Source organism: Vulpes vulpes, unplaced genomic scaffold (genome assembly GCF_048418805.1).
Source record: "Vulpes vulpes isolate BD-2025 unplaced genomic scaffold, VulVul3 Bu000000672, whole genome shotgun sequence".
NCBI classification, from domain to species: Eukaryota; Metazoa; Chordata; class Mammalia; order Carnivora; family Canidae; genus Vulpes; species Vulpes vulpes.
Window position 1 is genome coordinate 536 of NW_027325709.1, and position 72089 is coordinate 72624.

The following is a 72089-nucleotide window of genomic DNA, read 5'->3' on the forward strand; positions in this document are numbered from 1 at the left end:
AGAATCTCCTTGTAAAAAAGTCTCCAGGCCATATATACAGACAGAAGCTATAAAAGCAGGCTTGTCTCATTTCTCTGGCACCTTGCACTATACACCCTTCACACACAATCCCCCACCACTGCGTATGGGCTGCTGATGGGGTTGCTGGGAAATGTCTTCACATATTTCATCAGTGTTCAGACAGATGGTCTTAAACAGAAACTGTTTGTGTTGTTGTTTTCCTAATCAAACATTTGCTTCATAGAAATAAAATTAATATTCTTCCCACTTTCCTCTTAAAGCATGGTATCTCTTCAAATTCCTCAACCCAATAGCTTTTCTCCTTGCTACCGTTGTGCCTATCATATGTTTTATGCTATGCTTAGAAAATTCTTGAAATCAAGGTCCAGTTTCATTGTCTACAACTTTTAGTCTTTCAATTTTCAAAAATTACCAAGGCGAGATTCTGTTTGCAATTACTATTTTTAAATAGTGTAGTAAATCATATGTAAGATGTGCTTAAATATGTAAAACATTTCTTTAGAGTACTTACTTCCTTGAACTTAGTTCTTGAGCTGATCATTTCCAATAAATAAGCAAGTGCTTATTATTTTGTTGCCACCTTGCATCAGCTCAGACTCCTTCTTTCCTATTTCTGAAGTTCCTTTATAAATATTGCTACCATCATTTAGGGAGCACAAGTATCACCATTGTTTTTCTTTAGTGCCAACTTAAACTGCAACTTTTTTTTTCCTTTTACTCTCCATACTCTATCTCTGCACAACCTCAGATGTCTGTAGGAAGTGTCTTTGTTCTTGTCTGTTTTTCTCTTCTCTCACCATCCTATCTTTACAGACCTGTTATTTCCATTTGGATTACTGCTTCCATGTCCTCACCCTGACTTTCTCAGTCTATGTACTCCTTTAAAGATTTCTGCAGCTATTTTACTCTTTAAAGCTGTTGGCTTGATTCCTTCCCTGGGGAATTTTCTTTATATCATTTTTAAAAATATGAGCCACCACTTTGTGACAGCTGGAAAGGTGAACAGGAATTCTCTATTCTTGATTATTCCTCTTATATTTTTAAAAATTTCTTCTTCTCATAGGGACATTCTCAGCCTCCAAATACCTCTGCCAAATTTCTCAGCTGTTGAGAGATTAATTTCAGCTATTACCATAGCAGGATCAGAAAAACTAACATCTTTCACATTGCATTATAGAACCTCTATTTTCCCTTGTGTGTGTGTATGTATATGTATATGTATATATGTGTGTGTGTATATATATATATATATATATATATATATATATATATATATATTTAAAAAAATCTATCAGCTCCTATCATTTTTCCAGGGATCTTTTTGGTAATACAACTATAAATGTGTGTATGTAAGTTAGCATCATTTGATCTCATATTGAAGATTGGCTTACACTTTGATTTTATTGCCAAGTATCTTGGAGTCAGAAAAACCTCAAACACTAGCCCCAGAGGGAAGGGTGGAAGTAAGCTCTGGTGGCAGTTTAATGAATGTTTACCCTTTTGAATCAAAGAGTAGTAATCCTTCCCCCCATTGATATTATCACTTACTATAGATAAGCATTTCCATTCTGTGTCTCTAATTTTCCTGCCCTCAGTCTTACCCACTGATTTATAGAATACATTATTTGCTACAATTATCATCCCATACAATGTTGCTTCTGACCAAGGCATTCACTTTACAACAAAAGAGTAAAGCAAAGGACTCATACCCAAGGGAATCACTCACCTTGTTGGGTGCCTCATTACCCAGAAGCAGTTGGTCCAGTTATATAGTGGAATGGCTTATAGAAAATACCTGGTAGAATTGAAGAAATGTTCTAAATTTTTTTTTATTTATGACCACAAATGTTTTTTTCTGTCTTAGAAAACAGATTGGAAACTCAATGGTTGAAAGTGAGAATGACTCCTTTCATTATAATCCCTCAGAACACCCTCAAAAATGATTTTGTCTCCCCTCCCTATAATTTACTGCTTTGATGGTTTACAGGTGTTCGTTTCCAAAGGCGGAATTGTTTTACAAGGGCACAGTGATGGTTTCAATGAACTCGAAATTAAAAACAAAACAAAGAAAAAAAACCTTACTCTTACTGAGTTTCTAATGCAACCAAATTAATAGGTAAAGGCCAACTGTTTGTAGTTACAATCTTAATAGTAAGGTGCAATATAATTTCTGCTACACAGTAGAAGCAGAGAGGATTATGTTTGTCCAACTCATGGGTTCTCAAGGCCACAGCAATCAAATATCAAACATAGCATGATATTTAAGGAGTCAAAGTTTGAATCACCTTACTAAGCAGAGTATCACAAACTTTTGAGGCACTGACTGAGTATAAATGGAACATAGCGTGGAAAGTGAAAGAAACAAGTTTTAAATAGCAACTAAATACCAGTTGTTAAACAAAGACTAGACAAATAATCATATTGTCTTCATTGTTCTGTATCTTATCAGTTGCCTTTTTTAAAGCTTTTCTTTTCTCAGCACGCCATGACTACATTGGTCAGTAGAACTTGCGATTCTTGATCTCAGGATTGTGAGTTCAAGCTCCATACTGGGTATGGAGTATACAATAAATAAATAAACAAGTAAATAATATGAATTTAAAAAGTGAAGACTTTCTTTTTTTCTGCACAATTTTTATAAAGGGTTGAGGGAATGACTTATTAATCAGTCTTTACAGGTTATAGAAGGGGGTTTGTGATTACACTAGAAAAGAAATAAAGACTATCTAATGCTATATATAGTATAACATATGATGAGGATTTCAGGAAAAGAGCAAACACATTGTCACTTGCACATCATCTTTGTCAGTCACATGATCTTGTTGCCATTGTTTGGGAGATAAGCTTGAATAGAAGGCTGTGTACTGGCACTGAGGAAAAGGATTGTTGGTACTCAGAACCATTCTCACCACCTTCCGTGCTCTCTCCTATAGCTTAGAAGCATGTCTAGAACACAAATTTCCCAGGGTGCTTTGTGGCAGGGCTTTGGTTTAGATTATAATAATATGAGTGACTGTTAGATCTGGAAGGCAGAAGTGAAACAGTTCTATTCTTCCTTTTGCAGCAGAAAGCAAAAGCATGGATATGGTGAATGTGAGAATTTTTAGTGTCTGCTGGCCATTAAGAATCATTCTCTTCAGTGTTACAGCCTGCCCTGCAGCAACCAACAGCAGTGACTTCCCGTACCTTTTGAGCAGGGTTGGAAATAGGAACTTCATAATTCCCCCAAAGCTATCAACAAACCTGAGATCTATTGGTGGTATGCCCTGACCTTTTACTTCTCAGTCCTTTCAACAGATTTGTAAGCACTTAATTTGCTGTGCTAAACTCTAAATTGCTTGCAATATTTAAAGAGGTTTATGTTATCCTAATAGAACCATCAATGACAAAAGGTTATACATAAAGTGAATGAGGATTTATAAAGATTTATAAAATAATACTACATGGACTTCTATGCTCATTTAAATAACACTATGCATGTAACAAAATAATTTCTAGTAAATAAAGGGCTCTTAATATCAGTAATCAAATAATATCAATAAATAAAAGGCAAACATCTACAGAGAAATTAGACAAAAGTTGTTAAGAACCAGTACTTAAGAATGCGGTCATTGCTATCCCCTGCTAATTTCTTCTCTGAAAATCCAACTCAACAAAAATAGGCCAAAAAGCAAACCAAAAAAAAAAAAAAAAAAAAAAAAAACCTCACAGAAAGAAACAACAACAAAACCAACAAAGGGGAATAGATAAAGCATCCATATAATGTTACTTTAAGAAAAGGGGTAATAAAAAAAAAAAAAGAAAAGGGGTAATAGGAAAACTTCCCAACAGAGAAAAAACATGGAAGAAAACCGAGACATTAAAGCAGATAAAATTTGAATCCAACACTCCCAACATTAACACAAAAATATTAAATATGTAATCACAACTTTTACAAAAAAAAAAAAAAAACACTAAGCACACAGGAAAGAATGGCCAGTAAAGAGGAAGATAAATAGGAAGAAAAGAAACAGAACAGTAGGATACATAGAAAAGTGAAATGAGAAAAATTAACAAAAGGAAACTAAATTCAAATAAGTAGTGAACAAGTAGTAAAGAAAAGACAGGAACCAAATATATAACATGTGCAAAACTGAATATGTGAAGGAGAAAATGAAATAAACAAATGTTCCGTTGAGTTTATTAGGAAAGATCCATTTGGCTTCTTGGTGAAAAAGAGTATGTCACTTATAAAGGAAAGGAAACAAGACAGATAAATTGAAAATGAAGGTCCAGGTAATCACTTTGGCTGCAATATTCATTGATAGAAGATCAACACTTGCAAAGAGACTCAAGGAAAGAAAATATGATACAAGGATCTTATATCCAGCAAAGTCATCTTCCAAGTATAAAGTATATAGACAAAACAGTTTTTACCGTAAAATAGCAGGATACATTTTTCATACAAGCCTTTCTGGAAGAAAGGCTATAGTTAGGTAAGAAGTGAATGGAAAGATCCTGGCAAAAGACTATTAGGGAGAATTTATTTATTTACTTATTTTTAGAGATTTTATTTATTTATTTATTCATGAGAGACACAGAGAGAGAGACAGAGGGAGAAGCAGGCTCCGTGCAGGGAGCCTGATAAGGAACTGCAGGATAGTGCCCTGGGCGGAAGGCAGGCGCTAAACCGCTGAGTCACCCAGGGATCCTCCAGTGGAATGAATTTAATATATTCAACTAAAAATTGAAACCATAAAAACCAAGGCAGGAATAGGAATAATAGGATAGAATATAAATATTGGATATTCTGATAATATCAAATGAATAAAGGAAAACAAAATAATTTGGATATTAAAATAATTCTCCTTATTACCTTATGCACAATAGCTTGCAGCCAAAGGACATCTTTTAAAATGACAAATTCGGGCAGCCCCGATGGCACAGCGGTTTAGTGCAGCCTGCAGCTCGGAGTGTGATCCTGGAGACCTGGAATCGAGTCCCACGTCTGGCTCCCTGCGTGGAGCCTGCTTCTTCCTCTGCCTGTGTCTGTGCCTCTCTCTCTCTCTCTGTGTCCCTATGAATAAATAAATTTAAAAAATAAAATGATAAATTCAGGGACAAAAGCATAGATTTCATACAAAGATAAACACAAAAGGAAGATAATATTAAGTGACGGAGCAGAGGAAGGTATGAGGGAGGAAGAGAATGCAAGATTTTTTTCTCATAATGAATACAAAGGGGAGCCTAAATATTTTATTCAAAAGTCTCATTATAAAAATAATCACTTAAAAACTTACTAAATATTAGAGTAGTCATAATATATATGTATAATGTAGCTATATATGTAGATTATATATGTATAATATATCAGAAGATATATATTTATACTCAAACATAAGCACAAATATATACAAAATCTGATATAGCACATCACTTTAGAGTCACGGGAAAGAAGGAGGGAAAGGAGGAGGAGGAAAAAAGGGGGAAGAAGGAGGAAAGGGAGAGGAGAAAAATGGGGAAGAAGAGGAGAAAGAAAACAGATTAATTCCATAAATATTTTTTTTTTTATAATTGAGCTTTAATGAATAGTAGGAAACAATTCAGCATTGCTTCCACTCTCCAAGGGTAGGTTTTCTTTGTTATAAATATTGTTAAATGTTTCCCCAGGCAAGTGAAATATTTTAATGTAGAACTATAGACAAAATATAAATGAATATTGGAGGATATGTATCAATGATGAGTTTGAGAACTTGAAAATCTTTTACCTTAATATTGTCTCTCCGAATTAATTATTTAATGAATATTTTATTATTATCATAAAGAAAAAGAACTGTGTTGGAAAGGGACAGGGAAGGCAATTAGCTGTATGTGATTATTTAAAAAAGAGCAAGTGGTAGGAACATGTGAAGGTATCTTTTTATTTTGATTATTTTCACATATCTGGTTACAGAAACTATCATCTTTTCAGTGCTTCAAAATGCACTAGAATATTAGTTACTGTATACAGGCAGGATTATTTTTTTACTTGTTTGTCTTGTTTTTACAGTTTGCTGCCTTATTCCTAGCACCTAACACCATACCTGATCTGATATATGGTAGATGCTCATTGATAGTTGTTGAATGAGAGATCATTTTTGGAGAAGTGTTCTTGTATTAATTCTTGTTCGCAAAGCTAATGGAAAAGAAACTATCAGGTTAAAAACTGTTTGCTCCTAATAATTATTTTCATCAAATGAAAACACTTCCAGTCATGAGATCAACACAAGAAAGCATTTCATAGAATAAAACATGCAGCCATAAATATATGGAAAAGTTATAGTCATTGTTTATACACATACTAAAAAAATAACTCTATATTGAGTAGTATGTAACCTAAAATTAGAGAAAATAGCTGACATTTTGCTCAACGAATTATTACTTGCAATAGCCCCAATTGGGGAAACATCTATATTTTCTCATATTCTTAGGGCTTTTGACGTGTGTTGCTAAGTTGCCTATTCACCTATTGATATGTCTACAAGCACCTTACCACATATATTCCCGGAACAACTGTAAATTATTGTGCATTAAAAAATCATTTTCAGTTATGACAGCCTAGTGAACGATATCTGGTTATCAGTTGATCACAATTAACATTGGACTACATAAATGCAATTATTGATTACTTGTATTTCCTCCTTTGAAAGTTTCTAGGCATAACAGCTTTTTTCAGTTTCTCTATTACTATTTTTTCAAATGACCATTTTATCTCTTTTTTGTTTAAGGATATCAGATTTTTATTTCACTATTTTTTGGAAAATTATATTCTCTCACATTTTTTTTGCCTAAGTCTTTTGTTTTGAAATTTTATGATTTTTGACATGCAGAAATCTTATATTTATTTAAGCTAATCTTTATATATGGATATATATACACATATATATTCACACCCTTCAAAAATAATTTGTGCATATTATAATTCTTCAAAATATATCTTTGAGTAATATCTTATTTTAAAATATATTTTGAGACACATACATTATCTACATTTTGCAGTAGGAATTTAATCTCTCCAGCATCATTATTGAAACAAATTGATCCTCTACCTACAGGTGTCAACAGCTGAATATTTGCTTCACTTGCATTTCTTCTGAGGCCTTCTTTGGTGTTCCATTGATTCATTTTTTTGAGAATGTATAGTGCATTGCTCTTACTCATTTTTATTTTTCTGATGTTAGAGATAAAAATATTCAATTGTCATTTGTTAAATAAATCATTACATTCAATGGTTCAAAAATGTTTCAAACTAATTGAGAAGCTGTACATTTAGAATTGTTACTTCCACCCAATCCTCACTCATCTTGAGACCACTACATTACTATGTTTTTGTTATTATATTACTTTTTCTTCACACAAATAAAGCAAACAGGAATATGTACTTATATTTCTTCCTCTTACAAAAAGTTGACAATCCATAGAGAGTGTTCTTCAGGTAACGTAGCATTATAGCCTGCAATTTTTCTGTATCTGTGTGTTTAAACCGCAGTTTATTTAACTTGTTTTTATTTGTGGAAGCTTTAATAGTTTCTAGTCTTCTGCTGTTACAAATGATGTAACAGAGAAACACTTTACAAATGGACTTTATTATTGTGCAGATGTATCTTTACTATAAAACATGCAAGGTAGTACTCATATGTCAAAATTTTCATTACTTAGTCTAACGTATTCATGGTTTTACGTCAGAAAATTTGGAGAGCTGGTATTGGGAGGGCAAGTCTTCTTTATCCTGAGAAAATCTGGCCTTAGCTGCGGCTAAGTTAGAGGAAAATAAAGCATGGAGAATTTACTACAGTTCTGAACTGCCTCTGCTTACAAATGATACATGGCACCTCTTATTATAATCTGTTGGCTGGAATCAAGAACATGCCCACCAACCCAACACTAAAGAAGTAGGTTGAGAAACATTTCAAAGTACATGGAAAATGCAAAATTACTTTCTGTACAATGGTTAAACCAAATAGAACCAAATAGTCCTTTGCTTATTTCTTCCCACACATTCTGCCAAACAGAAGCAAATCTCTATCCAGTAATTGTACCCAATGAGAATCTCATGTATTTTTCAAACTACTAGCATAAAACAGGCACACTCAAGAGGTAACTGGAAAAAGTCTAATGAGAGAGAGTTACACAAGGTGGTATTTATACAGGAGTTGGGATGATTAAGGGAAATGTAAAGAACGGTGAAGCGCCTGCCCTGAACATGAAGCAGCAGCAAGCAATCAATGCGTCTTTTACCCCTTAGACGTGAAGGGATAAAGAAGGGAACGGCTATCAGAACGCTCTTAGAAGTACAGTTGTGTAATGCATGACCAGAAGCTGTGGACAGTAGTAGAGAAATACACATGTTTAAAAACAAAACAATACAAAAACACCACCACCAACAATAAAAAACACACAAACCCTCAAACGAGCAGAGAGAAACACAGAGAAATAAGAAACCTGATATGTATCTCTCTTTCATCTTCCTCTAGCGTCCGATGTGTGCATTCCATGGGCTGATCACAACTAGCAGCAGAGGCAAGACAACCAGATTGATGAAGTCCATGGAGGTCAGCCTCTGCGACACAGCAGGATTGGGATGGGGGGAAGGTAAGTCTGGGATGAGCAAATAGGGAATATCCAGTTCATCACAAACCCTCAGGTAATGTCACATAGTTTCTTCATATGTTCAAATGTGGTTCCTTTGAGTCCGGAGCTCAATGGTCTAAAATGACAGGGCATCAGCTTTCATCTCTCCATAAATTCATGCAGAAAATGCATGGTAGATCAAAGGCAGGATTACTACATTCACTAACAGGCAAATATATCAAGCACTTGTCCACAGAAATTTTGGAATTCCTGCTGGGAAGACAGAGTGAAGCTGTTCTATCCTGGGGAGTTCTCCTTTGTCTCTAGCAAGAGTGCGAGGAGATACATAAAACAAGCAAATGTGATAATGTAGATTCTCTGTGTAATATAAGTGCCTGACATGAAGCTTTTTGTTGTTGATGGTGGTGTTGTATGAGCGGTTGACATTAGGTTTTTTTTATGGCCAGGAAATTTTTATTAAAAGACAGTCATCTTGAATAAATATATTATTAGTTCTGTGACCCAACTACTAGCAAAACAACCAGGCATGGAATTAGGCCACCCCCGCCATGAAGTTTCCTTTCGCAAAAAAGCCTTAGTTAACTGAGATACTTGACAGCTTGAGGGACCCTGCTTTTACATCCCCAACCCTAATTCCTGCTCTTATGCTTTAAATTAGCTGGTGAAAAGTGAACGCATGAAACTCTATAAACACTCCACACTTGAACCCTAATAAAGGCAGAACCCCAAGTTCAGGGTTGTCTGTCTCTCTGTCCGTCCCTTTCTCTCTCCATCTTCTATGTCTCTCACCCCCTTCTCTCTACCTTGCCTTTACTCTGTGCCTTTGGCATGCCATATTCCCTCCAGGACGTGTGAGTTATAAATCTTGTTCTTCGAAGTTCCTTGATGATTTCTTGCCGAAATGTGTCCTATAACCAAAATAAAAATCATATGAGCCAGTGCAGCCACAGTATTAGCAATCTTGAAGATTCACTACAAATCCAGAATAGGCAAAGGTATAGAAACATAAAATAAATGACTGATTGCTTATGGCTTGGAAGGTAGCTGGGATCATAAGGTGGTGAAAGCTAAAGGGTACTGGATTTTTTTTTAAGGTTTTACTATTTTAGAGTAGCTTAGGTTGCCAACAAGACTGAGAGGGAGGGAGAGATCCCATCTCTCCCCCTATATCCCACACACATTATCCCATTATCAACAATCAGCCTACTTTTTTTTTTTCTACCAAAACGGTAAGCTACTTTGACACATCATAATCACCTAAAGTCTATAGTTCACCTTAGGGTTCACTCTTGGTGTTATTCATCCTATGGGTTTGAATGAATATATAATGACATACATACATCATTATTATATCATACAGAGTATTTTCGCTGTTCTAAAAATCCTCTGTGCTCTACCTATTCATTTTTCCAACCACCCCGACCCCAGCTGACTACAGATACTTTTATTGTCTCCAGAGTTTTATCTTTTCCAGAATGTCACATATTTGGAATCATGTAGCCTTCTCTATTTGTTTCTATTTCTTACTAAAATGTTAATATATATGCTAATATACTAGTACTGAAAGTTCTTCATTGTCTTTTTGTGGCTTGATAGCTCATTTATTTTTAGTGCTAGATAAATATTTATTCATTCATTCATTCATCCATTCACTCATTCACTCTTCTACTCAAGGCCATGTTGGTTTTTTCCAACTTTTGGCAAATTAAACTGAAGCTGCTATAAACATACATGTGCCAGTTTTTGTGTGGGCACGATTTTCTATTTATTTGAGTAAATACCAAGGAGAATGTGGCTAGATTATATATTAAGAGTATGTTTAGTTTTGCGAGAAACTTTGAAATTGTCTTCCAAGTGCCTGTTCCACTTTTGATCCTCACCAATAGTGTGTGAAATTTCCTCTTGCTTCCTATCCTTACTAGGACCTGGTGTTGTCAGTGTTCTGGATTTTGGCCATTCTAGTAAGTGTGTGCAGGTATCTCCCTGTTATTTTCATTTTCACTTACCTGATAACATATATTGTGAAGCATTTTTTAATACGTGTATCTGCCATTTGTGTATTATCTTTGGTAAAGTATCAGTTAAGGTCTTTGGCTTATTTTTATTTATTATTATCATTATTTTTAAAGATTTATTTATTTTTATTTTACATAAAGAGAATGTGCAAGCAGGGGGAGGGACAAAGAAAGAGGGAGAGTGAGAATCCTTAAGCAGATTCCCCACTGTGCATGGAGCCAAATGGGAGGCTTGATTCCAGGACCCCAGATTATGACCCACGCCAAAATCAAGAGTCAGATGCTTAACCAACTGAGTCACCCAAGTGCCCCTAACCTATCTTTGGCTTATTTTAAAATCGAGCTGTTTGTTTTCCTATTATTGAGTTTTAAGACTTCTTGGCATATTTAAGGGGCCCCTGAATGCTCAGTCGATTAAGTGACCAATTCTTGGTTTGGCTCAAGTCATAATCACATAGGTAGTGAGGTAGAATGGGAGCCTGGCGTTCCTTCCCCACACTGAGCCCCACCTCAGGGTCTGAGCTCAGCAAGGAGTCTTCTTGAGGATTCTCTTCCTTTGCTCCTACCCCCACTCATGCTTCCCATGCATCTTCTTTCACTCTCTTTCTTTCTAAAATAAATAAATAAATCTTGTAAATAAAAAAGAGTTCTTTGTATATTTTGGATAATGGTTTTTTATCAGGTGCATTTTTTGGAAAAAAATATTACCCATTCTGTGGCTTATCTTCTAATTCTCTGGATATTGATTTTCATTGAGCAAAAGCTTTTAAATTTAATGAAATTCAGCTTATCTTTTTTTTTTTCATGGATCTTGCCTTTGGTGGTGTGGTAAAAAGACCTTATGATAGCCAAGGTAATCTAGGTTTTCTCATATACTCTCTTCATGGAGTTTTATACTGTTCTTTTTCACATGTAGGTGAGTTATTTTTTGTAAAGGGTACAAGATTTGTGTCTAGGCCCATGTTTTTGCAGATGATTGCCCAATTTTTCAGCATCATTTTTTGCAGAGACTATCTTTATTGTATTACCTTTTCTCCTTTGTCAAAGATCAGTTGACTGTATTTATGGAGATCTATTTCTGGGATCTCTGTTTTGGCCCATTACTCTATTTGTCTGTTCTTTTGTCAATGCCACACTGCCTTGATTACTATAGCTGAGTAGTAAGTCTTAAAACCAAGTAGCATCTGCCCTCCAACTCTGTTGTTCTCCCTCAATAGTGTGTTGGCTATTCTAGATATTTTGTCTCTCCATATAAATTTTAGAATTAATTTTTGATACATATAAAATAACCTGATGGGATTTTAATTGGTATTACATTGATAGCTCCCTCTATCCCCCCTATATATATATATATATATATATATATATATATATATTTTACATTTTCATAATATTGAATCATCTTGTCCATAAAAATAGAATATATCTCCATTTATTTAGTTTTTGTTTGTTTTTTTGTTCATCTAAGTATTTCATTTTTTTACTTATTTATTTGTTTATTTATTCAGAGAAAGAGAGAGAGAGAGAGAGAGAGAGGCAGAGACACAGGTAGAGGGAGAATCAGGCTCCATGCAGGGAGCCTGATGTGGCACTCGATGTCGGGTCTCCAGGATCAGGCCCTGGGCCGAAGGTGGTGCTAAACCACTGAGCCACCTGGGCTGCCCTAAGTATTTCAATTTTGAGACTGTTAATGTAAATGTTATTGTGGGTCTTTTTTTTCCAATTTTTTATGTAAATTACAGTTAACCATTCAATATTAGTTTCAGGTTCAGAACCTAGTGATTCATCACTTACATACAATACCCCATGCTCATCAAAAGTGGTCTCCTTAATACCCATCCCCCATGTAATGCATCCCCTGCTCACCTGGGAAGAGTGATCATCAGTTCCTTCTATGTAGCTAAGTGTCTTTTTCCTGGTTTGCCTCTCTTTTACCCCCTGTTCATCTGTTCTGCTTCTTAAGTTCCATATATGAGTGCAATCATAAGGCATTTATCTTACTTGACTGACTTACTTTGCTTAGCATAATACTCCATAGCTCCATCCACGTTGTTGCAAATGGAAAGATTTCATTCTTTTTATGGCTGAGTAATATCCCATTTATTTATATATACACATTTGCTTATCTATTCATCAGTCGATGGCATTTGGGCTCTTTCCATAATTTGGCTATTGTTGATAGTGTTGCTATAAACACTGGGGTGAATGTATCCCTTCGAATTAGTATTTTTATATCCTTTGGGTTAATACACAGTAGTGCAATTCCTTGATCATAAGGTAGTTCTATTTTTAACTTTTTCAGGAAATTCTGTACTATTTTTCAGAGTGGCTATACCGGTTTTCATTTCCACCAACAGTGTGAGAGGTTTCCCCTTAAAATACAACATCCATTCATAATAAAAACCCTCAGCAAAGTAGGGATAGAGGGAATCTATATCAATATCACAAAGGTCATATGTGAAAAACCCGCAGCTAATATCATTGTCTGTGGGGAAAACAGAGCTTTTCCTCTATGGTTAAAAACAAGACAGTGTGGTCCACTCTCACCCATTGTTATTTAACATAGCAGTGGAAGTCCTACCCTCAACAGTCAGACAGCAAAAAGAAATAAAACACATCCAAATTGGCAAGGGAGAAATCAAACTTTCACTATTTACAGATGACATCATACTCTATACGGAAAACCTAAAAGACTCTACCAAAAAGTTGCTAGAACTGGCACGCAAGTTCGGTACAGTCACAGGGTAGAAAATCAATATACAGATATCTGTTGCATTTCTATACATCAATAGTGAAACAGCAGAAAGAGGAATTAAAGAATTGATTCATTTACAGTTGCACTCAAATCCATAAGATATTTGGAGTAAACTCAACGAAAGAGGTGAAAGTCCTGTATTCTGAAAACTATAATATACTGATGAAAGAAACTAAAGAGGATGCAAAGAAATGGAAAAACATTCCATGCTCATGGATCAAAAGAACATATATTGTTAACATATCTATACTACTGAAAGCAATCTACATATTTAATACAATTCCTATCAAAATACCACCAGGATTTTTCACAGTGCTAGAACACACAATCCTAAAATTTGTATGGAACTAGAAGAGACCTTGAATAGCGAAAGCAATCTTGAAAAAGAAAAACAAAGCTGCAGGCATCACAATTCTGGACTTCAAGCTGTATTACAGAGCTGTAGTGATTAAGACAGTGTGGTACTGGCACAAAAACAGACCAAAATCAGTGGAACAGAGTAGAGAACCCGGAAATGGATTCTGACAACTATATGGTCAGCTGATCAACAAAGCAGGAAAGAATACCCACTGGAAAAAAAGTCACTTTAACAAAAAATAGTGCTGGGAAAACTGGACAGCAACATGCAGAAGAATGAAACTGGACCACTTTCTTACGTTCAAATGGATTAAAGATCTAAATGTGAGATCTGAAACCATCAAAATCCAAGAGGAGAACACAGGCAGCAACCTTTTTGACACCAATTGTAGCAACTTCTTATTACATATGTCTCCTGAAGGGAAAGAAAAACAAAAATAGACTATTGGGATTCATCAATGTAAAAAGCTTTTGCACAGTGAAGGAAACAATCAACAAAACTAAAAGGCAACCTTGTAGAATAGGAGAAGATATTTGTTAATGACATATCTGATAAAGGGTTAGTATCCAAAATCTATAAAGAACTTATCAAACTCAACACCCAAAAAATGAATCATCCAGTTAAGAAATGAGGAGAAGACATGAATGGACATTTTTCCAAAGAAGACATAGAGATGGCTAACAGACTCAACATCAATGAAAACATGCTCAACATCAATCATCAGGGAATTACAAATCAAAAGTACAAAAGATCTCATTTCACACCTGTCAGAATGGCTAAAATTAACAACATAGGAGACAAGTGTTGGCTAGGCATTGTGTTTTTAATTTCAAATTCCACTTGTTCATTGCTGGCATGTAGGAAATCAGTTGACCTTTGTATATTAACCTGTCATTCTGTAGCCTCGCTATACTCATTTAATAGTTCCAGAAATATTTTTGTTGAATTTTCAGACTTCTACATAGATAGGTGTGGAGTGAAGAGAAATTAAGAAAAATGGAGTGCTTTGGCATGTTTCAAAATGGTTTCTCTTCCCCTTCCCTGCTGTAAGCCCCAGGGAATTTTTTTAATAGTATTTATTGTGGGAATCTGATGGAGCTCCTAGAAGTGAGTCTAACAGTATTGTGGGAGTTTCTTCTATGACTAGATCCCCTTGGAGTTTTTAATCCCCAGAGTTGCTTGCTCTGAGACTCCAGAAATTCAAGTTTTCAAGTACAAGTACAGTTCAAATTTTCATCTCAGGCCTGGTTCCTACAGGTGTTTCCGCTTGTGAGTGTCTGCTCCAGGTAAGCTATGACTCCCTCCTGTTATTCATTCACCTTTCTATATATCCAATCTTGGGATCAGTGATTTTTCCTGTGTCTTCCCCCTCTTAAAGATCTGAGAAGAGTTGATTTTTAAGTCTATTCAGCTTGTTTACTTGTTGTTAGGACAGAGAGTTGACTTCTCAGCTTCCTATGTGCAGAACTGTAAATCACAGTTCCAGTAATGAAAATGTTCTAAAATCGTGGAGATGGTTGTACATATCTCTGAATAGGAAAAGACCAATGAATTGTACATTTTAAATGGGTGAATAGTGTGGTATGTGAGATATGGCTCAACAAAGTTGTTAAAAAATATTTGGATTCTAAACAATATAAATGTTTTGTATGCCTGTGTCCCTGAGGTGTTATACCAGTCTTTCTAGAGAATATGTGCAAACGTTGTGATTTATGGTGAACACCTGTTCTCCTGGGTTTCTGGAGCCTCAGAAACTGGTCTTGTAGGCAATGGCTATATACCTACGTGGTGGACCACCAATAAAAGCCTTGGTGTTGTAGGCTCAGGTGACCTCACTGGTAGACAATACTTCAAACAGGTTTCCTCATCTTGTTGCTAGGGAAATTAACCATGTCCTCTACTGAGGGAGAACTTTCGGGAGCTTACATCTGGATTCCTTCAGACTTTGCCCCATGTACTATTTTCCTTTAATCATTTTGCTTTATAAAAAATCACTTTGCTTTTTGTCCATTTGCTGTAATAAGCCATAATTATGTGTACAAGAACTTCTGAGCCCTGTGGGTTCTAGCAAATCACTGAATCTGGTGATAGTCTTGGAAACCTCTGACATAGCTGCTTCGGGAAAGTCTTATGTAGAGATCAGCAGCCCTCTTCCTTATCTGGAACACGTAGGAGCAAAGATTGTAAAGATGTGAAAAGGGAGTGTGTAGAAAACTCATGCCTATCTTTAATCCTCACTTGAAAGTGACACAGAGATTGGGAATTATAGGGTTCCTCACTGCTGGACAGGGCATCTTGGCAACGTAAGGTAAAATATGAACTCTGGTGAGTGATGCTGCAGGCAGGCAGGTGCGCTGCTCCCTACACTTAGCCTCCCCCCGCCCCCTGCCCTCTCTCCCTTTGCTGCTGAGAGCGTTGGAGAATGTGCTGCAGCTGGTGCGTGGGCAGGTGCAGCCACCATCTGCTCTCGGAGTCCGCATGCGCACAAGCACCTCGCACCCAGGATCTGGCCCAGGCCCCACGGATCCCAGAACCTGCCGGGGACGTGGCTAACCCCGCCCCCTCGCGGTGGCGATTGGCTGAACCGTTCCTGAGGGCGAGGCGCGGTCAAGGCGGGCGAGGGTCTCCCCTGTGAAGTCGGGGCGAGACGTGTCCAAGGAGGTGAGACCGTGGGAGGGGTGTGGGCGGGGGTCGGGTCCTCCCTGCCCCAAGGGTCCTTGAGAAGCCAGTTGGTTTCTCCCGGCGCTTGTCTCCTCCCACCGCCTCCTCTCATTGGCCAGGCCCGGGAGGCGGGTGCGCTCCCATTGGCCGGGGGCTGTGTCTGTCCCTGCCAGGGTGGGGGCGGGGTCTCCGCCGCGCTGAGCTTGCCCTTGGGTCTGGCGCTGGGTAGAGCTGCTGCCGCCGCCGCCGCCGCCGCCGCCGCCGCCGCCGCCGGTGCCTCTGCTGCTGCTGCAGCTCGAGCATCCGGGAGCCGCCGCCGCCGGTGCGTCTGCTGCTGCTGCTGCTGCTGCAGCTCGAGCATCCGGGAGCCGCCGCCGCCAGCGCTGCGTCCACCGCCGCCGCCTCCCCTGCCAGGACCCCGAGACACCCCGAGCGCGAGCGGCGGCTGCTGCTTGCCTGCGCCCCCTCTGCCCCCCCTCCCTTCCGTGACCTGCCCACCCCTGCAGCCCTCGCCTGCACCTTCTCCAACACCCCGGATTCCTGCACCACCTGCTCGGGCAGCCCCGGCGGGCTCTGGGACTTGCGGTGCGAGCCGAGGGGAAGGCGAGCTCCGACCCGGTGCCTGCCTGACGGGCTGTCGCGGCTGCACCACCACCAGCAGCAGCAGCAGCAGCAGGAGACACTCTTCCGCCCACCGCAACCCCATTCTGCGGGTGCGTCGCAGCTGCCGCTTCTGCTGCCTCCAGTCCGGGTCCGAGGGTTCGAGCACCGCAGCGGGGACCGAGGGTCCAGCCAGGAGGACGCCGGCGGCCCCTGCACTCTGGGGCCCCCGTCACCAGCATCTTCTCGCCCCCTCGTTCCTTCCCAGCCCCTTAGAGAAGGGACCGTGACCTGGAGACGCGGCGCCGTCCTCCGCTTCTACAGCGTCTGCGGGCTCCTCTACCAGGTCATCCCCGCCCCGCCGAGGGAGCATCAGCTTCACGCCCTTCCCCATCACGCCCACTGCACCCCGCATTTCCACTCTGCCCCTTCCAGTCCCCTAGTCCCCGGCGATGTGCACCCCCCCCCCTACTCCCCGGTGCGGCAGGGGCGGCGGCAGTTGGCTCCAGCCCTCGGGTCTCCGGCCCTGGCTCAGCCTTGCGCTCCCAGCAGGCAGCCCCGTGCGCGGCCCCTTCCGCCTCTTCACCCACCTGAGCTGCCTCCATCCCTCACTCAGTCCCCGCCAGCAGCACCCCCCACCCCTCCCGCCTTCCGGCGGGCACTTGGCGCCTTCTCTGAACATCACACCCTCCCACCCACCCCCACCGGCCACCTCCCACATCACGCTCCTGACCCGCCCTCTCCACCCTCCTCCTCGCTCTCACCTCCCCCTTTCCGGGTCGCCTTGCTCTTTTCTCTGCTTCCCACCATCACATCCGTGTGTCTTTGAAAAGTGAGTGAGAGCCTGGGAGCGAGCTACGGAGACGGCGAGAACAGCAGCAGCGGCAGCGCCATGTGCACTGCAGTGACATCCCCGGGGGCAGGTGTGTCGTGAGACGTGTCATGCACCTCCGAAAGGAGAGGAGACTGTCTGGGATGTAAAAGAGCGAGAGAAAGGAAGAAGGAAAAGAAAAAGAAAAAGGGGGTAAGGAGAGAGAGAATAAATCAAGAAATAAACAAGGGAAAGGGGAAGGGAAAAGTTAAAAGACTCAAAGCTACTTTATCAACAAGCCTGTTTTTTAAAATTAATCAGCCTGTCTGGTTTTCTTTTCCTCTCTGTTCTTTTTTTTTGTTTTCCTTTTTTCTTTAAGCAAAGAAATCTACGCACCTAAGCAGTTACTTTACTGCGAAGGGATTTCCCCTCGGATTCCCGACCTCTCTATGGCTCTGCTCCTGCCGCTTCTTTCCGTCATTAATATTGTCCTTTCACGTGCAATGTACGAACCCCTGCGACCGCGGTGGGGGGAACCGCACAAAACGCTGTTATGATGCAAATCACTGGGTTTGGATGCAGAGCGGCTGGGGAACCGGGGTGCACTTTTCCTCAGATCCTCCCTCTTGCAGGAGGAGGAGGGGGCCCTGTGGAAGGGGAGGAGGACGCGGGTGATGAAGTGAATGGCCATGTGCGGAGTAGGAGGGCGTGGGGAGAGCGCACTTGGGGGGTGGTGAGGCGGGGGCGGCAGGCCAGGGCTGGGGGGGCCGGGCCGGGGGGAGGAAAGTTGTTGCTTTGAAGAGAGGAGTCATACAGGGATGCGGGAGTGAGATACAGGAAGGATGGATGGGAAATGATGGACTATAGGATTTTCAAAGCTAGGTGACTCTTGATTTCTTGCTAAATCTTTGCCCACCTCTAACCCCTCTGTCGTCATTTCTGTAGTTGTGGGAAGGATAAGTTGATCAAATGTATTTGTCCCTTGGTAAAATGAATCTGGAAGTAAGACACAAGTAGACCGCAGGCGTGCAAAACCCAATTGGCCTTTGGAGGATTTAAATGAGGTCAATGAACCGTCTTTCAGCAAGTCCTTGGAATGCATCCTGCCTCCTATCTTGCAGGATATGGACTGGGATGGATTTTATTTATGCATATTTATGATGTGAAGGAAAACAGAGTGGACAGAGTTTTTCTGAATTAACTAACTGACCTTGCGGAGGTATTTCTTACCATCTTTTTTGTGTTTTATGTTAAATGTAAATTCCAGATATGAAATGTGCCAGCATCCCCGAGAAAGCCGGCAGCCTTCTCCCTGCTTACGCTGCCTCCTCCCATTTCCCACCATTCGCACTCCCACCTTCTCACAAGTACCCCGGGAGGCTGACACATCACTTGGGTCTCTAATCCATGCTGAAACGTGTTCCTAGATGCCCTATTTCACCTCTCAGTAACTTGCATTTCTCAACTCTGCATGTGTGTGTGTGTGTGTGTGTGTGTGCGCGCGCGCGCGCGTGCTCTCTACGCAGGGTAGTGGGAGTGTGATGTGGGGAAATCAGTTAATTCGGTGATTGCGATGAAAACTCGACACCGCTGGATGTGTTTTCCCTGCCAATCTGTGCGTGCTGGCCCCGGCACGTCATTGCACACACTGCTGGGCTGGTGTGAGATTATTTATTATAGAGCATGTGGGCAAAGGACTGCACTTGGGGGTCGCCTCCTCTGCCTTCAACATTTCCCATGAATTGTCGATTCACTGCAGTGCAAAATAACTGTCTGCTGGTGTCTCATTCTCTCAGCCTGGAGGAGGATTTTCTCTCTCTCTACCCGGAGAGATTCCATCAGCTGCATTCTCTTTTATTAAAAACATGGGTCTCTTGTATTAAGTATGTAAGCCAATTATTTAAAAAGTGCTGCTTTTCACAGCAGATTAGAGGTGGTGGTGCAAGGGGTGTGGGCATGCCAGAGAAAATGCACCACTGCAACCCACAGCAGCACCAGCATCAGGTCCAAGTATATAAATAAATAAGCGTCCTCTACAGCAACCAGGGAGAAAGCACCAGCCCAACAGGGTCTGTGTACTTATGAGCATCTTAGATCAGGCCATGTTAAGACACCAAAGGACAGAAGAGGATTTAAAAGGAAAAAAAAAAAAAAAACTAGAGGGGGAGGGGGTGCAAAGCACCATTGGATTGTAGTCTCATGTTTATGGCTGCCTCACATTGATCAAACACTGCTCCACAGACACATCGCACTTTGTTGATATTGTCAGTTCCTGCTCAAACAAATTGCTCAGGCCTTCCTTGTTTTACTCTTGGCCAAAAACATTGCTTCAGGGTTGAGGTTGTTTCTCCCAGCATCCTACACTTTTATTAGGACTTGGTTAGGTTGTAAAATGAAAAGCTTTATTTCCTGGACACAGATTAAACACTTAGCAGGTCTTTCCTTTCCATGTGCAGAGAAAGAAGGGTGGCGGCGGAACTAGTGAGCAACTAACTGATTTTGGCTAGAGGGAGTCTGTTCTGCCTGCTGGTAGTTATGACTAGGCAAATGCTATAGGCAGCCTATAGCTTCTTATTTTTAGCTTTATCGGAACTATGGTGGTATCTGTGACTTAAGTAATACTGATCAATTAATTTAGCATTTCTATTATTATCCCCTTTCTTGCACTATGCCTTATTTTAGACAAGAAGACTCATTTGAACGTATCTTCTCTGTGTTTTATATTGTCACCAATATTTTACTCTTTCTGGGAAGCAAAATCAACCTTTTGGCTTGTTAATATGTAAAGTTAATGAGCCAGTGGTGAGAATCAAGTCAATGATAAAATAAGTTAAAAAAAATAGTACTATTCTAAAAATCTACCATTTTGTCTTCAGTGGATTCTTAGGAAATGAAAATGAATCATTAGAAGGAAATAAATATGTTTCTGACCAAAGCACAACTCGCAATGTATAGACTAGATAGACTAGACTAGATAACAAAAATTTGCTTCTGTGTTAGTTTATGGGGCATCCTTGTTTATTTTCCTCCATCACAGGTAGGGGAAAAATCTGGAATGAGGGTACAGAACAGTTTAGAGAAATGAATTTCTTTAGAAGGAGGCGTGCAAAAGCTTGCCACCTGGAACTAAAACCTCTCTTGGTTACAGAGCAGATCCAGTTCAATTGCTAACCCTGGCTGAAGCTGTGTCCCCTTTCCATGCCTGAGGGGGCACTGCAAAGATGGAGACTGTCTTGTTTAGCACAAGAAAACGGTCCTAGAAAGGGCAAAGAAGAAAGGACAAAATACAACCAGAAAATAGACATACATAGAGATTTTGTTGAGAACTTTGTTTCCTTTTTAGATTTAGTCTTACAGAAAAACACATCCAACACAAATACTGGGATTTTAGTGTTTGGTTTTGTCTTGTTTTATTTTCCATGAGATATTTTGATGAATGATCTGTTATTTTAGAAAGACTTTCAAATTGAAGGTCAATTGGACATGCATAGTACTTGCCTTAGTGAATACACTGAACATAAACTTCCCCTTACATTTTTAGAAAGTGTATTATAAAGTACAAACACACCTACATACACTTAATAAAATACTGATAACTTAATGCTTCTCAAAAGCCTCTCTCTCCCATTCATTTCCTTCTATTTGTAATAGCCTTAGTCTTGTTGAGCTCATTTCTTATGTTGAATGCAAGAACCCTATTCCTCCCTTTCTTGATTAACAACTGAAACTTTAAAGAGTAGAATCTGTACATAAGAGCCAAAGACTATGATTTAAATGGTCAAACCCCAAACACTTAGTAATTAGGAAAATCTCCCTGCAAATATGGGGAGTCTCTGGGCAGATTTTCTATCAAGATATGGAAACTTACTTCATTGTCTTCACCATTTCTACAACTATTAGAACTGTGGGAGCATAACATGACCAAAGTAAGCATTGATTGAGAGGCCTCTTTCTGCTTTCTCCCCTGAAAGATCAGATACTTGAGAACTATTTGCCCCACGTTGAAATAGTGAGATGCCATTTTTTTTTTAATGAAAAAAATTACTTGAATTACTTAAGGAGCAAATGGAAGTACAAAAATGCTGGAAGAAATGTGAGTCATGCATTTTAAAGTGACGTAAAATCAATATCAAATAATATTAATTTTCTTTTTAAAATGAGAAATCTATGGGGTATCAGATGGTTGAGACAAGTAAGGTTTATTTATTATGAAGGATTTGGGGTACATTCATAATATAAATAGACCTATCGTATTGATGTTTTATTTGATAACACTGATGTGCGTTCCACGAGATTTATTGAGAAGGCGTCCTCATTTTAATAGGCTCATTGAATAACCTTGGCAAAACCACCCAATGTGTAACAGCTGGCTTAGTAGGCTGAGGAAGTGGTGAGAAATCACAAACTGAGGAAGCCAAACTCAAAAGCTGAAGTTAGAGTTCTTTGTGGAATTGGCAGGTATTGGTTTTTTGGTCCTCCTAGAACAGCTCTAGTGCCCAATGACTACTAAACTTAAGCTTCCTGAGGGCAAGCCCTGAGCCTTTGTCATCTGTGCAATCTTCTTATTCTCAATTTAGTAGATACATAATAAATAGTGTTGGCATGAATAGGTATGTCCTAATGGACTTAAGTAGCTGCATCTCTTCATAATATGTCAGCACTTAAACTTTTTTAAGTTGTTGGACCCTGGCTCACGGGTGCCAACGTGTCCAGGTGACTCTGACCCCAGACAGGCAGATGCAATTAGCAAGAGGGTTTATTGAACGTTTGTGCAAATGGGCTCTCTGCCTCCCAGGAGGAAGAGAGCCCAATTAGCAATTACAGGCATCTTTTAAAGGTAAAAGAAAAAAAAAAAAAACCTCTTAAAGACAAAAGAACCTTGGCAGTAGCATAGCATTCAGGTTATCGATTTCTCAGGTCAACATGAACCTATTCAGGGACATTCCAATCAGGGAGTGGGGGGAAATGGTTTTCTTATCACAAACAGAATGCTTTTTGTTGCTAAAACTTCAGGAAGGCACCTGGATGGGCTGCCTCTGGATTAGGGCTGGTACTACTTAAAGGGGGGGGGGGGGTTTCTTCAGTATCTTTATAATTTGGGAGCTGTCAGGGATGGGATGTGATGTGAGGAAAAGGCAAGAGTTTGTTTTCTTTGCACTCAGTTATTTTCTCTTACCCTTTTTATGAGGGTTAAAAAGTATATTTTTGAATAAATTTTCTTAGGCTTTAACAATGATTAACGTTTCCCCTTAAAAACACACAAGCAAGATATACATTTCTGAATTTGTGATAGAGCTGAGCATCTATTCTGAATCTTCTTTTGTGCTTATGAAACTAAGTAATGAGACCCTTCCACTACACGAATAGACACAGGGCTGAAGTTGTAAAGGGATCTGCCTTAGAGAGGGCTGGCTACTAATTATTTACATTCTATTTTAGAGGTCTTTGAAGTAAATATTAAGACAGTCATTATTCAACATTTGATATAACTCTAAGTCAACAAATAGTTTTTACTTGAATCTTTAAATTATCTTTCAGCCACTTGAATGCTGAACAGGAAGCTCCAATTTAGCGATAAACAGTCATTCTGGGGGCTAGATGCAGAGGTCATTAGAGATTAGAAAATAAAAATATTTATTTTTAAATAAAATAAATATTTTATCCCATTGTTATTTTGTTTATTTTTAAATAAAATAAATATTTTATCCCACTGTTATTTTGTTTATTTTTAAATAAAATAAATATTTTATCCCACTGTTATTTTGTTTATTTTGTATTATTTTGTATTTTGCTTTGAGAAATAAAAAAATCTCAGAGCTAAGTATGATCAAGTAGTGCAAATCACTTCACATTAAGAAAGCAACAGTTCTTATTGGTCAAATTGATCCCCTAACAATTTTATGTTTTTGATGATGGCTTATTTACAGTAACGGCGCACTCATTGTTTATCTAAAGTCATCTTTGGGAATAGAGCAAGAAAGCACCTTTCCTGACAAGCATGTGCTGCCAACTGTTAAGTGTATAGCTGTTATATTGATTCAGTATGATTTATAAAAAACAATTAATTTGTTCTTATAGAGAAATATTTTTGGCTTCTTTGTTAAAAGTGTTTGCCTTTCAAAATGCAAGTGACTCCCTTAAGGTTTACTTAAACATCCAAACTCAAATTTATGGTGTGTAAAATACATTTTTACTCTCTTAATGAATTCATATTTGATGTTAGCTTGTCCTCTATCCCCTCTGGGGGAAAATGCCCATGACACCTACGTATCTTCCATTCATTCTCATACCTTATATGCCCCCTACTTTCCAATCTTAAGTAGTAGATTTAGGTTGAAATGAGAGATGGTTAGAATATTTGTGTTAAAAAGCAAACAAAAAATATACAATAAGCTTGTCTAATTGTCACTCCTTTGCTGCTCTCTATTTTCTCTTTTTTTTAATTTTTTATTTACTTATGATAGTCACAGAGAGAGAGAGAGAGAGAGAGAGAGAGAGAGAGGCAGAGACACAGGCAGAGGGAGAAGCAGGCTCCATGCACCGGGAGCCTGATGTGGGATTCGATCCCGGGTCTCCAGGATCGTGCCCTGGGCCAAAGGCAGGCGCCAAACCGCTGCGCCACCCAGGGATCCCTGCTCTCTATTTTCTATTTTGAAGTCTGAGTAACACAGTAACTCAGCTTCCTTTGCACTGTCCAGGAATATAATATCCCCCCAGTCCCGACCATACTCCTAACCTGAAAGACCTATTAAAAGTAATTAATGAGGAATGAAGAGTGGTTCAAGAAAGGGAGATTTGCTAAAGCCTATGTGCTGAATACGTACAGTTTGGGTGATTTTCCTTTTGACCTCCACAATGCATACCCCAATGTTTTAGCAAGGATAAAACTCCTATAATGTGCTTTTGCTTGTTTTTGTTATTGCTATTATTGCGTTTTGTGAGAGTTCAAACTCCTTACTTTCATAATGAAATGGCAAAAAGGAGAGGCAAGGAAGGTGAGTCAGCCAGCCAAACACACAGAAACACCTGGCAAAGCTGACTAAATTAGCATATGCTAGGGTGAGTATTTCCCTCTGTTGTTACATAATCCCTTTCTAATAGGAAATCTGTTCTCATACTTAACCCTTTCAGGAGGGTTGACATTCTCCCACTGTTATTTTGTTTATTTTGTATTATTTATTTTCTCATGAATTGTGTAAACCATCTATTGAGGGGCTTTTATGTCAAATTCTTCCCCCCCCCCCTTCAGTGTTTCTGTATACAAATGTTCCATTCTGTGCCCAACTTCAGGATTCAAGAATCAACTTTTCTATAGCTTTCACTGAGAGGATCTAATTAGCATTTTGGGCCCTCTTTACTCATGTGCAGCTTCCTTTAGAAAATGTATTAGTTCTATGAGGTTCCCCTAAGGATTCATAATACTCTAGCTTGTTACATGTACTGTGGTATTCAGTGTGCCTTAATTATGCACGTGGCCTCATTTCAAAGCCTTTTCAAGGATCATGTGGGATAGAACAGGAGTGTGGCTGTAAGTTCACCGTCATGTATTAATGTGTAGGTGGTATTCAGAGAAGGATGTTTCTGAAGGCAATTATATACCCATGACTCCAGTATAGCAAGCAGCTACATTCTACACTTACTAGTTACCCTGCCAAGGCAGAATGAAATTCACCATTGTGATACATAATACAGTATCTGTTATTTCTAAGTAGTTCTTTGGCCTGGGAATGAAATAAAATAATGAGTGAAAATGTGTATCCCTTATCTTGAATAGGGATTGTCCCTTTCACTCTCTCAAAACAAGAATCAAAAATTGTTCCTAAATCAATACTCTATTCCATAACTAGTCCGTTAACACATTTGCTGTGGTGGGATCTTCAAGTTACGCTGGTTATTATTTGAGGCTATAGATTTTTAGATAGTATTAATTGCCTTCAACTGCATGGGCTGCCAAATGTCAGTGCACTGTCAAATCTGAGACATGATTTTTTCGATTTTTGTTTTGGATGCAATTTGAACAACTGTGAAACTATATAGGGACATTGAACCCAACAGAGCAAGAGGAGAGAAAGAGAAAGAAAGACAAATGTTTTTTAAATAGGGACTTCATTTGTGGAGGGATGGTTATAAGAATTGGCTCATTTAGTACATGTCACCACTTATATGGAGGATATTTTCCTGCATTGCACGAGTTTGAAGGCATACTTATCTTAATTGTACCTTTTGACTTGCATTGGCCTATGTGTCATATCATCAGAAAACTTCAGTTTGACTTGTAAGTACACTTTTTTCTTTTATTTATGACTACTGCAATCAAAAGCATTTTGTATATACTAACTAACTTTGATATATACTAACAATTTTAACCAATTTTTGTTTTGAAGACGCGCAGAAATGGCACCTCGTAAGGGGAAGGAAAAGAAGGAAGAACAGGTCATCAGCCTTGGACCTCAAGTTGCTGAAGGAGAAAATGTGTTTGGTGTCTGCCACATATTTGCATCCTTCAATGACACTTTTGTCCATGTCACTGATCTTTCTGGCAAGGAAACCATCTGTCGTGTAACTGGTGGGATGAAGGTGAAGGCTGACCGAGATGAGTCTTCTCCCTACGCTGCCATGTTGGCTGCCCAGGATGTAGCCCAGAGGTGCAAGGAGCTGGGTATCACTGCTCTCCACATCAAACTCCGAGCCACAGGAGGAAATAGAACCAAGACCCCTGGACCTGGGGCCCAGTCAGCCCTCAGAGCCCTTGCCCGCTCAGGAATGAAGATTGGGCGGATTGAGGATGTCACCCCCATCCCCTCCGATAGCACCCGCAGGAAGGGGGGTCGCCGTGGTCGCCGTCTGTGAACAGGATTCTTCAAACTGAAAATAGTTTGAAAATAGTTTGAAAATAGTTTGAAAATAGTTTAACAGAAAATTGTTAATAAATTGCCTTTGTGTAAGCTAAAAAAAAAAACTTTGAAACTTTGTAAGCACATTATTTGAGCCACATTATTATTTGAAAGCCACATTATTATTAATGATAGTTTAAAAAAATACTGGTCTCCAGTAACTCACTGGAGTTTTTTATTAAGAAAAATTTTGGCCAACATCTGATGTGTTTAAGTAGACAAAAGAATGCCATCTGCCCTTGATATTTGAAACATTTTATTTTGTCTATGCTGTGATCTATATAACCCCTTTGTGTATTTTTATTATAGTATTTTGAATGTTTGGTATTTATCTGTCTGTTTGTTCTACTGGATTATAAACCCATAAAGTACAGGGTCTTATTCTTCATTTTATTTCAAGTGCTTAATCTAAGGTCTGGTCTGTGTCTTTTTTTTTTTTTTTTTTTTTTAATGTTTTCATTCTACTGATTGATTAGTTCTCTTCCAATCCATTTAATCCTGACACATCTCTTTACTTGGATCCAAATAATATTTAAGTATTTATGTTATAACTGCCAAAGTGCCAATACACTATTCTGAATAGAATAAATATTTGCAATGAATGTTTATTCGTATTTAAGGTACAGAGAGAGTACAAAAAAATGGCTACTAAGAAACACAAACAATTCTGAATAATGACATCCTTCACAAAACTATGAGACCATTGCTTTCAATTAGGGCAAGCAATTCGAATTTGCACTGAAAACATTCATCTCATAGCTTTGAATCTCCCTGATTTCTCCGGGCATCATAACCCCTTGTCTTTTTTTTTTTTTTTCTTTACTTATTAAAGATTTCTATCTGTAGCCCTCCAAATATTCCTGATGATGGCTTTAGGTAAACATGAAACCAAATCATCTTACTGTTCTACTTAGAGTAACCAGTATTTCCGGATAAATGTATGAACAAAGAGGAATTACAAACTGACCTTGATCTGCCAGATTATCAGTGGGGACTGACCTGCTTTTGTTATTGCCAAAGCTGTGGAGTAGATGTTCTGGGAATCTTCTCTGAAGTATGGATTCAGGGTGCACTTCACTTAACTTGACTTGGGAAGATTACATCCATTTTATTTGAAAGGCCTTTTAAAGAAAATCCTAAATGTTTTGGGGTTTTTCTTGATACTTAGTCATACTTCTGCAATTGAAGACACATGTTTGCTGTGGTTGAATTTGATTTATTTCCCTTTTAGCATTTTGAAAGACCGTGGGTGGTAGGATGGGAATATTAACTGCTTTTTGAAGAGAATTTAAATATACTTACTGGGAGCTGAACACCAAGGGAAAAAAGACTTTCTACAATTCGTAGTGACTTTAATGCCACATAAAGTGTTTTAAGAATGCTTTTTCTTAAAAGTCCCAGGGAAATATAGCTTTTCTTTAAAGCCATAGAATTTTTCTTCAAATTTAGAAAATCAATTTCTTGATATCTTTTGGATTTTTAACTGTTTCATGACTTTGGGCATCTGAAAAGGTATTATTGACTAGGCTAACGTAAGATTTACCTGATGGGGGATCCCTGGGTGGCGCAGCAGTTTGGCGCCTGCCTTTGGCCCAGGGCGCGATCCTGGAGACCTGGGATCGAATCCCACATCGGGCTCCCGGGGCATGGAGCCTGCTTCTCCCTCTGCCTATGTCTCTGCCTCTCTCTCTCTCTCTCTGTGACTATCATAAATAAATAAAAAATTTAAAAAAAAAAGATTTACCTGATGGAAGGTGCTGAAATCACTCTATCGTCATTGTGTAGAAATGCACATTCAGTAAATAAAAATATCCCAAGCAGATTAAACTAGTTCAATTTATTAAATGTTGTTACCACTTTATGGAGTTGATATTAAGAATTATATTCACCCATAGCTGCTGTACTTAGAATCTTCTTTATGTTAAACTGTGACTGTCAATGTGATGCAACAGCTGCAGAATAACCTTCTAATGTGGCTTCGGTTCGGCCCTTACTGACTGACTTTACAGAGCCTAGGGAATAAACAGGAAGGTAGATTCAGAAGCAGTTTTTGTTGACTGTTTCCCTGTTATGGTGAAAAAAATATAATATGTTACTGAATTTTTATTATATAGAGAATATTCTTGTAAATCCATTTTTAGAAGTGACATGATTTTTTAATGTGTAACCACTTAATATCAGAAACACTGGAAATGTGAGGAAGAGTTATACCTGTTTATTTCTCAAGAGTTTTAGTCATAATGACCCACTCAGAAAATGAATTTTTTTAATTTGATAGAAGGAAAGCATTTCAGGCCAAAGTTTTTGTCCAGAGTCACCAAATTAAAAACAATATCCGTTATATTCTTCAAAAGAATACTGAACAATGTCTTTATGGAAAGACCTGATGCTAACTAGCATGAAAATGAAGTGTGTTCAGTAAAAATTATATATTTTTAATATATAAAGTTATATATCTAGTTTTAATATAAAAAACGTATCTTTAAAAGGCCAAGTAAAATTTACATATGATAGTTTCATGCCCATTGGCCTGCATTTTTTTCTTTAAACATAAAAATGCTATGGGTGAGGTAAGACTAATCGTATTCTGAAACTTCAATCCTCCCTATCCTTTCACTTCCGTGGAATAGCTAAGATGAAAGTATTGATACAGTGATAAGTTCATAGTTTTTTAGAGATCTAGTAGAGTTCAGTAAGGTCAGATTTATTTTAAACCTTCACTTCGCTTTACCGAATTTTATTGGCTCCACAAGTACAGACGACCAACAAAGCAGAACATCAAGTTATCCTTGAAGGACAGGACAGCCTGAAAGTGTATTTTGTAATACCACAACTTTGTTTGATGGATGGGTGTGGACAAGTTGGGAAGACAGTCTTCCTATCATTTAATGATGGTCTTATCACAAGCCAGTAGTAAACTTGATCAGGTGTTAGAGATAATTTCCTCTGAAAACTTTCATATCATCTTGGGGGACTGAACAGAGAATGGGAGTAACTTGTGACAGGGGAGGAGGCATGAATCACAGCCCTGATCCTTCAGGAGAACATACGCAGCAGCCATGCCAAACTACTGCTAGCGTGGAGGCACAGTAAAGACTCTGGCCTCGTGGTGGTAGGTTCCATATTCTGTACAGCGAGGAGATATCGCTGGACTAACTCAAACTCTGAATTTTGGAAGTGCCCTGCAGCAGCAAGACATAATGGTAGGAATGAAAAGGCCTCAGTTCTCATCTACACCATGCCACTATTTTAGAGACCTTGGGCGAGTTACTTTCTTTTGCTTTCTTCTTTTCTGTGTGAGGGGGAGGGAGAGGGAGAGAGGAAATCTTAAGTAGGCTCCATCTCCAGCGTTAGCCCAATGGGGGGCTTGATCTCACAACCCTGAAATCATGACCCCAGTCAAAATCGAGAGTCAGATGCTTAACTGACCGAGACACCCAGTAACCAAGCAAGTTACTTCTGCAGTTTCTTCTGTAGACTGAGAAACTGGAATCACACTCATTCTTTGGTCATGGGTTGTAGAAGAATATTATGGATGATTGAAGACTACAGAAATGGCATATCTCTTTTCACTTTCCACCTAAAAATAGTTTGTAACACAGTGTAACATTCACTGTGTAGTCTTAAAAAATACCTTTTACTAAAATTTAATTTTTGATATCTACCCGTGCATTATTCAGTTAAGATTTTACACTGTAAAGAGATTTTTATTCTGATACATATGTCTACATAAATTTCAGAGCTTTCTGTCTCTGTCAATGAGTTTTATGAATTAGTTTTGTAGTCATCAGCCTGAGCTTGGGTCATACATGCCTTTCTCATGAAATTACATCCGTAGATATCAACTTCAAAAATTAGTAAATTTTTGCTGTTAGTCCTTTATTTTATTTTTTTTCTCTTTAAATTTTTTACTTAAATTATAGGTAGTAATACAGCACAACATTGGTTTCAGAAGCAGAATTCAGTGATTCATCACTTTCATACAACACCAGCTCTCATTCCATTAGCCATTTTTATTATAAGAAAATAGACTGTTTCAATTTTAAATTGAATTTTGCTTTTGTGCATTATTCAATGTGTGCATGTGTAAATTTCTATAATCATTTTATTCTTCATAGGCTTTGGTTTTCTTAAGCATAACTTACTCATTCACTGTTTAATTTTTTTAAACCAATATCTACTTGCAGGCACTGTTTTAAATGTTAGATATACACAGTAACAAGGTGGAAAACGGTTTCCACCCTCATGGGGTTAATAGTCTAGTAGCTGAGACACTAGTTACACAAAAATATGTAACACCCTAGCTTATTTTCTAAAATAAAAAATCCATTTTTATAGTAATATGTTTTCAATAGTTACCTAATGTGGATGTATCAATGAAAATATGAAATCACTGATTTAAGAGCATTACTATAAGCCTCACTGAGCTTTTAACATTTTTTTTTTATTTAAGTTTGGCCTAAAGAGCTCTCATTTCCTCCAGTTGTTTATCCTGAAAACATTCTCAGTATGATTCCAGTTTCTTTCTTTTTTTTTTATTAATACAACTTGAAAGAAGCTGACAAGTGAACAAGAAATATTCAAGCATGGTCTATTCTAACTGATTTGTTCAAGAGGATGATTCATTTAATTTCATAAAGGCTCAGTGGGCCAGAACAGTAGATGACCAGGTCAGCAGAGGGAATGTAGGGGAGAAGAGGTCTGTGAGAAGAATCTATGTAACAAGCAACAATATTTAGTTTTTTTAGAGCTGAAGTTCTGCTTGAGCAATTCTGATGTTACCAGTGACAGTCATTTAAAGAGCTGCTGATGCCTCAGGGAAAACATTTTTAAGGTGTCCTATCCAGAAACAATGCTCCTTATACTGTGTCATATATATTAAAACTCTGTCCCTTGCTTATATTACAATACTACATTGTGCCTGATTAAAACCTGTGCTACTAGTATATGGCTTCTCGAGACTGCCGATGAAATGTTGTTCTTGAAATATTTCCTCCTGCTCAAGCTGCCCTGAATATGGCTGAAATAAGAATCACCTGATAAATAAAGCTGGAGAATAGATGAGAATACCACTTAAAAACTTTAAAAATAAAATGAATTGTATATACAGTTGTGTGAAATGTTGGAATATGTAAAATAATGAGTGGGATACAAATATTCTCGATATCTTTATATTATTTCTTTTAGTATTTAACTTTGATTGATGACCTCAACATGCACATGAGGTCATATTCCTAACAGGTCATATGGTGTTTTTATATTATTATTTATTGTCCATCGGTGTCCCCGGGGTAGATGATATATATATCTTGTAGTAGATAGAGTAAAAAAAAAAAAAAAGATATATACTTTTGGAAATCATAATGGTGGTGGTCAAGCATGTACAGTTAGTCTACTTAGAGATTTACTTATCTGGATTACAGAATGCAGTGCCTTGCACAACTAAAAAACCTCAGCTTAACTGTTATCTTTAATTTTGCTTTTTCTTTTAAATGAAACGTTAAAATCAAAGCAATTGAAGTAAATGCTCTGTTGCAGGTAATAATTTGCAAGCATATAGTTTTATATTAAATGACTTATTTTTGAGAGTATATTCAATTCTCTGAAGTAAGTCAGAGATGCATACATATTTTAAACTTTTATATAGAGAACTAGGTGGTGCTGTTCTGTCATCTTTGTGTCTCAGTGACTTCTTAAAACACTTTCATTCAATAAGTGCATTAGGTAAGATACAGTATTCTAGTAGCATTACTTTTTATTAACCAGCTAAGTTTATAGTGATCTTACATGTTTGTTTTCAGCAGTATTTTCATACAGCAGAAAAAACTTTCTTCTAAGCAGTTAACTTTTATCATACTGTACAACTTCCCTTTTTTTAACATTTAAGATAATATGAAATCTTTATGTTACTATGTGCTTTAAAAGGCTCTGTACCTGGCTTTTTCATTTTCCAAAATTCTTACTATTATTGAGTCAGAATTTAAAGTGGTAAAATTTTGTACAATTTGAGTTGATGTCATATCAAAAAGTCATAAAATACAGAAGCTCAAGGAAAACATTTTAATTATTTGAAATGCTAAAAATTGGGATCCCTGGGTGGCGCAGCGGTTTGGCGCCTGCCTTTGGCCCAGGGCGCGATCCTGGAGACCCGGGATCGAATCCCACATCAGGCTCCCGGTGCATGGGGCCTGCTTCTCCTTCCGCCTGTGTCTCTGCCTCTCTCTCTCTCTCTGTGACTATCATAAATTAAAAAAAAAAAATTAAAAAAAAAAAAAAGAAATGCTAAAAATTGAATTAAGCTTTAACACAAAAGAAATAAGATAGATTTCCTTGAAAAGAAATTGTTTGCTTAATACACTTCTCTGTAAGAAAACTGACATAGGTAGGCTGTCAGTTAGTGTTTTCATGTTTCAGGATATCATTAACGAAAATAATCGAATCAAATCAAAAACAATCGAGTTGAAACGAAAATAATTGAGTTGAAACAAAAATAATCCAATCGAAATGAAAATCGAATCAAAACGAAAATAATCGAATGGAATAAAAAGAATACAGTCAAAAGAAAAATAATCAAATCGAAATGAAAAAAATGGAATGGAATCGAATCGAATTGAAGAAAATCAAATCGCATCGAATCGATAAATATCGAATGGAATGGAATTGAATCGAAACGAAAATAATCGAATCAAAACGAAGATAATCGAATCGAATAAAAACATAATCGAAACGAAAATAAGCGAATCGAAACGAAAAAAATCGCATCAAAACGAAAATAATCGAATCGAAACCAAAATAATCAATCAAAATGAAAATAATCGAATCGAATCGAAAATAATCACATCAAAACGAAAATAAACGAATCGAATCAAAAAATTCGAATCGAAAAGAAACGAATTGAATCGAATCGAAAAAAATCAAATCGAATAGAAAATAATCGAATTGAAATGAAAAAAATCAAGTAGAAGCGAAAATAATCTAATCGAAACCAAAATAATTAAATGGAAATGAAAATAACCGAATCGAATCGAAAATAATCAAATCGAATCGAAAATAATCAAATCGAATCGGAAATAATGGAATCGAAACCAAAATAATCAAATCGATATGAAAATAATCGAATCGAAAATAATCAAATCGAAACCAAAATAATCGAATCGAAATGAAAAAAATCAAGTAGAAGCGAAAATAATTAAATCAAATCGAAAATAATCTAATCGAAATAAAAATAATCAAATCGAAACGAAAATAATCAAATAGAAACGAAAATAATTGAATCAAAAAGAAGCGAATTGAATTGAATCGAAAAAAATCAAATCGAATCGAAAATAATCAAATCGAAATGAGAAAAATCAAATCGAATCAAAAATAATTGAATCGAATCTAAAACAAATCTAACTGAAAATAATCAAATTGAATTGAAAAAATTCGAATAGAAAAGAAACGAATTGAATCGAATCAAAAAAATCAAATCGAATAGAAAATAATCAAATCGAAACGAAAATAATCAATTGAAATGAAAATAATCGAATCGAAACCAAAATATTCAAATCCACATGAAAATAATTGATCGAATCGAAAATAATCAAGTCGAATAGAAAATAATCGAATCGAAATGAAAATAATCAATCGAAACGAAAATCGAATCAAATTAAAAATAATCAAATCGAAACGAATATAATCTAATTGAATAGAAAATAATCAAATCGAAACGAAAATAACCGAATCGAAATTAAAATAATTGAATCGAAACGAAAATAAATAATCAAAACGACAATGATCGAATTGAAACGAAAAAAAATCAAATTGAAACACAAAAATAATCGAATCGAAAAGAAAAAAATCCAATCGAATAGCATCGAATCGAAAAAATCGATTCGAATTGAATCGAAAATATCGAATCGAAACGAAAATAAATGAATCAAAACAATAATGATTGAATCGAAACGAAAATAAATGAATCGAAACGAAAAAATCATGTAGAAGCGAAAAAATCAAATCAAAAATAATCAAATCGAAAATAATCAAATAGAAATGAAAATAATCGAATCGAGATGAGAAAAGTCAAATCGAAATGAAAATAATCGAATCGAAACGAAAATAATCGGATGGAATAAAAAGAATAGAATCTAAACAAAAATAATCAAATCGAAATAAAAAAAAGGAATCGAATCGAATCTAAGAAAATCAAATCTCATCGAATCAATAGAAACCGAATGGAATGGAATCGAATCGAATCGAAAAAAATCGAATCGAAATGAAAATAATCGAATCGAAATGAAGATAATCGAGTTGAATAAAAACATAATCGAAACGAAAATAATCGAATCGAAACAAAAAATCGCATCAAAACGAAAATAATCGAAACCAAAATAATCACACAACATGAAAATAATCGAATTGAATCGAAAATAATCACATCGAAACGAAAATAATCAGATAGAATCAAAAGTAATCAAATTGAAACCAAAATAATCGAATCAAATCAACAATAATCGAGTCGAATCGAAAATAATCGAATCGAAAATAATCGAATCGAATCGAAAATAATTGAATCGAAATGTAAATAATCAAATCGAAGTGAAAATAAACGAATCGATTTAAAAATTCGAATTGAAACGAAAATAATCGAATCGAATCAAAAACAATCGAGTTGAAACGAAAATAATTGAGTTGAAACAAAAATAATCCAATCGAAATGAAAATCGAATCAAAACGAAAATAATCGAATGGAATAAAAAGAATACAGTCAAAAGAAAAATAATCAAATCGAAATGAAAAAAAATGGAATGGAATCGAATCGAATTGAAGAAAATCAAATCGCATCGAATTGATAAATATCGAATGGAATGGAATTGAATCGAAACGAAAATAATCGAATCAAAACGAAGATAATCGAATCGAATAAAAACATAATCGAAACGAAAATAATCAATCGAAATGAAAATCAAATCGAAGCCAAAATAATCAAATCCACATGAAAAAAATCAAATCGAATCGAAAATAATCAAATCGAAACTAAAATCATATCGACATGAAAAAAATCAAATCGAATTGAAAATAATCAAATCGAAACTAAAATCAAATTGACATGAAAAAAATCAAATCGAATCAAAAATAATCAAATCGAAACAAAAATAATCAAATTGAATCAAAAATAATCAAATCGAATCGAAAATAATCAATCGAAACGAAAATAATAGAAACGAAACCAAAATAATCAAATCGACATGAAAATAATGGAATCGAATCGAAAGTAATCAAATAGTAACTAAAATAATCGAATAGAATAGAAAATGATGAAATCGAAACGAAAATAATCAATCGAAATGAAAATCAAATCGAAAACAAAATAATCAAATCGACATGAAAAAAATCAAATCGAATAGAAAATAATCGAATCAAAACAAAAATAATGAATCAAAACGAGAAAAATCGAATCGAAAAGAAAATAATCGGATCGAATCGAAAAAATTCGAATTGAAAAGAAACGAATTGAATCGACATGAAAATAATCGAATCGAATAGAAAATAATCGAATTGAAACGAAAATAATCAAATAGAAATGAAAATAATCGAATCGAAAAGAAACAAATTGAATTGAATCGACAAAAATCAAATCGAATTGAAAATAATCAAATCGAAATGAGAAAAATCGAATCGAATCAAAAATAATTGAATCGAATCTAAAATAAACAAATCTAACTGAAAATAATCAAATCGAATCGAAAAAATTCGAATAGAAAAGAAACGAATTGAATCGACATGAAAATAATCGAATCGAATAGAAAATAATCAAATCGAAACGAAGATAATCAATCGATACAAAAATAATCGAATCGAAACCAAAATAATCAAATCCACATGAAAATAATCGAATCGAATCGAAAATAATCGAATCGAAACTAAAATAATCGAATCGAATCGAAAATAATCAAATTGAATAGGAAATAATCGAATCGAAATGAAAAAAATCAAGTAGAAGCGAAAATAATCGAGTTGAAACCAAAATAATTAAATCGACATGAAAATAATCGAATCGAAATAATAAAATAGAAACGAAAATAATCGAATCAAATCGATAATAACCGAATCGAAATGAAAATTATCGAGTCGCAACCAAAATAATCGAATCGACATGAAAATAATCGAATCGAAATGAAAATAATCGAATGGAATAAAAAGAATAGAATCTAAACAAAAATAATCAAATCGAAATGAAAAAAATGGAATCGAATCGAATCGAATCTAAGAAAATCAAATCACATCGAATCGATAGAAATCGAATGGAATGGAATCAAATCGAATCGAAAAAAATCGAATCGAAACGAAAATAATCGAATCGAAATGAAGATAATCGAATCGAATCGAAAATAATTGAATCGAAACGTAAATAATCAAATCGAAGTGAAAATAAACGAATCGATTTAAAAATTCGAATTGAAACGAAAATAATCGAATCGAATCAAAAACAATCGAGTTGAAACGAAAATAATTGAGTTGAAACAAAAATAATCCAATCGAAATGAAAATCGAATCAAAACGAAAATAATCGAATGGAATAAAAAGAATACAGTCAAAAGAAAAATAATCAAATCGAAATGAAAAAAATGGAATGGAATCGAATCGAATTGAAGAAAATCAAATCGCATCGAATCGATAAATATCGAATGGAATGGAATTGAATCGAAACGAAAATAATCGAATCAAAACGAAGATAATCGAATCGAATAAAAACATAATCGAAACGAAAATAAGCGAATCGAAACGAAAAAAATCGCATCAAAACGAAAATAATCGAATCGAAACCAAAATAATCAATCAAAATGAAAATAATCGAATCGAATCGAAAATAATCACATCAAAACGAAAATAAACGAATCGAATCAAAAAATTCGAATCGAAAAGAAACGAATTGAATCGAATCGAAAAAAATCAAATCGAATAGAAAATAATCGAATTGAAATGAAAAAAATCAAGTAGAAGCGAAAATAATCTAATCGAAACCAAAATAATTAAATGGAAATGAAAATAACCGAATCGAATCGAAAATAATCAAATCGAATCGAAAATAATCAAATCGAATCGGAAATAATGGAATCGAAACCAAAATAATCAAATCGATATGAAAATAATCGAATCGAAAATAATCAAATCGAAACCAAAATAATCGAATCGAAATGAAAAAAATCAAGTAGAAGCGAAAATAATTAAATCGAATCGAAAATAATCTAATCGAAATAAAAATAATCAAATCGAAACGAAAATAATCAAATAGAAACGAAAATAATTGAATCAAAAAGAAGCGAATTGAATTGAATCGAAAAAAATCAAATCGAATCGAAAATAATCAAATCGAAATGAGAAAAATCAAATCGAATCAAAAATAATTGAATCGAATCTAAAACAAATCTAACTGAAAATAATCAAATTGAATCGAAAAAATTCGAATAGAAAAGAAACGAATTGAATCGAATCGAAAAAAATCAAATCGAATAGAAAATAATCAAATCGAAACGAAAATAATCAATTGAAATGAAAATAATCGAATCGAAACCAAAATATTCAAATCCACATGAAAATAATTGATCGAATCGAAAATAATCAAGTCGAATAGAAAATAATCGAATCGAAATGAAAATAATCAATCGAAACGAAAATCGAATCAAATTAAAAATAATCAAATCGAAACGAATATAATCTAATTGAACAGAAAATAATCAAATCGAAACGAAAATAACCGAATCGAAATTAAAATAATTGAATCGAAACGAAAATAAATAATCAAAACGACAATGATCGAATTGAAACGAAAAAAAATCAAATTGAAACACAAAAATAATCGAATCGAAAAGAAAAAAATCCAATCGAATAGCATCGAATCGAAAAAATCGATTCGAATTGAATCGAAAATATCGAATCGAAACGAAAATAAATGAATCAAAACAATAATGATTGAATCGAAACGAAAATAAATGAATCGAAACGAAAAAATCATGTAGAAGCGAAAAAAATCAAATCAAAAATAATCAAATCGAAAATAATCAAATAGAAATGAAAATAATCGAATCGAGATGAGAAAAGTCAAATCGAAATGAAAATAATCGAATCGAAACGAAAATAATCGAATCGAAAAGAAAATAAACTGATCGAATCGAAAAAATTCGAATTGAAAAGAAACGAATTGAATCGACATGAAAATAATCGAATCGGATAGAAAATAATCGAATCGAAACGTAAAAATTCGAATCGAAAAGAAACGAATTAAATCGACATGAAAATAATCAAATCGAATAGAAAATAATCGAATCGAAACAAAAATAATGAATCGAAACGAGAAAAATCGAATTGAAAAGAAAATAATCGAATCGAATCGAAAAAATTCGAATACAAAAGAAACAAATTGAATCGACATGAAAATAATCGAATCGAATAGAAAATAATCGAATCAAAACGAAAATAATCAATCGATACAAAAATAATCGAATTGAAACCAAAATAATCAAATCCACAAGAAAATAATCGAATCGAATCAAAAATAATCAAATCGAAACTAAAATAATCAAATCGAATCGAAAATAATCAAATTGAATAGGAAATAATCGAATCGAAATGAAAAAAATCAAGTGGAAGCGAAAATAATCGAGTTGAACCCAAAATCATTAAATCGACATGAAAATAATCGAATCGAAATAATAAAATAGAAACGAAAATAATCGAGTCGCAACCAAAATAATCGAATCGACATGAAAATAATCGAATCGAAACGAAAATAATCGGATGGAATAAAAAGAATAGAATCTAAACAAAAATAATCAAATCGAAATAAAAAAAAGGAATCGAATCGAATCTAAGAAAATCAAATCTCATCGAATCAATAGAAACCGAATGGAATGGAATCGAATCGAATCGAAAAAAATCGAATCGAAATGAAAATAATCGAATCGAAATGAAGATAATCGAGTTGAATAAAAACATAATCGAAACGAAAATAATCGAATCGAAACAAAAAATCGCATCAAAACGAAAATAATCGAAACCAAAATAATCACACAACATGAAAATAATCGAATTGAATCGAAAATAATCACATCGAAACGAAAATAATCAGATAGAATCAAAAGTAATCAAATTGAAACCAAAATAATCGAATCAAATCAACAATAATCGAGTCGAATCGAAAATAATCGAATCGAAATGAAAATAATCGAATCGAATCGAAAATAATTGAATCGAAATGTAAATAATCAAATCGAAGTGAAAATAAACGAATCGATTTAAAAATTCGAATTGAAACGAAAATAATCGAATCGAATCAAAAACAATCGAGTTGAAACGAAAATAATTGAGTTGAAACAAAAATAATCCAATCGAAATGAAAATCGAATCAAAACGAAAATAATCGAATGGAATAAAAAGAATACAGTCAAAAGAAAAATAATCAAATCGAAATGAAAAAAATGGAATGGAATCGAATCGAATTGATAAATATCGAATGGAATGGAATTGAATCGAAACGAAAATAATCGAATCAAAACGAAGATAATCGAATCGAATAAAAACATAATCGAAACGAAAATAATCAATCGAAATGAAAATCAAATCGAAGCCAAAATAATCAAATCCACATGAAAAAAATCAAATCGAATCGAAAATAATCAAATCGAAACTAAAATCATATCGACATGAAAAAAATCAAATCGAATTGAAAATAATCAAATCGAAACTAAAATCAAATTGACATGAAAAAAATCAAATCGAATCAAAAATAATCAAATCGAAACAAAAATAATCAAATTGAATCAAAAATAATCAAATCGAATCGAAAATAATCAATCGAAACGAAAATAATAGAAACGAAACCAAAATAATCAAATCGACATGAAAATAATGGAATCGAATCGAAAGTAATCAAATAGTAACTAAAATAATCGAATAGAATAGAAAATGATGAAATCGAAACGAAAATAATCAATCGAAATGAAAATCAAATCGAAAACAAAATAATCAAATCGACATGAAAAAAATCAAATCGAATAGAAAATAATCGAATCAAAACAAAAATAATGAATCAAAACGAGAAAAATCGAATCGAAAAGAAAATAATCGGATCGAATCGAAAAAATTCGAATTGAAAAGAAACGAATTGAATCGACATGAAAATAATCGAATTGAATAGAAAATAATCGAATTGAAACGAAAATAATCAAATAGAAATGAAAATAATCGAATCGAAAAGAAACAAATTGAATTGAACCGAAAAAAATCAAATCGAATTGAAAATAATCAAATCGAAATGAGAAAAATCGAATCGAATCAAAAATAATTGAATCGAATCTAAAATAAACAAATCTAACTGAAAATAATCAAATCGAATCGAAAAAATTCGAATAGAAAAGAAACGAATTGAATCGACATGAAAATAATCGAATCAAATAGAAAATAATCAAATCGACACGAAGATAATCAATCGATACAAAAATAATCGAATCGAAACCAAAATAATCAAATCCACATGAAAATAATCGAATCGAATTGAAAATAATCAAATCGAAACTAAAATAATCGAATCGAATCGAAAATAATCAAATTGAATAGGAAATAATCGAATCGAAATGAAAAAAATCAAGTAGAAGCGAAAATAATCGAGTTGAAACCAAAATAATTAAATCGACATGAAAATAATCGAATCGAAATAATAAAATAGAAACGAAAATAATCGAATCAAATCGATAATAACCGAATCGAAATGAAAATTATCGAGTCGCAACCAAAATAATCGAATCGACATGAAAATAATCGAATCGAAATGAAAATAATCGAATGGAATAAAAAGAATAGAATCTAAACAAAAATAATCAAATCGAAATGAAAAAAATGGAATCGAATCGAATCGAATCTAAGAAAATCAAATCACATCGAATCGATAGAAATCGAATGGATTGGAATCAAATCGAATCGAAAAAAATCGAATCGAAACGAAAATAATCGAATCGAAATGAAGATAATCGAATCGAATCGAAAATAATTGAATCGAAACGTAAATAATCAAATCGAAGTGAAAATAAACGAATCGATTTAAAAATTCGAATTGAAACGAAAATAATCAAATCGAATCAAAAACAATCGAGTTGAAACGAAAATAATTGAGTTGAAACAAAAATAATCCAATCGAAATGAAAATCGAATCAAAACGAAAATAATCGAATGGAATAAAAAGAATACAATCAAAAGAAAAATAATCAAATCGAAATGAAAAAAATGGAATGGAATCGAATCGAATTGAAGAAAATCAAATCGCATCGAATTGATAAATATCGAATGGAATGGAATTGAATCGAAACGAAAATAATCGAATCAAAACGAAGATAATCGAATCGAATAAAAACATAATCGAAACGAAAATAAGCGAATCGAAACGAAAAAAATCGCATCAAAACGAAAATAATCGAATCGAAACCAAAATAATCAATCAAAATGAAAATAATCGAATCGAATCGAAAATAATCACATCAAAACGAAAATAAACGAATCGAATCAAAAAATTCGAATCGAAAAGAAACGAATTGAATCGAATCGAAAAAAATCAAATCGAATAGAAAATAATCGAATTGAAATGAAAAAAATCAAGTAGAAGCGAAAATAATCTAATCGAAACCAAAATAATTAAATGGAAATGAAAATAACCGAACCGAATCGAAAATAATCAAATCGAATCGAAAATAATCAAATCGAATCGGAAATAATGGAATCGAAACCAAAATAATCAAATCGATATGAAAATAATCGAATCGAAAATAATCAAATCGAAACCAAAATAATCGAATCGAAATGAAAAAAATCAAGTAGAAGCGAAAATAATTAAATCGAATCGAAAATAATCTAATCGAAATAAAAATAATCAAATCGAAACGAAAATAATCAAATAGAAACGAAAATAATTGAATCAAAAAGAAGCGAATTGAATTGAATCGAAAAAAATCAAATCGAATCGAAAATAATCAAATCGAAATGAGAAAAATCAAATCGAATCAAAAATAATTGAATCGAATCTAAAACAAATCTAACTGAAAATAATCAAATTGAATCGAAAAAATTTGAATAGAAAAGAAACGAATTGAATCGAATCAAAAAAATCAAATCGAATAGAAAATAATCAAATCGAAACGAAAATAATCAATTGAAATGAAAATAATCGAATCGAAACCAAAATATTCAAATCCACATGAAAATAATTGATCGAATCGAAAATAATCAAGTCGAATAGAAAATAATCGAATCGAAATGAAAATAATCAATCGAAACGAAAATCGAATCAAATTAAAAATAATCAAATCGAAACGAATATAATCTAATTGAATAGAAAATAATCAAATCGAAACGAAAATAACCGAATCGAAATTAAAATAATTGAATCGAAACGAAAATAAATAATCAAAACGACAATGATCGAATTGAAACAAAAAAAATCAAATTGAAACACAAAAATAATCGAATCGAAAAGAAAAAAATCCAATCGAATAGCATCGAATCGAAAAAATCGATTCGAATTGAATCGAAAATATCGAATCGAAACGAAAATAAATGAATCAAAACAATAATGATTGAATCGAAACGAAAATAAATGAATCGAAATGAAAAAATCATGTAGAAACGAAAAAAATCAAATCAAAAATAATCAAATCGAAAATAATCAAATAGAAATGAAAATGATCGAATCGAGATGAGAAAAGTCAAATCGAAACGAAAATAATCGAATCGAAACGAAAATAATCGAATCGAAAAAAAAATAAACGGATCGAATCGAAAAAATTCGAATTGAAAAGAAACGAATTGAATCGACATGAAAATAATCGAATCGGATAGAAAATAATCGAATCGAAACGTAAAAATTCGAATCGAAAAGAAACGAATTAAATCGACATGAAAATAATCAAATCGAATAGAAAATAATCGAATCGAAACAAAAATAATGAATCGAAACGAGAAAAATCGAATTGAAAAGAAAATAATCGAATCGAATCGAAAAAATTCGAATACAAAAGAAACAAATTGAATCGACATGAAAATAATCGAATCGAATAGAAAATAATCGAATCAAAACGAAAATAATCAATCGATACAAAAATAATCGAATTGAAACCAAAATAATCAAATCCACATGAAAATAATCGAATTGAATCAAAAATAATCAAATCGAAACTAAAATAATCAAATCGAATCGAAAATAATCAAATTGAATAGGAAATAATCGAATCGAAATGAAAAAAATCAAGTGGAAGCGAAAATAATCGAGTTGAAACCAAAATAATTAAATCGACATGAAAATAATCGAATCGAAATAATAAAATAGAAACGAAAATAATCGAGTCGCAACCAAAATAATCGAATCGACATGAAAATAATCGAATCGAAACGAAAATAATCGGATGGAATAAAAAGAATAGAATCTAAACAAAAATAATCAAATCGAAATAAAAAAAAGGAATCGAATCGAATCTAAGAAAATCAAATCTCATCGAATCAATAGAAACCGAATGGAATGGAATGGAATCGAATCGAAAAAAATCGAATCGAAATGAAAATAATCGAATCGAAATGAAGATAATCGAGTTGAATAAAAACATAATCGAAACGAAAATAATCGAATCGAAACAAAAAATCGCATCAAAACGAAAATAATCGAAACCAAAATAATCACACAACATGAAAATAATCGAATTGAATCGAAAATAATCACATCGAAACGAAAATAATCAGATAGAATCAAAAGTAATCAAATTGAAACCAAAATAATCGAATCAAATCAACAATAATCGAGTCGAATCGAAAATAATCGAATCGAAATGAAAATAATCGAATCGAATCGAAAATAATTGAATCGAAATGTAAATAATCAAATCGAAGTGAAAATAAACGAATCGATTTAAAAATTCGAATTGAAACGAAAATAATCGAATCGAATCAAAAACAATCGAGTTGAAACGAAAATAATTGAGTTGAAACAAAAATAATCCAATCGAAATGAAAATCGAATCAAAACGAAAATAATCGAATGGAATAAAAAGAATACAGTCAAAAGAAAAATAAATCGAAATGAAAAAAATGGAATGGAATCGAATCGAATTGAAGAAAATCAAATCGCATCGAATTGATAAATATCGAATGGAATGGAATTGAATCGAAACGAAAATAATCGAATCAAAACGAAGATAATCGAATCGAATAAAAACATAATCGAAACGAAAATAATCAATCGAAATGAAAATCAAATCGAAGCCAAAATAATCAAATCCACATGAAAAAATCAAATCGAATCGAAAATAATCAAATCGAAACTAAAATCATATCGACATGAAAAAAATCAAATCGAATTGAAAATAATCAAATCGAAACTAAAATCAAATTGACATGAAAAAAATCAAATCGAATCAAAAATAATCAAATCGAAACAAAAATAATCAAATCGAATCGAAAATGATCAATCGAAACGAAAATAATAGAAACGAAACCAAAATAATCAAATCGACATGAAAATAATGGAATCGAATCGAAAGTAATCAAATAGTAACTAAAATAATCGAATAGAATAGAAAATGATGAAATCGAAACGAAAATAATCAATCGAAATGAAAATCAAATCGAAAACAAAATAATCCAATCGACATGAAAAAAATCAAATCGAATAGAAAATAATCGAATCAAAACAAAAATAATGAATCAAAACGAGAAAAATCGAATCGAAAAGAAAATAATCGGATCGAATCGAAAAAATTCGAATTGAAAAGAAACGAATTGAATCGACATGAAAATAATCGAATCGAATAGAAAATAATCGAATTGAAACGAAAATAATCAAATAGAAATGAAAATAATCGAATCGAAAAGAAACAAATTGAATTGAATCGAAAAAAATCAAATCGAATTGAAAATAATCAAATCGAAATGAGAAAAATCGAATCGAATCAAAAATAATTGAATCGAATCTAAAATAAACAAATCTGGGATCCCTGGGTGGCGCAGCGGTTTGGCGCCTGCCTTTGGCCCGGGGCACGATCCTGGAGACCCGGGATCGAATCCCACGTCAGGCTCCTGGTGCATGGAGCCTGCTTCTCCCTCTGCCTGTGTCTCTGCCTCTCTCTCTCTCTCTCTGTGACTATCATAAATAAATAAAAATTAAAAAAAAAATTAAAAAAAAAAAAATAAAAATAAAATAAACAAATCTAACTGAAAATAATCAAATCGAATCGAAAAAATTCGAATAGAAAAGAAACGAATTGAATCGACATGAAAATAATCGAATCGAATAGAAAATAATCAAATCGAAACGAAGATAATCAATCGATACAAAAATAATCGAATCGAAACCAAAATAATCAAATCCACATGAAAATAATCGAATCGAATCGAAAATAATCAAATCAAAACTAAAATAATCGAATCGAATCGAAAATAATCAAATTGAATAGGAAATAATCGAATCGAAATGAAAAAAATCAAGTAGAAGCGAAAATAATCGAGTTGAAACCAAAATAATTAAATCGACATGAAAATAATCGAATCGAAATAATAAAATAGAAACGAAAATAATCGAATCAAATCGATAATAACCGAATCGAAATGAAAATTATCGAGTCGCAACCAAAATAATCGAATCGACATGAAAATAATCGAATCGAAATAATAAAATAGAAATGAAAATAATCGAATCAAATCGATAATAACCGAATCGAAATGAAAAAAATGGAATCGAATCGAATCGAATCTAAGAAAATCAAATCACATCGAATCGATAGAAATCGAATGGAATGGAATCAAATCGAATCGAAAAAAATCGAATCGAAACGAAAATAATCGAATCGAAATGAAGATAATCGAATCGAATCAAAAATAATTGAATCGAAACGTAAATAATCAAATCGAAGTGAAAATAAACGAATCGATTTAAAAATTCGAATTGAAACGAAAATAATCGAATCGAATCAAAAACAATCGAGTTGAAACGAAAATAATTGAGTTGAAACAAAAATAATCCAATCGAAATGAAAATCGAATCAAAACGAAAATAATCGAATGGAATAAAAAGAATACAGTCAAAAGAAAAATAATCAAATCGAAATGAAAAAAATGGAATGGAATCGAATCGAATTGAAGAAAATCAAATCGCATCGAATCGATAAATATCGAATGGAATGGAATTGAATCGAAACGAAAATAATCGAATCAAAACGAAGATAATCGAATCGAATAAAAACATAATCGAAACGAAAATAAGCGAATCGAAACGAAAAAAATCGCATCAAAACGAAAATAATCGAATCGAAACCAAAATAATCAATCAAAATGAAAATAATCGAATCGAATCGAAAATAATCACATCAAAACGAAAATAAACGAATCGAATCAAAAAATTCGAATCGAAAAGAAACGAATTGAATCGAATCGAAAAAAATCTAATCGAATAGAAAATAATCGAATTGAAATGAAAAAAATCAAGTAGAAGCGAAAATAATCTAATCGAAACCAAAATAATTAAATGGAAATGAAAATAACCGAATCGAATCGAAAATAATCAAATCGAATCGAAAATAATCAAATCGAATCGGAAATAATGGAATCGAAACCAAAATAATCAAATCGATATGAAAATAATCGAATCGAAAATAATCAAATCGAAACCAAAATAATCGAATCGAAATGAAAAAAATCAAGTAGAAGCGAAAATAATTAAATCGAATCGAAAATAATCTAATCGAAATAAAAATAATCAAATCGAAACGAAAATAATCAAATAGAAACGAAAATAATTGAATCAAAAAGAAGCGAATTGAATTGAATCGAAAAAAATCAAATCGAATCGAAAATAATCAAATCGAAATGAGAAAAATCAAATCGAATCAAAAATAATTGAATCGAATCTAAAACAAATCTAACTGAAAATAATCAAATTGAATCGAAAAAATTCGAATAGAAAAGAAACGAATTGAATCGAATCGAAAAAAATCAAATCGAATAGAAAATAATCAAATCGAAACGAAAATAATCAATTGAAATGAAAATAATCGAATCGAAACCAAAATATTCAAATCCACATGAAAATAATTGATCGAATCGAAAATAATCAAGTCGAATAGAAAATAATCGAATCGAAATGAAAATAATCAATCGAAACGAAAATCGAATCAAATTAAAAATAATCAAATCGAAACGAATATAATCTAATTGAATAGAAAATAATCAAATCGAAACGAAAATAACCGAATCGAAATTAAAATAATTGAATCGAAACGAAAATAAATAATCAAAACGACAATGATCGAATTGAAACGAAAAAAAATCAAATTGAAACACAAAAATAATCGAATCGAAAAGAAAAAAATCCAATCGAATAGCATCGAATCGAAAAAATCGATTCGAATTGAATCGAAAATATCGAATCGAAACGAAAATAAATGAATCAAAACAATAATGATTGAATCGAAACGAAAATAAATGAATCGAAACGAAAAAATCATGTAGAAGCGAAAAATATCAAATCAAAAATAATCAAATCGAAAATAATCAAATAGAAATGAAAATAATCGAATCGAGATGAGAAAAGTCAAATCGAAATGAAAATAATCGAATCGAAACGAAAATAATCGAATCGAAAAGAAAATAAACGGATCGAATCGAAAAAATTCGAATTGAAAAGAAACGAATTGAATCGACATGAAAATAATCGAATCGGATAGAAAATAATCGAATCGAAACAAAAATAATGAATCAAAACGAGAAAAATCGAATTGAAAAGAAAATAATCGAATCGAAAAAATTCGAATACAAAAGAAACAAATTGAATCGACATGAAAATAATCGAATCGAATAGAAAATAATCGAATCAAAACGAAAATAATCAATCGATACAAAAATAATCGAATTGAAACCAAAATAATCAAATCCACATGAAAATAATCGAATCGAATCAAAAATAATCAAATCGAAACTAAAATAATCAAATCGAATCGAAAATAATCAAATTGAATAGGAAATAATCGAATCGAAATGAAAAAAATCAAGTAGAAGCGAAAATAATCGAGTTGAAACCAAAATAATTAAATCGACATGAAAATAATCGAATCGAAATAATAAAATAGAAACGAAAATAATCGAGTCGCAACCAAAATAATCGAATCGACATGAAAATAATCGAATCGAAACGAAAATAATCGGATGGAATAAAAAGAATAGAATCTAAACAAAAATAATCAAAACGAAATAAAAAAAAGGAATCAAATCGAATCTAAGAAAATCAAATCTCATCGAATCAATAGAAACCGAATGGAATGGAATCGAATGGAATCGAAAAAAATCGAATCGAAATGAAAATAATCGAATCGAAATGAAGATAATCGAGTTGAATAAAAACATAATCGAAACGAAAATAATCGAATCGAAACAAAAAATCGCATCAAAACGAAAATAATCGAAACCAAAATAATCACACAACATGAAAATAATCGAATTGAATCGAAAATAATCACATCGAAACGAAAATAATCAGATAGAATCAAAAGTAATCAAATTGAAACCAAAATAATCGAATCAAATCAACAATAATCGAGTCAAATCGAAAATAATCGAATCGAAATGAAAATAATCGAATCGAATCGAAAATAATTGAATCGAAATGTAAATAATCAAATCGAAGTGAAAATAAACGAATCGATTTAAAAATTCGAATTGAAACGAAAATAATCGAATCGAATCAAAAACAATCGAGTTGAAACGAAAATAATTGAGTTGAAACAAAAATAATCCAATCGAAATGAAAATCGAATCAAAACGAAAATAATCGAATGGAATAAAAAGAATACAATCAAAAGAAAAATAATCAAATCGAAATGAAAAAAATGGAATGGAATCGAATCGAAGAAAATCAAATCGCATCGAATCGATAAATATCGAATGGAATGGAATTGAATCGAAACGAAAATAATCGAATCAAAACGAAGATAATCGAATCGAATAAAAACATAATCGAAACGAAAATAAGCGAATCGAAACGAAAAAAATCGCATCAAAACGAAAATAATCGAATCGAAACCAAAATAATCAATCAAAATGAAAATAATCGAATCGAATCGAAAATAATCACATCAAAACGAAAATAAACGAATCGAATCAAAAAATTCGAATCGAAAAGAAACGAATCGAATCGAAAAAAATCAAATCGAATAGAAAATAATCGAATTGAAATGAAAAAAATCAAGTAGAAGCGAAAATAATCTAATCGAAACCAAACTAATTAAATGGAAATGAAAATAACCGAATCGAATCGAAAATAATCAAATCGAATCTAAAATAATCAAATCGAATCGGAAATAATGGAATCGAAACCAAAATAATCAAATCGATATGAAAATAATCGAATCGAAAATAATCAAATCGAAACCAAAATAATCGAATCGAAATGAAAAAAATCAAGTAGAAGCGAAAATAATTAAATCGAATCGAAAATAATCTAATCGAAATAAAAATAATCAAATCGAAACGAAAATAATCAAATAGAAACGAAAATAATTGAATCAAAAAGAAGCGAATTGAATTGAATCGAAAAAAATCAAATCGAATCGAAAATAATCAAATCGAAATGAGAAAAATCAAATCGAATCAAAAATAATTGAATCGAATCTAAAACAAATCTAACTGAAAATAATCAAATTGAATCGAAAAAATTCGAATAGAAAAGAAACGAATTGAATCGAATCGAAAAAAATCAAATCGAATAGAAAATAATCAAATCGAAACGAAAATAATCAATTGAAATGAAAATAATCGAATCGAAACCAAAATATTCAAATCCACATGAAAATAATTGATCGAATCGAAAATAATCAAGTCGAATAGAAAATAATCGAATCGAAATGAAAATAATCAATCGAAACGAAAATCGAATCAAATTAAAAATAATCAAATCGAAACGAATATAATCTAATTGAATAGAAAATAATCAAATCGAAACGAAAATAACCGAATCGAAATTAAAATAATTGAATCGAAACGAAAATAAATAATCAAAACGACAATGATCGAATTGAAACGAAAAAAAATCAAATTGAAACACAAAAATAATCGAATCGAATAGCATCGAATCGAAAAAATCGATTCGAATTGAATCGAAAATATCGAATCGAAACGAAAATAAATGAATCAAAACAATAATGATTGAATCGAAACGAAAATAAATGAATCGAAACGAAAAAATCATGTAGAAGCGAAAAATATCAAATCAAAAATAATCAAATCGAAAATAATCAAATAGAAATGAAAATAATCGAATCGAGATGAGAAAAGTCAAATCGAAATGAAAATAATCGAATCGAAACGAAAATAATCGAATCGAAAAGAAAATAAACGGATCGAATCGAAAAAATTCGAATTGAAAAGAAACGAATTGAATCGACATGAAAATAATCGAATCGGATAGAAAATAATCGAATCGAAACAAAAATAATGAATCGAAACGAGAAAAATCGAATTGAAAAGAAAATAATCGAATCGAAAAAATTCGAATACAAAAGAAACAAATTGAATCGACATGAAAATAATCGAATCGAATAGAAAATAATCGAATCAAAACGAAAATAATCAATCGATACAAAAATAATCGAATTGAAACCAAAATAATCAAATCCACATGAAAATAATCGAATCGAATCAAAAATAATCAAATCGAAACTAAAATAATCAAATCGAATCGAAAATAATCAAATTGAATAGGAAATAATCGAATCGAAATGAAAAAAATCAAGTGGAAGCGAAAATAATCGAGTTGAAACCAAAATAATTAAATCGACATGAAAATAATCGAATCGAAATAATAAAATAGAAACGAAAATAATCGAGTCGCAACCAAAATAATCGAATCGACATGAAAATAATCGAATCGAAACGAAAATAATCGGATGGAATAAAAAGAATAAAATCTAAACAAAAATAATCAAATCGAAATAAAAAAAAGGAATCGAATCGAATCTAAGAAAATCAAATCTCATCGAATCAATAGAAACCGAATGGAATGGAATCGAATCGAATCGAAAAAAATCGAATCGAAATGAAAATAATCGAATCGAAATGAAGATAATCGAGTTGAATAAAAACATAATCGAAACGAAAATAATCGAATCGAAACAAAAAATCGCATCAAAACGAAAATAATCGAAACCAAAATAATCACACAACATGAAAATAATCGAATTGAATCGAAAATAATCACATCGAAACGAAAATAATCAGATACAATCAAAAGTAATCAAATTGAAACCAAAATAATCGAATCAAATCAACAATAATCGAGTCGAATCGAAAATAATCGAATCGAAATGAAAATAATCGAATCGAATCGAAAATAATTGAATCGAAATGTAAATAATCAAATCGAAGTGAAAATAAACGAATCGATTTAAAAATTCGAATTGAAACGAAAATAATCGAATCGAATCAAAAACAATCGAGTTGAAACGAAAATAATTGAGTTGAAACAAAAATAATCCAATCGAAATGAAAATCGAATCAAAACGAAAATAATCGAATGGAATAAAAAGAATACAGTCAAAAGAAAAATAATCAAATCGAAATGAAAAAAATGGAATGGAATCGAATCGAATTGAAGAAAATCAAATCGCATCGAATTGATAAACATCGAATGGAATGGAATTGAATCGAAACGAAAATAATCGAATCAAAATGAAGATAATCGAATCGAATAAAAACATAATCGAAACGAAAATAATCAATCGAAATGAAAATCAAATCGAAGCCAAAATAATCAAATCCACATGAAAAAAATCAAATCGAATCGAAAATAATCAAATCGAAACTAAAATCATATCGACATGAAAAAAATCAAATCGAATTGAAAATAATCAAATCGAAACTAAAATCAAATTGACATGAAAAAATCAAATCGAATCAAAAATAATCAAATCGAAACAAAAATAATCAAATTGAATCAAAAATAATCAAATCGAATCGAAAATAATCAATCGAAACGAAAATAATAGAAACGAAACCAAAATAATCAAATCGACACGAAAATAATGGAATCGAATCGAAAGTAATCAAATAGTAACTAAAATAATCGAATAGAATAGAAAATGATGAAATCGAAACGAAAATAATCATTCGAAATGAAAATCAAATCGAAAACAAAATAATCAAATCGACATGAAAAAAATCAAATCGAATAGAAAATAATCGAATCAAAACAAAAATAATGAATCAAAACGAGAAAAATCGAATCGAAAAGAAAATAATCGGATCGAATCGAAAAAATTCGAATTGAAAAGAAACGAATTGAATTGACATGAAAATAATCGAATCGAATAGAAAATAATCGAATTGAAACGAAAATAATCAAATAGAAATGAAAATAATCGAATCGAAAAGAAACAAATTGAATTGAATCGAAAAAAATCAAATCGAATTGAAAATAATCAAATCGAAATGAGAAAAATCGAATCGAATCAAAAATAATTGAATCGAATCTAAAATAAACAAATCTAACTGAAAATAATCAAATCGAATCGAAAAAATTCGAATAGAAAAGAAACGAATTGAATCGACATGAAAATAATCGAATCGAATAGAAAATAATCAAATCGAAACGAAGCTAATCAATCGATACAAAAATAATCGAATCGAAACCAAAATAATCAAATCCACATGAAAATAATCGAATCGAATCGAAAATAATCAAATCGAAACTAAAAAAATCGAATCGAATCGAAAATAATCAAATTGAATAGGAAATAATCGAATCGAAATGAAAAAAATCAAGTAGAAGCGAAAATAATCGAGTTGAAACCAAAATAATTAAATCGACATGAAAATAATCGAATCGAAATAATAAAATAGAAACGAAAATAATCGAATCAAATCGATAATAACCGAATCGAAATGAAAATTATCGAGTCGCAACCAAAATAATCGAATCGACATGAAAATAATCGAATCGAAATGAAAATAATCGGATGGAATAAAAAGAATAGAATCTAAACAAAAATAATCAAATCGAAATGAAAAAAATGGAATCGAATCGAATCGAATCTAAGAAAATCAAATCACATCGAATCGATAGAAATCGAATGGAATGGAATCAAATCGAATCGAAAAAAATCGAATCGAAACGAAAATAATCAAATCGAAATGAAGATAATCGAATCGAATCGAAAATAATTGAATCGAAACGTAAATAATCAAATCGAAGTGAAAATAAACGAATCGATTTAAAAATTCGAATTGAAACGAAAATAATCGAATCGAATCAAAAACAATCGAGTTGAAACGAAAATAATTGAGTTGAAACAAAAATAATCCAATCGAAATGAAAATCGAATCAAAACGAAAATAATCGAATGGAATAAAAAGAATACAGTCAAAAGAAAAATAATCAAATCGAAATGAAAAAAATGGAATGGAATCGAATCGAATTGAAGAAAATCAAATCGCATCGAATCGATAAATACCGAATGGAATGGAATTGAATCGAAACGAAAATAATCGAATCAAAACGAAGATAATCGAATCGAATAAAAACATAATCGAAACGAAAATAAGCGAATCGAAACGAAAAAAATCGCATCAAAACGAAAATAATCGAATCGAAACCAAAATAATCAATCAAAATGAAAATAATCGAATCGAATCGAAAATAATCACATCAAAACGAAAATAAACGAATCGAATCAAAAAATTCGAATCGAAAAGAAACGAATTGAATCGAATCGAAAAAAATCAAATCGAATAGAAAATAATCGAATTGAAATGAAAAAAATCAAGTAGAAGCGAAAATAATCTAATCGAAACCAAAATAATTAAATGGAAATGAAAATAACCGAATCGAATCGAAAATAATCAAATCGAATCGAAAATAATCAAATCGAATCGGAAATAATGGAATCGAAACCAAAATAATCAAATCGATATGAAAATAATCGAATCGAAAATAATCAAATCGAAACCAAAATAATCGAATCGAAATGAAAAAAATCAAGTAGAAGCGAAAATAATTAAATCGAATCGAAAATAATCTAATCGAAATAAAAATAATCAAATCGAAACGAAAATAATCAAATAGAAACGAAAATAATTGAATCAAAAAGAAGCGAATTGAATTGAATCGAAAAAAATCAAATCGAATCGAAAATAATCAAATCGAAATGAGAAAAATCAAATCGAATCAAAAATAATTGAATCGAATCTAAAACAAATCTAACTGAAAATAATCAAATTGAATCGAAAAAATTCGAATAGAAAAGAAACGAATTGAATCGAATCGAAAAAAATCAAATCGAATAGAAAATAATCAAATCGAAACGAAAATAATCAATTGAAATGAAAATAATCGAATCGAAACCAAAATATTCAAATCCACATGAAAATAATTGATCGAATCGAAAATAATCAAGTCGAATAGAAAATAATCGAATCGAAATGAAAATAATCAATCGAAACGAAAATCGAATCAAATTAAAAATAATCAAATCGAAACGAATATAATCTAATTGAACAGAAAATAATCAAATCGAAACGAAAATAACCGAATCGAAATTAAAATAATTGAATCGAAACGAAAATAAATAATCAAAACGACAATGATCGAATTGAAACGAAAAAAAATCAAATTGAAACACAAAAATAATCGAATCGAAAAGAAAAAAATCCAATCGAATAGCATCGAATCGAAAAAATCGATTCGAATTGAATCGAAAATATCGAATCGAAACGAAAATAAATGAATCAAAACAATAATGATTGAATCGAAACGAAAATAAATGAATCGAAACGAAAAAATCATGTAGAAGCGAAAAAAATCAAATCAAAAATAATCAAATCGAAAATAATCAAATAGAAATGAAAATAATCGAATCGAGATGAGAAAAGTCAAATCGAAATGAAAATAATCGAATCGAATCGAAAATAATCGAATCGAAAAGAAAATAAACTGATCGAATCGAAAAAATTCGAATTGAAAAGAAACGAATTGAATCGACATGAAAATAATCGAATCGGATAGAAAATAATCGAATCGAAACGTAAAAATTCGAATCGAAAAGAAACGAATTAAATCGACATGAAAATAATCAAATCGAATAGAAAATAATCGAATCGAAACAAAAATAATGAATCGAAACGAGAAAAATCGAATTGAAAAGAAAATAATCGAATCGAATCGAAAAAATTCGAATACAAAAGAAACAAATTGAATCGACATGAAAATAATCGAATCGAATAGAAAATAATCGAATCAAAACGAAAATAATCAATCGATACAAAAATAATCGAATTGAAACCAAAATAATCAAATCCACAAGAAAATAATCGAATCGAATCAAAAATAATCAAATCGAAACTAAAATAATCAAATCGAATCGAAAATAATCAAATTGAATAGGAAATAATCGAATCGAAATGAAAAAAATCAAGTGGAAGCGAAAATAATCGAGTTGAACCCAAAATCATTAAATCGACATGAAAATAATCGAATCGAAATAATAAAATAGAAACGAAAATAATCGAGTCGCAACCAAAATAATCGAATCGACATGAAAATAATCGAATCGAAACGAAAATAATCGGATGGAATAAAAAGAATAGAATCTAAACAAAAATAATCAAATCGAAATAAAAAAAAGGAATCGAATCGAATCTAAGAAAATCAAATCTCATCGAATCAATAGAAACCGAATGGAATGGAATCGAATCGAATCGAAAAAAATCGAATCGAAATGAAAATAATCGAATCGAAATGAAGATAATCGAGTTGAGTAAAAACATAATCGAAACGAAAATAATCGAATCGAAACAAAAAATCGCATCAAAACGAAAATAATCGAAACCAAAATAATCACACAACATGAAAATAATCGAATTGAATCGAAAATAATCACATCGAAACGAAAATAATCAGATAGAATCAAAAGTAATCAAATTGAAACCAAAATAATCGAATCAAATCAACAATAATCGAGTCGAATCGAAAATAATCGAATCGAAATGAAAATAATCGAATCGAATCGAAAATAATTGAATCGAAATGTAAATAATCAAATCGAAGTGAAAATAAACGAATCGATTTAAAAATTCGAATTGAAACGAAAATAATCGAATCGAATCAAAAACAATCGAGTTGAAACGAAAATAATTGAGTTGAAACAAAAATAATCCAATCGAAATGAAAATCGAATCAAAACGAAAATAATCGAATGGAATAAAAAGAATACAGTCAAAAGAAAAATAATCAAATCGAAATGAAAAAAATGGAATGGAATCGAATCGAATTGATAAATATCGAATGGAATGGAATTGAATCGAAACGAAAATAATCGAATCAAAACGAAGATAATCGAATCGAATAAAAACATAATCGAAACGAAAATAATCAATCGAAATGAAAATCAAATCGAAGCCAAAATAATCAAATCCACATGAAAAAAATCAAATCGAATCGAAAATAATCAAATCGAAACTAAAATCATATCGACATGAAAAAAATCAAATCGAATTGAAAATAATCAAATCGAAACTAAAATCAAATTGACATGAAAAAAATCAAATCGAATCAAAAATAATCAAATCGAAACAAAAATAATCAAATTGAATCAAAAATAATCAAATCGAATCGAAAATAATCAATCGAAACGAAAATAATAGAAACGAAACCAAAATAATCAAATCGACATGAAAATAATGGAATCGAATCGAAAGTAATCAAATAGTAACTAAAATAATCGAATAGAATAGAAAATGATGAAATCGAAACGAAAATAATCAATCGAAATGAAAATCAAATCGAAAACAAAATAATCAAATCGACATGAAAAAAATCAAATCGAATAGAAAATAATCGAATCAAAACAAAAATAATGAATCAAAACGAGAAAAATCGAATCGAAAAGAAAATAATCGGATCGAATCGAAAAAATTCGAATTGAAAAGAAACGAATTGAATCGACATGAAAATAATCGAATCGAATAGAAAATAATCGAATTGAAACGAAAATAATCAAATAGAAATGAAAATAATCGAATCGAAAAGAAACAAATTGAATTGAACCGAAAAAAATCAAATCGAATTGAAAATAATCAAATCGAAATGAGAAAAATCGAATCGAATCAAAAATAATTGAATCGAATCTAAAATAAACAAATCTAACTGAAAATAATCAAATCGAATCGAAAAAATTCGAATAGAAAAGAAACGAATTGAATCGACATGAAAATAATCGAATCGAATAGAAAATAATCAAATCGAAACGAAGATAATCAATCGATACAAAAATAATCGAATCGAAACCAAAATAATCAAATCCACATGAAAATAATCGAATCGAATCGAAAATAATCAAATCGAAACTAAAATAATCGAATCGAATCGAAAATAATCAAATTGAATAGGAAATAATCGAATCGAAATGAAAAAAATCAAGTAGAAGCGAAAATAATCGAGTTGAAACCAAAATAATTAAATCGACATGAAAATAATCGAATCGAAATAATAAAATAGAAACGAAAATAATCGAATCAAATCGATAATAACCGAATCGAAATGAAAATTATCGAGTCGCAACCAAAATAATCGAATCGACATGAAAATAATCGAATCGAAATGAAAATAATCGAATGGAATAAAAAGAATAGAATCTAAACAAAAATAATCAAATCGAAATGAAAAAAATGGAATCGAATCGAATCGAATCTAAGAAAATCAAATCACATCGAATCGATAGAAATCGAATGGAATGGAATCAAATCGAATCGAAAAAAATCGAATCGAAACGAAAATAATCGAATCGAAATGAAGATAATCGAATCGAATCGAAAATAATTGAATCGAAACGTAAATAATCAAATCGAAGTGAAAATAAACGAATCGATTTAAAAATTCGAATTGAAACGAAAATAATCGAATCGAATCAAAAACAATCGAGTTGAAACGAAAATAATTGAGTTGAAACAAAAATAATCCAATCGAAATGAAAATCGAATCAAAACGAAAATAATCGAATGGAATAAAAAGAATACAGTCAAAAGAAAAATAATCAAATCGAAATGAAAAAAATGGAATGCAATCGAATCGAATTGAAGAAAATCAAATCGCATCGAATCGATAAATATCGAATGGAATGGAATTGAATCGAAACGAAAATAATCGAATCAAAACGAAGATAATCGAATCGAATAAAAACATAATCGAAACGAAAATAAGCGAATCGAAACGAAAAAAATCGCATCAAAACGAAAATAATCGAATCGAAACCAAAATAATCAATCAAAATGAAAATAATCGAATCGAATCGAAAATAATCACATCAAAACGAAAATAAACGAATCGAATCAAAAAATTCGAATCGAAAAGAAACGAATTGAATCGAATCGAAAAAAATCTAATCGAATAGAAAATAATCGAATTGAAATGAAAAAAATCAAGTAGAAGCGAAAATAATCTAATCGAAACCAAAATAATTAAATGGAAATGAAAATAACCGAATCGAATCGAAAATAATCAAATCGAATCGAAAATAATCAAATCGAATCGGAAATAATGGAATCGAAACCAAAATAATCAAATCGATATGAAAATAATCGAATCAAAAATAATCAAATCGAAACCAAAATAATCGAATCGAAATGAAAAAAATCAAGTAGAAGCGAAAATAATTAAATCGAATCGAAAATAATCTAATCGAAATAAAAATCAAATCGAAACGAAAATAATCAAATAGAAACGAAAATAATTGAATCAAAAAGAAGCGAATTGAATTGAATCGAAAAAAATCAAATCGAATCGAAAATAATCAAATCGAAATGAGAAAAATCAAATCGAATCAAAAATAATTGAATCGAATCTAAAACAAATCTAACTGAAAATAATCAAATTGAATCGAAAAAATTCGAATAGAAAAGAAACGAATTGAATCGAATCGAAAAAAATCAAATCGAATAGAAAATAATCAAATCGAAACGAAAATAATCAATTGAAATGAAAATAATCGAATCAAAACCAAAATATTCAATCCACATGAAAATAATTGATCGAATCGAAAATAATCAAGTCGAATAGAAAATAATCGAATCGAAATGAAAATAATCAATTGAAACGAAAATCGAATCAAATTAAAAATAATCAAATCGAAACGAATATAATCTAATTGAATAGAAAATAATCAAATCGAGACGAAAATAACCGAATCGAATTTAAAATAATTGAATCGAAACGAAAATAAATAATCAAAACGACAATGATCGAATTGAAACGAAAAAAAATCAAATTGAAACACAAAAATAATCGAATCGAAAAGAAAAAAATCCAATCGAATAGCATCGAATCGAAAAAATCGATTCGAATTGAATCGAAAATATCGAATCGAAACGAAAATAAATGAATCAAATCGAATCGAAAAAATTCGAATAGAAAAGAAACGAATTGAATCGACATGAAAATAATCGAATCAAATAGAAAATAATCAAATCGAAACGAAGATAATCAATCGATACAAAAATAATCGAATCGAAACCAAAATAATCAAATCCACATGAAAATAATCGAATCGAATCGAAAATAATCAAATCGAAACTAAAATAATCGAATCGAATCGAAAATAATCAAATTGAATAGGAAATAATCGAATCGAAATGAAAAAAATCAAGTAGAAGCGAAAATAATCGAGTTGAAACCAAAATAATTAAATCGACATGAAAATAATCGAATCGAAATAATAAAATAGAAACGAAAATAATCGAATCAAATCGATAATAACCGAATCGAAATGAAAATTATCGAGTCGCAACCAAAATAATCGAATCGACATGAAAATAATCGAATCGAAATGAAAATAATCGAATGGAATAAAAAGAATAGAATCTAAACAAAAATAATCAAATCGAAATGAAAAAAATGGAATCGAATCGAATCGAATCTAAGAAAATCAAATCACATCGAATCGATAGAAATCGAATGGAATGGAATCAAATCGAATCGAAAAAAATCGAATCGAAACGAAAATAATCGAATCGAAATGAAGATAATCGAATCGAATCGAAAATAATTGAATCGAAACGTAAATAATCAAATCGAAGTGAAAATAAACGAATCGATTTAAAAATTCGAATTGAAACGAAAATAATCGAATCGAATCAAAAACAATCGAGTTGAAACGAAAATAATTGAGTTGAAACAAAAATAATCCAATCGAAATGAAAATCGAATCAAAACGAAAATAATCGAATGGAATAAAAAGAATACAGTCAAAAGAAAAATAATCAAATCGAAATGAAAAAAATGGAATGCAATCGAATCGAATTGAAGAAAATCAAATCGCATCGAATCGATAAATATCGAATGGAATGGAATTGAATCGAAACGAAAATAATCGAATCAAAACGAAGATAATCGAATCGAATAAAAACATAATCGAAACGAAAATAAGCGAATCGAAACGAAAAAAATCGCATCAAAACGAAAATAATCGAATCGAAACCAAAATAATCAATCAAAATGAAAATAATCGAATCGAATCGAAAATAATCACATCAAAACGAAAATAAACGAATCGAATCAAAAAATTCGAATCGAAAAGAAACGAATTGAATCGAATCGAAAAAAATCAAATCGAATAGAAAATAATCGAATTGAAATGAAAAAAATCAAGTAGAAGCGAAAATAATCTAATCGAAACCAAAATAATTAAATGGAAATGAAAATAACCGAATCGAATCGAAAATAATTAAATCGAATCGAAAATAATCAAATCGAATCGGAAATAATGGAATCGAAACCAAAATAATCAAATCGATATGAAAATAATCGAATCAAAAATAATCAAATCGAAACCAAAATAATCGAATCGAAATGAAAAAAATCAAGTAGAAGCGAAAATAATTAAATCGAATCGAAAATAATCTAATCGAAATAAAAATCAAATCGAAACGAAAATAATCAAATAGAAACGAAAATAATTGAATCAAAAAGAAGCGAATTGAATTGAATCGAAAAAAATCAAATCGAATCGAAAATAATCAAATCGAAATGAGAAAAATCAAATCGAATCAAAAATAATTGAATCGAATCTAAAACAAATCTAACTGAAAATAATCAAATTGAATCGAAAAAATTCGAATAGAAACGAAACGAATTGAATCGAATCGAAAAAAATCAAATCGAATAGAAAATAATCAAATCGAAACGAAAATAATCAATTGAAATGAAAATAATCGAATCGAAACCAAAATATTCAAATCCACATGAAAATAATTGATCGAATCGAAAATAATCAAGTCGAATAGAAAATAATCGAATCGAAATGAAAATAATCAATCGAAACGAAAATCGAATCAAATTAAAAATAATCAAATCGAAACGAATATAATCTAATTGAATAGAAAATAATCAAATCGAAACGAAAATAACCGAATCGAAATTAAAATAATTGAATCGAAACGAAAATAAATAATCAAAACGACAATGATCGAATTGAAACGAAAAAAAATCAAATTGAAACACAAAAATAATCGAATCGAAAAGAAAAAAATCCAATCGAATAGCATCGAATCGAAAAAATCGATTCGAATTGAATCGAAAATATCGAATCGAAACGAAAATAAATGAATCAAAACAATAATGATTGAATCGAAACGAAAATAAATGAATCGAAACGAAAAAATCATGTAGAAGCGAAAAAAATCAAATCAAAAATAATCAAATCGAAAATAATCAAATAGAAATGAAAATAATCGAATCGAGATGAGAAAAGTCAAATCGAAATGAAAATAATCGAATCGAAACGAAAATAATCGAATCGAAAAGAAAATAAACGGATCGAATCGAAAAAATTCGAATTGAAAAGAAACGAATTGAATCGACATGAAAATAATCGAATCGGATAGAAAATAATCGAATCGAAACGTAAAAATTCGAATCGAAAAGAAACGAATTAAATCGACATGAAAATAATCAAATCGAATAGAAAATAATCGAATCGAAACAAAAATGAATCGAAACGAAAAAAATCGAATTGAAAAGAAAATAATCGAATCGAATCGAAAAAATTCGAATACAAAAGAAACAAATTGAATCGACATGAAAATAATCGAATCGAATAGAAAATAATCGAATCAAAACGAAAATAATCAATCGATACAAAAATAATCGAATTGAAACCAAAATAATCAAATCCACATGAAAATAATCGAATCGAATCAAAAATAATCAAATCGAAACTAAAATAATCAAATCGAATCGAAAATAATCAAATTGAATAGGAAATAATCGAATCGAAATGAAAAAAATCAAGTGGAAGCGAAAATAATCGAGTTGAACCCAAAATAATTAAATCGACATGAAAATAATCGAATCGAAATAATAAAATAGAAACGAAAATAATCGAGTCGCAACCAAAATAATCGAATCGACATGAAAATAATCGAATCGAAACGAAAATAATCGGATGGAATAAAAAGAATAAAATCTAAACAAAAATAATCAAATCGAAATAAAAAAAAGGAATCGAATCGAATCTAAGAAAATCAAATCTCATCGAATCAATAGAAACCGAATGGAATGGAATCGAATCGAAAAAAATCGAATCGAAATGAAAATAATCGAATCGAAATGAAGATAATCGAGTTGAATAAAAACATAATCGAAACGAAAATAATCGAATCGAAACAAAAAATCGCATCAAAACGAAAATAATCGAAACCAAAATAATCACACAACATGAAAATAATCGAATTGAATCGAAAATAATCACATCGAAACGAAAATAATCAGATACAATCAAAAGTAATCAAATTGAAACCAAAATAATCGAATCAAATCAACAATAATCGAGTCGAATCGAAAATAATCGAATCGAAATGAAAATAATCGAATCGAATCGAAAATAATTGAATCGAAATGTAAATAATCAAATCGAAGTGAAAATAAACGAATCGATTTAAAAATTCGAATTGAAACGAAAATAATCGAATCGAATCAAAAACAATCGAGTTGAAACGAAAATAATTGAGTTGAAACAAAAATAATCCAATCGAAATGAAAATCGAATCAAAACGAAAATAATCGAATGGAATAAAAAGAATACAGTCAAAAGAAAAATAATCAAATCGAAATGAAAAAAATGGAATGGAATCGAATCGAATTGAAGAAAATCAAATCGCATCGAATTGATAAATATCGAATGGAATGGAACTGAATCGAAACGAAAATAATCGAATCAAAACGAAGATAATCGAATCGAATAAAAACATAATCGAAACGAAAATAATCAATCGAAATGAAAATCAAATCGAAGCCAAAATAATCAAATCCACATGAAAAAAATCAAATCGAATCGAAAATAATCAAATCGAAACTAAAATCATATCGACATGAAAAAAATCAAATCGAATTGAAAATAATCAAATCGAAACTAAAATCAAATTGACATGAAAAAAATCAAATCGAATCAAAAATAATCAAATCGAAACAAAAATAATCAAATTGAATCAAAAATAATCAAATCGAATCGAAAATAATCAATCGAAACGAAAATAATAGAAACGAAACCAAAATAATCAAATCGACATGAAAATAATGGAATCGAATCGAAAGTAATCAAATAGTAACTAAAATAATCGAATAGAATAGAAAATGATGAAATCGAAACGAAAATAATCAATCGAAATGAAAATCAAATCGAAAACAAAATAATCAAATCGACATGAAAAAAATCAAATCGAATAGAAAATAATCGAATCAAAACAAAAATAATGAATCAAAACGAGAAAAATCGAATCGAAAAGAAAATAATCGGATCGAATCGAAAAAATTCGAATTGAAAAGAAACGAATTGAATCGACATGAAAATAATCGAATCGAATAGAAAATAATCGAATTGAAACGAAAATAATCAAATAGAAATGAAAATAATCGAATCGAAAAGAAACAAATTGAATTGAATCGAAAAAAATCAAATCGAATTGAAAATAATCAAATCGAAATGAGAAAAATCGAATCGAATCAAAAATAATTGAATCGAATCTAAAATAAACAAATCTAACTGAAAATAAATCGAATCGAAAAAATTCGAATAGAAAAGAAACGAATTGAATCGACATGAAAATAATCGAATCGAATAGAAAATAATCAAATCGAAACGAAGCTAATCAATCGATACAAAAATAATCGAATCGAAACCAAAATAATCAAATCCACATGAAAATAATCGAATCGAATCGAAAATAATCAAATCGAAACTAAAATAATCGAATCGAATCGAAAATAATCAAATTGAATAGGAAATAATCGAATCGAAATGAAAAAAATCAAGTAGAAGCGAAAATAATCGAGTTGAAACCAAAATAATTAAATCGACATGAAAATAATCGAATCGAAATAATAAAATAGAAACGAAAATAATCGAATCAAATCGATAATAACCGAATCGAAATGAAAATTATCGAGTCGCAACCAAAATAATCGAATCGACATGAAAATAATCGAATCGAAATGAAAATAATCGAATGGAATAAAAAGAATAGAATCTAAACAAAAATAATCAAATCGAAATGAAAAAAATGGAATCGAATCGAATCGAATCTAAGAAAATCAAATCACATCGAATCGATAGAAATCGAATGGAATGGAATCAAATCGAATCGAAAAAAATCGAATCGAAACGAAAATAATCGAATCGAAATGAAGATAATCGAATCGAATCGAAAATAATTGAATCGAAACGTAAATAATCAAATCGAAGTGAAAATAAACGAATCGATTTAAAAATTCGAATTGAAACGAAAATAATCGAATCGAATCAAAAACAATCGAGTTGAAACGAAAATAATTGAGTTGAAACAAAAATAATCCAATCGAAATGAAAATCGAATCAAAACGAAAATAATCGAATGGAATAAAAAGAATACAGTCAAAAGAAAAATAATCAAATCGAAATGAAAAAAATGGAATGCAATCGAATCGAATTGAAGAAAATCAAATCGCATCGAATCGATAAATATCGAATGGAATGGAATTGAATCGAAACGAAAATAATCGAATCAAAACGAAGATAATCGAATCGAATAAAAACATAATCGAAACGAAAATAAGCGAATCGAAACGAAAAAAATCGCATCAAAACGAAAATAATCGAATCGAAACCAAAATAATCAATCAAAATGAAAATAATCGAATCGAATCGAAAATAATCACATCAAAACGAAAATAAACGAATCGAATCAAAAAATTCGAATCGAAAAGAAACGAATTGAATCGAATCGAAAAAAATCTAATCGAATAGAAAATAATCGAATTGAAATGAAAAAAATCAAGTAGAAGCGAAAATAATCTAATCGAAACCAAAATAATTAAATGGAAATGAAAATAACCGAATCGAATCGAAAATAATCAAATCGAATCGAAAATAATCAAATCGAATCGGAAATAATGGAATCGAAACCAAAATAATCAAATCGATATGAAAATAATCGAATCGAAAATAATCAAATCGAAACCAAAATAATTGAATCGAAATGAAAAAAATCAAGTAGAAGCGAAAATAATTAAATCGAATCAAAAATAATCTAATCGAAATAAAAATCAAATCGAAACGAAAATAATCAAATAGAAACGAAAATAATTGAATCAAAAAGAAGCGAATTGAATTGAATCGAAAAAAATCAAATCGAATCGAAAATAATCAAATCGAAATGAGAAAAATCAAATCGAATCAAAAATAATTGAATCGAATCTAAAACAAATCTAACTGAAAATAATCAAATTGAATCGAAAAAATTCGAATAGAAAAGAAACGAATTGAATCGAATCGAAAAAAATCAAATCGAATAGAAAATAATCAAATCGAAACGAAAATAATCAATTGAAATGAAAATAATCGAATCAAAACCAAAATATTCAATCCACATGAAAATAATTGATCGAATCGAAAATAATCAAGTCGAATAGAAAATAATCGAATCGAAATGAAAATAATCAATTGAAACGAAAATCGAATCAAATTAAAAATAATCAAATCGAAACGAATATAATCTAATTGAATAGAAAATAATCAAATCGAGACGAAAATAACCGAATCGAATTTAAAATAATTGAATCGAAACGAAAATAAATAATCAAAACGACAATGATCGAATTGAAACGAAAAAAAATCAAATTGAAACACAAAAATAATCGAATCGAAAAGAAAAAAATCCAATCGAATAGCATCGAATCGAAAAAATCGATTCGAATTGAATCGAAAATATCGAATCGAAACGAAAATAAATGAATCAAATCGAATCGAAAAAATTCGAATAGAAAAGAAACGAATTGAATTGACATGAAAATAATCGAATCGAATAGAAAATAATCAAATCGAAACGAAGATAATCAATCGATACAAAAATAATCGAATCGAAACCAAAATAATCAAATCCACATGAAAATAATCGAATCGAATCGAAAATAATCAAATCGAAACTAAAATAATCGAATCGAATCGAAAATAATCAAATTGAATAGGAAATAATCGAATCGAAATGAAAAAAATCAAGTAGAAGCGAAAATAATCGAGTTGAAACCAAAATAATTAAATCGACATGAAAATAATCGAATCGAAATAATAAAATAGAAACGAAAATAATCGAATCAAATCGATAATAACCGAATCGAAATGAAAATTATCGAGTCGCAACCAAAATAATCGAATCGACATGAAAATAATCGAATCGAAATGAAAATAATCGAATGGAATAAAAAGAATAGAATCTAAACAAAAATAATCAAATCGAAATAAAAAAATGGAATCGAATCGAATCGAATCTAAGAAAATCAAATCACATCGAATCGATAGAAATCGAATGGAATGGAATCAAATCGAATCGAAAAAAATCGAATCGAAACGAAAATAATCGAATCGAAATGAAGATAATCGAATCGAATCGAAAATAATTGAATCGAAACGTAAATAATCAAATCGAAGTGAAAATAAACGAATCGATTTAAAAATTCGAATTGAAACGAAAATAATCGAATCGAATCAAAAACAATCGAGTTGAAACGAAAATAATTGAGTTGAAACAAAAATAATCCAATCGAAATGAAAATCGAATCAAAACGAAAATAATCGAATGGAATAAAAAGAATACAGTCAAAAGAAAAATAATCAAATCGAAATGAAAAAAATGGAATGCAATCGAATCGAATTGAAGAAAATCAAATCGCATCGAATCGATAAATATCGAATGGAATGGAATTGAATCGAAACGAAAATAATCGAATCAAAACGAAGATAATCGAATCGAATAAAAACATAATCGAAACGAAAATAAGCGAATCGAAACGAAAAAAATCGCATCAAAACGAAAATAATCGAATCGAAACCAAAATAATCAATCAAAATGAAAATAATCGAATCGAATCGAAAATAATCACATCAAAACGAAAATAAACGAATCGAATCAAAAAATTCGAATCGAAAAGAAACGAATTGAATCGAATCGAAAAAAATCAAATCGAATAGAAAATAATCGAATTGAAATGAAAAAAATCAAGTAGAAGCGAAAATAATCTAATCGAAACCAAAATAATTAAATGGAAATGAAAATAACCGAATCGAATCGAAAATAATCAAATCGAATCGAAAATAATCAAATCGAATCGGAAATAATGGAATCGAAACCAAAATAATCAAATCGATATGAAAATAATCGAATCGAAAATAATCAAATCGAAACCAAAATAATCGAATCGAAATGAAAAAAATCAAGTAGAAGCGAAAATAATTAAATCGAATCGAAAATAATCTAATCGAAATAAAAATAATCAAATCGAAACGAAAATAATCAAATAGAAACGAAAATAATTGAATCAAAAAGAAGCGAATTGAATTGAATCGAAAAAAATCAAATCGAATCGAAAATAATCAAATCGAAATGAGAAAAATCAAATCGAATCAAAAATAATTGAATCGAATCTAAAACAAATCTAACTGAAAATAATCAAATTGAATCGAAAAAATTCGAATAGAAAAGAAACGAATTGAATCGAATCAAAAAAATCAAATCGAATAGAAAATAATCAAATCGAAACGAAAATAATCAATTGAAATGAAAATAATCGAATCGAAACCAAAATATTCAAATCCACATGAAAATAATTGATCGAATCGAAAATAATCAAGTCGAATAGAAAATAATCGAATCGAAATGAAAATAATCAATCGAAACGAAAATCGAATCAAATTAAAAATAATCAAATCGAAACGAATATAATCTAATTGAATAGAAAATAATCAAATCGAAACGAAAATAACCGAATCGAAATTAAAATAATTGAATCGAAACGAAAATAAATAATCAAAACGACAATGATCGAATTGAAACGAAAAAAAATCAAATTGAAACACAAAAATAATCGAATCGAAAAGAAAAAAATCCAATCGAATAGCATCGAATCGAAAAAATCGATTCGAATTGAATCGAAAATATCGAATCGAAACGAAAATAAATGAATCAAAACAATAATGATTGAATCGAAACGAAAATAAATGAATCGAAACGAAAAAATCATGTAGAAGCGAAAAATATCAAATCAAAAATAATCAAATCGAAAATAATCAAATAGAAATGAAAATAATCGAATCGAGATGAGAAAAGTCAAATCGAAATGAAAATAATCGAATCGAAACGAAAATAATCGAATCGAAAAGAAAATAAACGGATCGAATCGAAAAAATTCGAATTGAAAAGAAACGAATTGAATCGACATGAAAATAATCGAATCGGATAGAAAATAATCGAATCGAAACGTAAAAATTCGAATCGAAAAGAAACGAATTAAATCGACATGAAAATAATCAAATCGAATAGAAAATAATCGAATCGAAACAAAAATAATGAATCGAAACGAGAAAAATCGAATTGAAAAGAAAATAATCGAATCGAATCGAAAAAATTCGAATACAAAAGAAACAAATTGAATCGACATGAAAATAATCGAATCGAATAGAAAATAATCGAATCAAAACGAAAATAATCAATCGATACAAAAATAATCGAATTGAAACCAAAATAATCAAATCCACATGAAAATAATCGAATCGAATCAAAAATAATCAAATCGAAACTAAAATAATCAAATCGAATCGAAAATAATCAAATTGAATAGGAAATAATCGAATCGAAATGAAAAAAATCAAGTAGAAGCGAAAATAATCGAGTTGAAACCAAAATAATTAAATCGACATGAAAATAATCGAATCGAAATAATAAAATAGAAACGAAAATAATCGAGTCGCAACCAAAATAATCGAATCGACATGAAAATAATCGAATCGAAACGAAAATAATCGGATGGAATAAAAAGAATAGAATCTAAACAAAAATAATCAAAGCGAAATAAAAAAAAGGAATCGAATCGAATCTAAGAAAATCAAATCTCATCGAATCAATAGAAACCGAATGGAATGGAATCGAATCGAATCGAAAAAAATCGAATCGAAATGAAAATAATCGAATCGAAATGAAGATAATCGAGTTGAATAAAAACATAATCGAAACGAAAATAATCGAATCGAAACAAAAAATCGCATCAAAACGAAAATAATCGAAACCAAAATAATCACACAACATGAAAATAATCGAATTGAATCGAAAATAATCACATCGAAACGAAAATAATCAGATAGAATCAAAAGTAATCAAATTGAAACCAAAATAATCGAATCAAATCAACAATAATCGAGTCGAATCGAAAATAATCGAATCGAAAATAATCGAATCGAATCGAAAATAATTGAATCGAAATGTAAATAATCAAATCGAAGTGAAAATAAACGAATCGATTTAAAAATTCGAATTGAAACGAAAATAATCGAATCGAATCAAAAACAATCGAGTTGAAACGAAAATAATTGAGTTGAAACAAAAATAATCCAATCGAAATGAAAATCGAATCAAAACGAAAATAATCGAATGGAATAAAAAGAATACAGTCAAAAGAAAAATAATCAAATCGAAATGAAAAAAAATGGAATCGAATCGAATCGAATCGAAGAAAATCAAATCGCATCGAATTGATAAATATCGAATGGAATGGAACTGAATCGAAACGAAAATAATCGAATCAAAACGAAGATAATCGAATCGAATAAAAACATAATCGAAACGAAAATAATCAATCGAAATGAAAATCAAATCGAAGCCAAAATAATCAAATCCACATGAAAAAAATCAAATCGAATCGAAAATAATCAAATCGAAACTAAAATCATATCGACATGAAAAAAATCAAATCGAATTGAAAATAATCAAATCGAAACTAAAATCAAATTGACATGAAAAAAATCAAATCGAATCAAAAATAATCAAATCGAAACAAAAATAATCAAATTGAATCAAAAATAATCAAATCGAATCGAAAATAATCAATCGAAACGAAAATAATAGAAACGAAACCAAAATAATCAAATCGACATGAAAATAATGGAATCGAATCGAAAGTAATCAAATAGTAACTAAAATAATCGAATAGAATAGAAAATGATGAAATCGAAACGAAAATAATCAATCGAAATGAAAATCAAATCGAAAACAAAATAATCAAATCGACATGAAAAAAATCAAATCGAATAGAAAATAATCGAATCAAAACAAAAATAATGAATCAAAACGAGAAAAATCGAATCGAAAAGAAAATAATCGGATCGAATCGAAAAAATTCGAATTGAAAAGAAACGAATTGAATCGACATGAAAATAATCGAATCGAATAGAAAATAATCGAATTGAAACGAAAATAATCAAATAGAAATGAAAATAATCGAATCGAAAAGAAACAAATTGAATTGAATCGACAAAAATCAAATCGAATTGAAAATAATCAAATCGAAATGAGAAAAATCGAATCGAATCAAAAATAATTGAATCGAATCTAAAATAAACAAATCTAACTGAAAATAATCAAATCGAATCGAAAAAATTCGAATAGAAAAGAAACGAATTGAATCGACATGAAAATAATCGAATCGAATAGAAAATAATCAAATCGAAACGAAGATAATCAATCGATACAAAAATAATCGAATCGAAACCAAAATAATCAAATCCACATGAAAATAATCGAATCGAATCGAAAATAATCGAATCGAAACTAAAATAATCGAATCGAATCGAAAATAATCAAATTGAATAGGAAATAATCGAATCGAAATGAAAAAAATCAAGTAGAAGCGAAAATAATCGAGTTGAAACCAAAATAATTAAATCGACATGAAAATAATCGAATCGAAATAATAAAATAGAAACGAAAATAATCGAATCAAATCGATAATAACCGAATCGAAATG

The 72089-nt window shown here is 31.6% G+C and overlaps 2 protein-coding genes and 1 long non-coding RNA gene across 5 annotated transcripts; 2 read left to right on the forward strand and 1 right to left on the reverse strand.

The window, feature by feature from the left end:
- Nucleotides 1–5897: 5897 nt before the first annotated feature.
- LOC140596691 (uncharacterized) lies at nucleotides 5898–17923 on the reverse strand. The gene is made up of 2 exons (XR_011998593.1): nucleotides 17785–17923; nucleotides 5898–9539 (listed from the first exon to the last, which is right to left on the reverse strand). It is a non-coding gene; the product is annotated as an uncharacterized lncRNA (long non-coding RNA).
- On the forward strand, nucleotides 15650–18148 carry LOC140596688 (uncharacterized). The gene is made up of 3 exons (XM_072745186.1): nucleotides 15650–15713; nucleotides 16355–17366; nucleotides 17854–18148. Exons 1-2 carry the CDS (start codon nucleotides 15650–15652, stop codon nucleotides 17308–17310), a joined length of 1020 nt encoding a protein of 339 aa, XP_072601287.1. The 3' UTR covers nucleotides 17311–17366; nucleotides 17854–18148.
- Nucleotides 16271–27137, forward strand: LOC140596690 (small ribosomal subunit protein uS11). 3 transcript variants are annotated; one of them, XM_072745187.1, is made up of 3 exons: nucleotides 17907–18044; nucleotides 18211–18336; nucleotides 26216–27137. In XM_072745187.1, exons 2-3 carry the CDS (start codon nucleotides 18281–18283, stop codon nucleotides 26679–26681), a joined length of 522 nt encoding a protein of 173 aa, XP_072601288.1. In that variant the 5' UTR covers nucleotides 17907–18044; nucleotides 18211–18280; the 3' UTR covers nucleotides 26682–27137. The 3 variants fall into 3 exon arrangements, with proteins under 3 accessions (XP_072601290.1, XP_072601289.1, XP_072601288.1); XM_072745189.1 differs by lacking the exons at nucleotides 17907–18044; nucleotides 18211–18336 and adding an exon at nucleotides 16271–16420; XM_072745188.1 differs by lacking the exon at nucleotides 18211–18336 and having other exon boundaries at nucleotides 17903–18044.
- The last annotated feature ends 44952 nt before the right edge of the window (nucleotides 27138–72089 follow it).

Excerpts from the sequence above, each read along its gene's own strand:
- LOC140596688 (XM_072745186.1), top strand. The coding sequence starts at position 15,650 with ATGTCCTCTACTGAGGGAGAACTTTCGGGAGCTTACATCTGGATTCCT. Across the intron at positions 15,714-16,354 it reads TCCTTCAGACTTTGCCCCAT|GGCGAGGCGCGGTCAAGGCG; the intron begins GTACTATTTTCC and ends ACCGTTCCTGAG.
- LOC140596690 (XM_072745187.1), top strand. The coding sequence starts at position 18,281 with ATGGCTCTGCTCCTGCCGCTTCTTTCCGTCATTAATATTGTCCTTTCA. Across the intron at positions 18,337-26,215 it reads ATTGTCCTTTCACGTGCAAT|ACGCGCAGAAATGGCACCTC; the intron begins GTACGAACCCCT and ends TTTGTTTTGAAG.